Raw genomic sequence first — 72,089 nt, forward strand, 5'->3', positions numbered from 1 at the left:
CTGTATGTACTTTGATTATAACATCACAATACCATCATTATGCTTCATAAACTGTATGGCCAAATAATAATGCAACGAGCCAAAATTTGTCATCTCAAATGACACATATAATTCAACCTTAAAGGGTGAAATCTTCTCCTAATTAGGGCCTATGAGCAACATGTCATCAATGTATAAAATAATGACCAAAAAATAATCTTCACTCCTCTTTACATAGAGGATACTCTTAGTTGGACTATTGCAAAAACCATTTGCAACAACCAAGTATGTGTTTGTCTTCTCATACCATGCTCTAGGAGCTTGCTTAAGGCCATGTCAAGATTTTCTCAACCTAGATACTTTAAATTCGTGTCCCTGCTCAACAAAACCATGAGGTTGAGATACATAAATCTCCTCATGCAAATCACCATTCAAGAAGGCAGTCTTGATATCCAACTAATGTATATTCCAACCATGATGCATTGCTAATACAATAATACAACTGATCTCATTGCAGTTATATAAGATGTGCATGTAAAGGTCTCATCATAATCTATTCCCTGCTCTTGAGCATAACCCTTTGTAATAAGCCTTGCCTTACCATTATCTTTTTGCTTTAGCGTATAAACCTACTTCGTACCAATGGCCTTTTTACCATAAGGCAAAGCGACTAAATACCAAGTGTCATTTTTGAGGATTGAGTTGTACTCATCTTGCATGTCCTACATATGCAATAATAATTTTCCTATGCTTCCTCTTCATTGTATATACTGGAATGAGAGCATGATCCACGAAGAAATAATATGCATGATGATAACCTACACGTCTCGCTAGGTAAAGGAGTAGCTGATTTGCTTTTCCACAATGTTTGTATGAGCCATTTGGCATAGTCTTGAATGCATGTATGGCTGTCCTTCCCTCATCCACTGTATCATAGTTACCTCAAAATAGGTTGATCCTTGAGCTAAAATTTGACCTAATTTTTAGCTAGTATGGGATGATTTGTAGCACTTTGTTGAGCATTCATTGCTCCACATATGGCTACTCAACATTGTACAAAGGTAGGAGTGTATCCTCTGAGTGTACATTTTGTTTTTTGTTTTTTTGTTTTTTTTTTGCGTAAAGCATGAGCTAAATTGATTTCTCAACAAAGACATCTCTACTCACCAAAATCCACTTTGTGGTCGAATGGTGGAGTCTATACCTTTGCTTTCTGAACTGTATCCCACAAAACTGCATTTTATCACCTTATCATCTAGCTTATTGCGTTATTACTAAGGCATATGAGCATAAGTAAGATAACCAAAAACACACAAATGAGCCATAGAGGGCTTCTTGCCAGTATAAGCTTCATAAGGGGTAATGGTTTATAAGGCCTTATTGGTAGGGAATTTGTTTAGCACATAAGTGGCACACATAACTGCCTCCAAGCAAAAAACATGAGGCAAATCTTGGCCTTCAACCATGCAACATGCCATCTCCATGAAAGATTTGTTCTTCCTCTCAACCACACCATTTTTGCTAAGGTGTGTAAGGCCTCTTTCAACCATATATACACGAAACTCCTTTGATATATACTCCCCCCCCTTGATCTGTACAAAGGGTGCTAACTTTACATGCATTGCTTTAGCATAGATTTAAGTTAACAACTTAGAATTTAGCAATTTTGTTTATAAAATTGACTAGATAATGAGAGATTTGATGATATAAAATTGATTAATGACAAGATATCTAATAGAAACCATTAACCAAGGTAAAGACACCATCTTTTGTTTAGAAAAATATATTTGTCTATTATAAAAGTACAAAAAATAAAATTTTGAGACCATTTCATTAGATACAGTGTTCCACCATGCATGAGAACAAATTCACATCAATGCTTCGTCTCTTAAATTCTTCCTTAACTTTAGTCGCGCTCTCATAAAATAACTTGAGATCTTAAAAGACTATTATTTGCCAAACATCAATGTCCCATTATTTATTATAGATCAAGATTCCATCTTATTTTTTGAATAATTAGGGATTTGCTTTTAAAATGTATCATCACAATCTTTAAATTGGTTATTTATTATTAAACACAAATGACAAAGCTGATTGTGCATGCGAGAAGAGGTCTTTTTGTATTGAACGCAAATGGAAAAGTTGATTGTGCATGGGGAAGACTTAAGAGGTCTTTTCTAAGCCTTTCATTAGGTTAAGGGGGTATGACTCAAGAGAGGCATCATAAAGGTTTTGTGGCCTTTTGTGAAGGTAAGGGATTATTTCATGTTTGTATTATTTTTATGGACATTGGCTTAAACAAGGCAAGGTGAAATGCTGCATTTATGGGAATATGCAAAACATAAGAGTGATGTTAGAGAGATTAAGCTAAAACACAAAATGCATACAACGCACCTATGTGAACTTATTGTTATTATAAGAAACATTAGATATCATCCTCTTATATAAATCACTTATCAAGGTTAATTATAGCAACAATGAAAAACTAATTCCCATTGAACTAATGGGTTAACTTGAATATTAATGTGTGTACTATCCTTAGATTCAATTACCTTTTACATATAGCCTAGACTATGGAGGTGGGGATGATCATGGGACCATGATTGTGGGTGCTGATGACCATGATTGTGGGTGTTGATGACCATGATTGTGGGTGTTGATGACCACCTCCATAGCCTAGACTATGGAGGTGGGGATGATCATGGGACCATGATTGTGGGTGCTGATGACCATGATTGTGGGTGTTGATGACCATGATTGTGGGTGTTGATGACCATGATTGTGGGTGTTGATCATGGGACCATGATTGTGGGTGCTGATGACCATGATTGTGGGTGTTGATGACCATCTCTAAGGGCTTTCCTACCCATATGTGGTATTATAAAACATGAATAGTTCAAACTAACACTTGGTAGGCATCAACTATAATTACCAAAATGTAGAAGGAGGGATGAAGAGATGTAGGGGTAATGAAAAAGGTGTCCCTATAAGTGGGACCATCTATTTGATCCTATTTGTTTATTTTAAAGGTTGTTTTGATTTGTGGGTTGTTTTTTTAAATTCCTTTATGTATTTAAAAAAAATAGAATTGTTATTTATGAATATTATTTTGGGATTTTCTTAAATTTTTTTACATGTTGAGAGTTAGTTATGTATATTGCACAAGAAGTTCCATAATCAAATAATTTTAAGAGTTTTATATGTCCGTTAAACAAGAATTTCCAAAAGAAAGCATGAAAAATAAACATATAAAAGAAAAAAAAGGTGAAGTGAAAGAAATGATTCATTACCATTCCCTTTTTGACTGCTAAGCGCCAAAAGTGAAAGAATCATTCGTAAGCCACTCTCTTTTTGAGTGCTAATAAATAGTTCATTTGTTTCTTGGACACAGTCATAAATTTCATGTTACAAATTTTGCAAATAAAAGTTCACCCTCTTCTAAAGGAAATTTCATTGTTACAAATAAAGTTTTACCTCATACTAAAGGAAATTGCGTTTTTTTCTTTACGAATCAGATAAATTCTATGTTTTTGGTTATGCTTGGACCTAGTGTCAAAGGTATAGCCTTGAAACCTTAGGTGCTCAAGAAAATTAGCATAAGATGTGAATATAATGTGTGAACAACTTTATTGACTAAGGAGCCATGAGCCATATGGTAGTGTAATGGTGTCTCATGGTCACGCCTCATCAATTAAAATGTGAGATGTATAAAATTGATTAAGATGTGAGATGTATAATATAGACTCACACGTGGTTTGTAAATATTTATTCAAATTATTAGGCACATTTATTACAACTATAAGTGAATTTATATATCATGTGACAATCATAAGTTAAGATGCATAGATTAAATAAAAAAGTGTATAACCAATAGATGTGGTCCTAAAATGTGTGTTAATAGATAGAACCAACAGAAGAGGTCCAAAATATGTGTGTTAATAGATATGTTATCCTAAAATGTGTCATGGTAGACATCTTGTCATCATTGTTGATGATGACCCTCGACCTAAAATGTGTGTGTTAATAGATATGTTATCCTAAAATGTGTCATGGTAGACATCTTGTCATCATTGTTGATGATGACCCTCGACCCTCAGTATTAAAAGACTACAAAATGTTTCTTTTGGGGATTTTTTAAAGCACTTCAAATAAAGCAACACGACAATTTAGGCAATCAAGAGAAATGGATACCCATCCAATTTAAGGATAGAAAATAATTCATGAATGCTAGTGTTAACATTGATAAAGAGGAAGTAATTTCAAGTATGCCTCTATGTCATGAGCAATGTATTTTAGTGATTACCAACCAAACATCACCTCACCTCTTTGCCCTCATCACATTCTTGAGGAGAGTAGGATGGAAGTAAGAAAGGATTCCCCATCATCATCTTCATTTGTGGGTGAAAAGGGCTTTGTGACTTGGAAGAAACAAGGTAACAAACTCCCTGTAACTTGCTATTATTCCAAGAAGAGACTTCGATGGTTTTAGCTGCCCGACCTACCATAAGTCGGTTTGCCATCTTCTTACCTACATGTAACGAAAGCCCAATTCTTGTAAGACATCATTGAACTTTATAAAGCGATAGCCTTACCTTGAGGTTAATACCAAATGGGGAAGTGAGAAACTTCATGTACACAATTGCTTAGGATTAGATTTAGTGCCAATGGATTATTTTTAAGTCTTATCTAGCCTAGTGTGAGAGTTAGTCATTTGTATATAAGTCAATTTTGACATTAAGCAATACACATTCATTCCCTTACCATAGAATACTTGCAAGCTCTCCTTCTTCTCTACTCTTTCTTGCTTGTATTGTGTTGTGTTCTTGCATGCTAGATGGTTTCTTGTTTGAATAGGTTTGATTATAGACTTTTCCTTCTTCTCCATCCACCTTTTGTGAGAAAGAACCACTGTAAATGCTTCTCCATCCACCTTTTGTGAGAAAGAACCACTGTAAATGCTTCTCCATCCACCTTTTACAAATGATATCTCCATCCACATTTTGTGAGAGAGAACCACTATAAATGCTATCTCCTCTTTGCTTCCATTTGGGCAAGGGAAGCTCTACCTTCACTTCCTTTTAGCAAAGGAAGCATTTTGGTGTGATAATGGAGCAAGGATGCAAGACGGACAAGCTCGCACACCCACATTAGATGGTTTCTTGTTTGAATAGGTTTGATTATAGACTTCTCCTTCTTCTCCACATATGCCTTTTGTGAGCGAGAACCATCACGAATGCTATCTCCTCTTTGCTTCCATATGGGCAAAGGAAGCTCTATCTTCACCACCTTAGCAAAGGAAGCCTTTAGGTGTGACAATGGAGTGAGGATGTGGTGGACAATGGAGTGAGGATGTAAACCTAACGCACCATCGGGAAGTTGCATTTATGTCTCTAAGGCTAAGACCAAATAGAGTGAGGACACGACAGAAGAGAGAGCTTGCCCACATCGAAAAGTTGCATTTACAGGCAAGACCAAATGACACTTGATTTGGCAAGGCTAAGGTAAGCTCTTGACTTGAATAGTGAGAAACACTAAGGTCCTAAGTAATGTATGTTGGAATTAGGGTTGCAGGAATGCACACACAACTTCAAGAAGATGAGGAAGCTTGAGCACAACACTGTAGTGTATTATGAGTGCCAAAAATAAAAGATAACCAACCCTAAAAGATAATGGGCGTATATACAATGCACGGGGGAAAAAACCTCCTAGTGAGGGAAAAAGTGCCCCGGCGGTCCTAAGTGTGTTCACACACATCACTACTTTAGGGTTGCAGGAATGCACACACAACTTCAAGAAGATGAGGAAGCTTGAGCACAACACTGTAGTGTATTATGAGTGCCAAAAATAAAAGATAACCAACCCTAAAAGATAATGGGCGTATATACAATGCACGGGGGAAAAAACCTCCTAGTGAGGGAAAAAGTGCCCCGGCGGTCCTAAGTGTGTTCACACACATCACTACTATAATATGGTAACAAATCCCCCCTGGAGTGATGCGGTGAACAAGAGCTAGCACTCATGTATAGGGAAGTGTCTAGCTATGTGGACGAATCCACAAAAGGGAGTAAGCCCAAAGCTTTGCGAAAAGCTTCGAACTTTTCACGAGGCAGAGCCTTTGTGAAAAGGTCTGCAAGGTTATCCTGTGTTGGCACATAAGCCAAACTGATCTCTCCTGCAGAGAGTCTCTCCCTGACATAATGGTAGTGCACCTCAATGTGCTTCGTACGAGCATGAAACACTGGGTTCCGCGCAACTGCCAATGCGCTCTGACTGTCAGTGAAGATGGTGGTGGCAGATGGCTGCCCAACACCCAAATCAGCCATAAGGCGTCTGAGCCACACACACTCAACCGTAGCTGTGAAAGCTGCCCTGTACTCAGCTTCACAACTAGAAGTGGCCACAGTAGGCTGCTTCTTGCTCAACCATGATATGCATGAGCTTCCAAGCATGAAGCAAAAACCACTCGTGGACACGCGTGTGTCATAACAACCAGCCCAGTCAGAATCTGAAAAAACATGTAAATCTGGCGGCAATGATCCCCCCTTGGGATAAAACAACCCAAGATGCCGAGTACCACTCAAATAGCGAAAGATACGCTTCACTGCCTGCCAATGCTTAATGCCTGGGCTATGCATAAATCTGCTCACCTGTGAGACTGCAAACTGAATGTCTGGCCTCGTAATGCATACATAAATGAGGCAACCAACAGCTGTCTGATAGAGTGTGACATCAAAGTGATCTCCAGCATCATGAAGACTCAACTTCAAACCTGTCTCCATTGGAGTAGCAATAGGCTTGCAGTCTTCAAGACCAAATCTCCGCAACAATGTTTCAATATACTTTGTCTGACACAAAGCAATACCTCCATCACACTGCTTAAATTGTATCCCCAAATAATGATGCAAATGCCCCAAATCTGACATCTCGAAAGAGGCATTCAAATCAGCCTTAAAATCAGCAATATGACTCTCATTTGGTCCTGTGAGCAGCATGTCATCGACATAGAGAGCAATGATTAGATGTACACCATCCACACGTTTAACATACAAAGTGCTTTCTGTTGGACTATTCTGAAACCCATGTGCAGTCAAATATGCATGCATTTTTTCATACCAAGCTCGTGGAGCTTGCTTTAAACCATATAAAGCCTTTTTTAACCTGCACACTTTGTTTTCCTGCCCTCTTTGAACAAAACCACGAGGCTGCGATACATACACCTCCTCATGCAAATCTCCATTTAAGCACGCAATCTTTATGTCCAGCTGATGTACATTCCAACCATTATGAGCTGCTAATGCACAGATGCTACGAACAGTGGTCATACGACATGTGGGAGCAAAAGTCTCATCAAAATCAATGCCCTTCTCTTGAGCATAACCTTTTGCAACAAGCCTAGCCTTATGGCGATCCACTGTGCCATCAGGCTTACGCTTCAATTTGTATACCCACTTAGTGCCAATGGCCTTCTTGCCAGGGGGCAAGTCACATAAAGACCATGTACCATTCTTCATAATAGCATCGTATTCTGCTTGCATAGCAGCCATCCAATTTTCTGAACTTTGTGCCTCATCAAATGAAACAGGCTCACTTTCATCGCACATACTAGAAACAGCCAATGCATAACAATCTGACGCATAAGAGGCACCATGAGAGCCAGAACGAGTGCGACTAGACAAAGGGGCATCCAACTTGCTGTCACGCAAAGTCTGCACCAGCCATCTAGGCATATTCCTAGAGCCCTCAATCTCTTGTCTCTCATCCTCAAGTGCATCATGCACATCTGCATCAGATATAGGCTGATCTGTGCCATCATTTAAAACCTGCATAGGCTGAAAAACTGCCTCATGAGGTATTGCACTTGACTGTGCACCACTGAAAAGAGGCAACAATGTATCATAGACATCACGTGAGCTGATATCTGTCTCCTTAGTACATGAAACCAAGGGCTGAACTGCATCTTCCACAAATACAACATCACGGCTAACCAAAATGCGCTTTGTCTGTGGATGATACAAACGATAGCCTTTGCTCTCAGCACTATATCCAACAAAAATACATTTGACAGCTTTGTCATCCAATTTTCTGCGATGTTGCACAGGCACTAATGCATATGCCAGGCAACCAAAAACACGTAAATGGCCAACAGATGGCTTGCGGCTATGCCAAGCCTCATATGGAGTGACAACCTGTAATGCTTTGGTGGGACACCTGTTTAGTACATAAGTGGCACACATGACAGCCTCAAGCCAAAAACCATGTGGTAGACTTTGACTCTTAACCATACATCTTGCCATTTCCATGAGAGACCTGTTTTTTCTCTCAGCCACACCATTTTGCTGTGGTGTATACGGCACTGTACATTGGTGTTTTATCCCACGCTCAGCCAGAAATGCATTAAATTCTGAAGACATATACTCCCCCCCTCGATCTGAACGGAGGGTGCCCATCTTACTTTCTGACACATTTTCAGCCATAACCAAAAACTGTTTGAAGCACAAAAACACTTCGGACTTTGCCTTCAAAGGATATACCCATGCATGCCTGGTAAAATCATCAATGAAAGTCACGAAGTAAAGGTAGTTTCCAAATGATGGAGTTTGCATGGGACCACAAACATCACTGTGAACAAGCTGCAATCTGCGTTCAGCTCTCACTGATCCATCTTTGGGAAAGGAAGCACGCTGCATTTTACCCAATATGCAGCCCTCACAAACATGCTTGGCAGGTGCCTCAAGCTTAGGCAAAGAAGACACCATTTCAGATTTCTACAGGCGCAGCAAACTTGCAAAATTCAGATGACCAAAACGTGCATGCCACAGTTTTGCATCTGAAATAGCCTGCGTATCCATAATAGCACATGCTGAATCCTCTACACATTTGCCATCCATATTGAGCTTATACAGCCCTCGACATAGTGAACCAGATGCTACAATGATGTCACCACAAGAGAGATCATGAACAGTACATCTGTCATCCACAAATTTTACAACCAAACCTGTTTTGGCAAATGCGGAGACTGACAGCAGATTCTTTTTGATCCCTGGCACATACAATGCATCAAAAAGTGTAAAGGTGTTGCCATTTGCAACATTCAGCACAATCTGTCCAACTCCTTCAACGGGATAAGAGGAGTTATTGGCACAAGTGACAGTATTCCCTGTGGGAGCAGACTCAAGGAAAGTGAATAAACTGCGCTGCGAGGTGATATGCTTAGTGGCACCACTGTCAAAGTACCATACATCTGAATCTACTGCAGACATACATGTGTCATGCAAAGATGGGTCATAACTGCACTGCGCATTGAATGCCCATTCTGTATCTAGCACAACATTAGCAGATTCATTGTTAGAAGGAGAGGCATCTGCAACAGCCATACCAGCCTCTTTCTTCTTAGCCTCTTTCGCAGCCAGCTTAGGACACGCTTTGATGACATGATCATTTCCCTTACAGTACTTGCAAAATGTCTTCTGTTTGTCACCCTTCTTCTCATCTTTGTCTTCCTTCTTTGGTTGCGCAGCATTTGCAGATTTCTGCTTACTAGAAGAAAAGCCAGCTTTACCTTTCCCGCTTCTCTGACTAGCAACGAAAGCTTGATCTGCGACATGCATAATATTCCTGTTTTGCCTTGACTGGTCTTCTTGCAGCAAAACAGAAACTAACTCCTCAAATGATAAGGCATTGGGATTGCCTTTCATCATCAAGCGAAGAGTGGAAGCAAAACCCTGATAAGAATCTGGTAGACCATTCAAAACAGTCTGCACAAGTGAACTGTCTGACAGGATTTCATCTGCAGAAATGAGCTGCTCTTTGAAATCCTTGATCTTTGTCAAAAAGCTATCCATAGAATCACCTTCGTTCATATGCTCACTCTCCAACTGTTTTCGGAGATAAGCAACACGAGCCTCATTTCTGGCCTGATACAATGTGGCAAGTACATCCCAAGCATCCTTAGAAGTCCTGCAGGAGCGAATATGTGGGATAATGGTATGTTTGACAGACAGCGCAATCAAGGCATGAGCCTACGCATCTCTACCATCCCAACGAATCTGCTCTGCTGAAAGTGGTGGTTCTCGAACAGCTGCTACAGCACTTGTGCCTGCACCATCATCAACAGTACCTGTTTCTGATGTGTTTGCAGCATTCCCAGCCACAATAGGACGTGCATCAATACCCTGCACAATGTTCCATAACCCCTTTGCTACCAATACATGTCGCATCATATATGCCCACAATGGATAGTTGGTGCCATCCAACTTATCCTCAGCAGCCAACATGCGGAATACATCATTGTTGTCAGCCATGGCCAATGACTGTACTACTAGATGTAAATGCTGTCTGTAAGAGGTAAACCTGTATAAAATCGACCTGTGCTATGTAGCACAGCCCAAAACAGACGAATGGGCACCTGTCCTGCAGATTTTAATCTTGACAGAAAATCTGCACAGTAGGACGATTTTGCCTGCGCAGTACTTGGAATGCAAAAACGGAGGGCGAAATGACTTCAGATCAAAATTCTGTAACGAACAAGCCCTGCAGGCTCTCCCACGGCATATACTAACCTGCAGACGCTCGTGAAACCTCGTTGCAATCGGAGGAGATGAAGCGGCAGGTGCCGGTGATGCTGCCCGGGAGGAGGAAGCCTGCTCTGATACCAATTGTTGGAATTAGGGTTGCAGGAATGCACACACAACTTCAAGAAGATGAGGAAGCTTGAGCACAACACTGTAGTGTATTATGAGTGCCAAAAATAAAAGATAACCAACCCTAAAAGATAATGGGCGTATATACAATGCACGGGGGAAAAAACCTCCTAGTGAGAGAAAAAGTGCCCCGGCGGTCCTAAGTGTGTTCACACACATCACTACTATAATATGGTAACAATGTAAAGACAATGACCTATTAGTGGAAAGTTCTATAATATAAGACCTTGTAGTAATATTGGAAGGTGATACTGGAAGGTGCTATGATATAAGACTTTCCAGTAATACTAAAAGGTGCAATAATATAGCAATGTCCCTAAATGATGCTTGAGCTCCTGCATGAACTCTAGCATGCTATCTAATCCAAGCACCAACTTTTGTCTACAATCATAAGACTGCACTAAAAATGCCAAATGAGGAGGTAGCTCATAGTCTCTAGCTACCTCTAAAACGTCTTGGTTGTAACATAGCACAGTCTACTAGCGTGCTTCTTTGCCCATCGTGAGAGGAGCTAAATCTAGAGGCAAAAAAACTACGTGGTTTATTTGACTTTGTGACCTTTACATAAAAACAAAAACAAACACTCTTATATGAGAGGAGCTAAAGACACTAGAGGTACTGCAATTTCATGGTATGGGCAACTCTACATTTACATAAAAACAAAATTTATGAGCAAAGAAATGCTAACAACTCTAATGAAAGTAAAACAACTATGTTTGAAGAGCAATTATACTAAATGAGCATCCTCACATAAGCCTGTGTGATACTCATGCATGGTATAACCATCACCTATGTGTTGAATATGTACGAGATAATCACTACACCAACATGTAGCCCTCTTCATTTTCTTGGTCAAGTTTGGGAACAGGTTCCTTACCAAACTTAGAAATGCCCATATCCTGCTGGAGGGCTTGAAATTCTTCCTCTAAAGGAAGAGAAGCTTCATTCTCCTTGGCTTTTTTAAAGCACAAGGACATTGCTTTTGGGGCCTCTAAGAAGTTTTCTGTCACTTCTTTGTCCAATGCGAGAAATTCATCCTTATGCTCATTCTCTACATCGAGAACACCAGACGCAGCTTCACAACCGTCTGCTATTATAGCAAGATAGTAATCCTCCCTAAAATTATAGAGTTTTTGAATGTGGGAGAGGAGGAGGTAATACTTCCCATTAATTAGGAAGGATGGTAGCCTAGGCATGACAAAATTGGACGTCAATCGCTTCTCATGGACGGATGACGTTCCTCCATCAATGATGGTGGAGGCCTTAAACTCTGCCACATCAAAATTTGTGCTGAGAAGTTCCTCCTCCTTCTCAGACACAAGGTCCAGGACCTCTTTTTCTATAGACAGAGCACTTGAAATAAAGGACTATTCTGATTTATTAGTCCTTCCTTTGAGCTCCTCTTTTGTGTAATCCTCCTTATTAACATGAAGAAAGACATAGGCAACAAACCTAAAATGATATTCTAGCAACCTGCATTTTCCGCCATGCACTAGACACATGTCAACACAAATCTTAATACGTTGATCATCTGAGTAAGTGTCCCACATCTTCGACATGCTTGAATTCTGAGACGAGGTGACTGTGAGGCTTGACATGTGGACATGCGTAATGGACCCATAAGAGACGGTTCCTCCGCTGACCAACCTACAATAGTCTATCCACTCTCCCTCCAGGGATGTCCTTGCCATGTCCTTGATAATCTCCTCCAGACGACTGAAAGAAACATTGAACATAGGCTCTACATGGCAAAGGGATTTCTCCTACCCAGCCCTCCTCAATAGATCAAAGAGATGCTCTGTGGCGCTAGGCTTGTCCTTAATCTCCTCTAGCAATAAATCATCCACATCATCTGTAGCATTGTACAAGTGAGAACCCTTAACCTCCATCGCTTCTCTGATCCGGGGAATATGAGAAGTAGTCGGAAGAAATGAACACGAATTGGAGCCTTTCTTAAGTAACTGGAGAAGCGACAACTGTGTAATAGTAGTGGGATAATTCTAGTAATTAATCCAAATGAATAATAAGATATTCTACCACTTCTCATTTTGCACCCTCCCCGACAAAAAGGCTTGAAACACCAGATCCATTGATAATTCCATTGATTACCCATTGATCAAAAAATACGACTAGCTTACTCACAAAGACATTGTAGTAATAATCGATGTAACCTGACCAACCTTGAATGAAATGTTTGGGTGGAATCCGTTCACCGTGCGATAAGGGGAAAGCAATGACACTGGAATACACCTATCGCACCGTGGATGGTATGGCCTTGAATGACTCACACCGTGGACGCATCGTGGACAGTATGGAAAGCGAGAAAATTTTGAGCGCAAAAAAAAGCAGAAAAAAACTTGCACCATCTTTATATAGGTCAAATAATAGGGTTGACGTCACATGATTGAGGATCAAATGCCACGTGTTAAAGGGCTTACATCATCATCGATTCACGAATTGCCACGTGTAGGGCTAACGCAGTCAACGTATGATTGCGTTTTGCTCTATAAAAAGTAGGAATATTTTATTTTTCACGGTTTTTTTCACGGTTTTTTCCAATTGTGTTGCTCCACACTTTGCTCATGCAACTCATTGAATCGATTCATCCCAGCCCTTGTTTCAAGCGCCTATAAGTTTTTCTCTCTCTTTCCCTTTTCTTTTGCTGATTTCGTTCATGTTGCGATATGGCTATTCTCCATGTGAAATTGAATCGACATATCGCTCCTATGATAAGAGATTTTATTGATAAGAGATTTTGTTCATGGTGCGATATATCTATTCTCCATGTTTTCGAATTGAAATATTGCTCCGTGGGACGGGTCTGAAAATTTTATTGTTAAGTTCTTGTTTCGTTCAATGTGCGATATATCTATTATCCATGTTTTTGAATTGAAATATCGCTCCGTGGATGGGTCTAAAAATTTTATTGATAAGTTCTTGTTTCGTTCACAGTGTGATATATCTATTCTCCATGTTTTTGAATTGAAATATCACTTCATGGACGGGTCTGAAAATTTATTTATAAGTTCTTGTTTCGTTCACCACGTGAAAAGAACCTTGGTCCAGATTTGGATTCCCCTTATCGCACGGTGGATGGTGGTCATGTGACTTGGCTAATTAGTTTGCCTTCTCTTTTCTAGTCTGTAATGGCGTGCACAAAACAGACCGTCAAGAGAGTTTCAGTGCCAGCAGAGCTAGATCCAGTGCCGAATCCAGTTCTGGTTCCAGATGTTCAAGAGAAAATTCCAAAGGACGTCTTAAGTGAACTTATGCTTCTTGATGTCAAACCCAGCACTAGAGCAGGAACATTTCAAACGCCAGGGTCACTTTGTAGAGGCAAAGAAAAATGTTTGCAGAGATAAGGAAGGCGTAGGCAACTATTAATCTCCTCATCCCCAAAGCTCCTTTCTTGAGGATTGTCAGATCATAAGCGACAGAATAAAGTGGAAAGGTTACTTTAAATGGCAGAGTAGCACCGTCGTCTCACAGAGTTAGGTATAGGTATGATAAGTTCATGCAACCTCTACCATTCAGGGGTAGGAAGGTAGCAAAAATCCTCTCCATTCCTCCTACTTTGAAGAGGAACAGGGCTTCTGACAAGGTGGTTATTGAAGAGGTGACAACAGTAGGTCCACAAGGGCTTAAGAGGCTTGTAAAGGGGGCGGATCTGAAAGGAAAGGAGACATTAGAAGAGAATGTCGATAGGGATGATTTGACAGAAAACCTTCTAAAGTTGGAGGGAGAGAATAACGACAGATTTAAGGCAGTGCCTGGTCAGATTATATGCAATGTCTCGTACAACGCCGAGCAGGAGGAGTACCTCTATATCGCTCCAATGGATGTTTATATGCTCATTGAAAAGAATAGAGAGATCAATGACAATATTGTGCTTACTTGTTTAAGGTGTGTAATCTTTGCCTTTTTTTGAATGTTTTCTTATTTTGATTTCTTTTTCCCTTTCCTAATGTTTTTAATTCAATTTGCAGGGTACTGTTGAAAGAGCTTTTGCCAGACCAGTTGAAGCAAGTATATATTTGTGATCCTTTGGTATCAACTATCTTGATTGACCCATTGAGGTCTGACGAGGACCTTGCTCCTTATTTCTAGGGAGTTAGTCCGGGTACCTGCTTTGTTGTGTTGCCATGTATAGAGAAGTATGTATTTTCTTTGGATTTCAAGTTGTTGATGGAATTTAAGTTATTAGTTGCCTGTGTTAGGTTTCTTATATTTTTTGTTTACTTTCTCAATTTCAGAGGGCATTAGTCTTCTTGTTTAATAAATGTGGTGAAATGCCAAACAATTTTTATGAATAGCCTTCTTGGAATGCACGGACAATCTAAATTGTAAGTCATTATACTTTATATCGTTTTCTTCTTGCTTTCTAATTGTTGATTGTAAGTCATTCTTTATATCGTGTTGACTGTAGGGCATGTAAGAGGGAGATTGCATTGATTGAAACTCTATGTCCTAAATTGAAAAAGGATATAGAGTGGAAATTTCTCAACCAACCTGTTTCTATGCAAAAGGATTCACACTCTTGTGGCTGGCACGTAGTCGCAAATTTCTGGAAGTTCCTCCTTTCCAAATACACTAATTTTGACAGTTGTGTAAGTTTCTTGTGTCACTGTAATATAATTTCTCTATGTTCATTTCATGAGATATTCCGCATTATTCTAATTGACTTTTATGTTATTGTGTAGTCTGTTCTCTCAGACGAGTTCTGGCTGTGGAGTGTGCGGGCAAAGGCAATAAACATTATCCTCAATAATGTAATTACGCCTAATGACCTTGACTCACCCCACTTCCACCAGTTGTGCTGGCACTAGAGGAAGCTTCCATTTGCAGAGGCAAGGGCGAGGACAAGGCAGGCAAGGTGCCAACAAAGGAGACAAAGGAGGAGGCCAAGGCGCCAAAGGCCGAGTCAAAGGAGGAGGCAAAGGCTGAGTCAAAGGAGGAGGCCAAGGCTGAGTTAAAGCAGGAGGCCAAGGCTGAGGCTACAGAGCCCGAAACTACTTAGAGGCATTTTGTATGTCTAGAGACAACGTTGTAAAGATTCTATATTTTTATTGAGCTCGGCTCATATTTGTATAAACATTCTATATTTTTATTGAGCCCTACTCATTATTGTATTTTGTGAGTATTGTGCTTTGTTATAATAAAATAGATTCTTGAGAATTTTTATTCTCATAACTTATCTTTGGTTAAAACTCAATTTTAAAGACGTTTGCTTCAAAATCATTATGAGTACTTTGTAGAGTAGACACATGTCCATGTAGAAATTTTTCATCACATTAGTCATTGCTAAGATACAACAGTTCAGTACAAGTCTTACAATGACTTTTATTGGGCCTAAGTCCTGGGCCTAAGTCCATTGATTTAAGACCTTTCTAATTTTGCACGACAGATTTTTCCTCCGTCTTCTTCTCTGGGTTGTTCATCTGAAGAATTCTTTGATGCACCTCTTTAGCTTCATCTATCAGTTTGTCTACATCTTCAAAGTCTTTTTTGAAGCTTTGAGATATCTGGATAGGTTGGTCATATGTATCCCCCAACAACAAAGGAATAGGAGTGATCATCAAAAGAAATAGCTAAAATAGCTGGCCTAGCAACCTTGTTAGGAACAGTCCTCTCATTAGAAGAATTTGCATCCATGGGCAGCTTTTCTATATAGAGCTTATAAGTTGTAAGATATTATGTTCTCAATTCCTTTATGGACTGGTCTTTATATACTGTTTTGGATGGACTCCAAAACCATCGACATAAGAAAACCATGTGCTATAAATCTGTGTGCCACTAAACCATTTTGGAATAGGAACCCTAGTACCTACACTGAGCTGACCATTATTATGCACATACAATATGCACATACAAGATAGCTTTAGAGTAAATTTACTGAGTTATAACTTTAAATATAAAAATCTAAATTCATAGCTGTTACAAGACAAAAATTCATTGCTTAGTACACTTTATCGAGGGCAAGAACTTTACAAAATTAACATACTTGAAGTAGCTTCAAAATTCACAAAATTCAAAATCCCCATTAATTGAGCGATATACCATCGACATCCCAATTGGGATCTACCAAGGTCTTTGGCTCTAATCGTTTTCGAATCTTCCTATTGTTCACCTTGAATTGTGCTCTGCTAATATCCTCACCTCCCATGATATTGAGGTGCTCTCTAATATTTAGGAGGCTCCAATGTCTACTTGCACCTACAACTTCCACTACACCATTGGGTAACCGAACGCATATATCGAGAAAGAAATACTTAGTCTTGGAATGACCTAAAAACCTATTTGAGAAAGAGATTTTGTCCCCCTGGATTTTTGGAAATCAAAATGAATGAATTCTTAGAGCTAAAGCAGGAGAGCAAAACCATCGAGGAATATCACCATGCCTTTGCTCTTCTACTCAAATATTCACCACCTCTTAAAAAAGAACAACTCATGGGGCCAGGTTCATTCGAGCAATGAACAAACCCTTGGACACACTAGTCAAAAATGCCAAGCCAGTGTCCATGGTTGAAGCAGTAAGAATGGCAAAAGATTTTGCCAAAGCCTTTGTAGTAAAGGTCCCGCCAAAGCATGCACCCTCTAACCTTAAAAGTTTCCAAGCCCAGGGAAGTACTTCAAACTTTTCATCCCCGAAGAAGCAGCAAGGCCCAAATCAGAATCAGGATGCAGGAAGATTCTGAAGTGAAGGAAGATCCTTCCCCCAAAATACCTTCTTAGGAGCCCCCCCTCTTTCAAGAAATTAGAAGGATGAACTCAGAAGTGAAAATCGATGTTTTGGATGCCAAGGTTTTGGTCACCAACTGAAAGACTGCCCGACTCCTTCCATGTCAAGGGGACAGGGAAGTCAAGGATCCCGAATTCAGAGACCAACCCCTTCATACCAGTCTAATCAAGGTCCGTCTTGCCCAAGCCAGGGTAACCCCAAAAGAACTCCAGCTCAGCCATCTGCCTCTATCCAGAGTAACCTCAGAACTCCTTCTTCCTAGAACTGGGGTAACCAAAGAGAAAGAGTTCCGCCTCAGACTGTAGCAGCCAGAGCAGTCACAATTTCAGATGTAGTAGAAGAGGAAAGAGGGCAGATCTTTGCTGCAATTGAAAACCAAGGGACCTAACCGTCGTTCTCAGTCATCCATACTCCAACAGAATATCAGGGTAAGCCTTTTAAGCTTTTGATTAATTCAGGCAGTTCTCATTCATTCATTTCCCCTGGATGCTTGCGTAAGCTAGTCTTAGAACAGAAATCAGGGAAACCTATGCAAGTTGAATTGGCTAGTGGGAAGACTCTTTTCACTCACCAGAGACAGATCTTATCCAGTTTAATCTAGATGGTAATGTAACCGACTCTCAGTTCAAAGTCTTACCTCTGGGAGTTTTTGACGGAATCCTTGGTGGAATGGATTGGGTCCACAAAAATCAAGCTAGCATACATTGTCACAATGGAAACAATTCCTTCCATGACCTTCACGGGAACAAAGTTCAAGGAACTGGAGTTTCCGGATCCCCAGACCTTCAGTTAGTAAAAGCTTCTAGGTTGCTGAAAGGACTTAGAAAGAAGCAGCAAATTTATGTGGTCAAAATAAACCCAGTAGACTCAAAGCTTAAGGCTAAAGAACCAGAATGGTTAAATGAATTTGATGATCTATTCCCAGCAAAGCTAACTGAAATGCCTCCAATCCGGGAAGTAGATCATGTGATTGAACTGACCCCTGGAGCTCAGCCAGTAGCCCTGCGTATGTACAAAATGCCAGTTCTTGAAGCCATCAAACTCAAGGAACAGCTTAGACAGCTGGAGCTCAGCGAGTAGCCCTGCGCACGTGCAAAATGCCAGTTTCTGAAGCCATCAAACTCAAGGAACAGCTTAGAACAAGGGTTTGTATAAGACCCAGTGTTTCACCTTGGGGTGCGCCACTTCTCTTTCAGAAAAAGAAAGATGGAACGCTTAGACTCTGTGTGGACTACAGAGGTCTAAATCAGCCTGACAGTTAAGAATAAGTATCCTATCCCAAGAATTGATGAGCTTCTGGATAGGCGAAATGGAGACCAGATCTTCATAGATCTCAAATCCGGGTATTACCAGATCAGGAACAATGATTAAGATATATTGAAAACAGCCATCAATACTCGCTATGGACATTATGAATTTACTGTCCTGCCGTTCGGATTAACTAATGCCCCAGCTACATTCAATCGCCTAATGCAGGATATCCTCAGAGAATACTTGGATGATTTTGTTCTAGTTTTCTTCGATGACATTCTTAGCTGACCATGAGACTCATGTCAGAAAAGTCCTTGAGATTCTAAGGAAGCACTAATTCTTTGCCAAAAAGAGCAAATGCACTTTCTCTACCGACCACATTGAATACTTGGGCTTTCTGGTATATCCAAAGATGGAATTTCTCCAGATTACACAAAAGTCCAAGCAGTCAGAGGAGGATTCTTGGGATTGATTGGTTGGTATATAATTTTTATACCAAAGTATGCTCTCATAGCTTCCCCCTGTCTAACCTTCTAAAAAATACCCCATTTCAGTGGTCTGCCAGGTGCCAGAGTGCTTTTGATAAGCTGAAGACTACCTTGGTAACCAGTCCCGTTCTGAAGCTGCCAGATTTCTCTCTACCCTTTGAGGTAGTAATAACTGATGCAAGTGGTTTTGCCCTGGGAGGTGCACTCATGCAGTGGCCTATGGATCCCAAAAGCTCAGAACGCATGAGAGGAATTATGTTGTTCACGACCTGGAATTACTTTCAGTAGTCTATGTCTTAAAGTTGTGGAGACATTATCTACTGGGAAAAAGATTCACTTTGATGACAGACCATCAGAGTTTAAAGTGGATCTTCACTCAGAAGGACCTCAACATGCGCCAAAGAAGGTGGATGCAGACCTTACAGGAATTTGATTTTGAAATCAAGTACCGCCCAAGAGAAAAGAAAATGTGGTAGCAGATGTCCTCAGTATCAAATCCTTTGATTACTGAAGCAAGAGAGAATTTCATGCAGGATAGATTCTTTGGCCCTATTGCTACCCTAATTATGCAGGAAAGCAAAACTCCACAGGAGTTGAACAGAGTTCAAGGGTACAGCCTGGATGATGGCATTCTGTATTATAATTGCAGGCTATGCATTCTCAATGATGAGGGAACCAAGGACCAAATTCTGAATGAAGCCCATGACAGCCTTATTAGCAAGACATCCAGGTTTCATCAAAACCTACATGTCTGTAAAGAAAAGCTTCTTTTTCCATGGTCTGAAAAAGGATGTACTGAATCATGTACATCAATGTCTGACATGCCAGAAAGTTAAAGTTGAAAGAGTAAAAATGCCTGGAAAGTTACATCCATTGGACATCCCCCAGATGAAGTGGGAATGTATCAGTATGGACTTTATTACTGGATTACCATCAGTGCAATCAGGTTACAACTCCATTTTCGTGGTAGTTGACAGACTAACCAAAGTTGCCCATCTGATTCTAGTAAAAGAAACCTACACTGCAGTGGATGTGGCTAGAGTGTTCCTCAAAGAAATCTTCAGATTGTATGGCCTACCCACCCAGGAGAATAGTAAGTGATCGAGATCCCAAGTTTACTTCAAGGTTCTGGACTGCATTTTTCCAAGCAGTGGGAACTTTCTTGGATCTCAGCACAACTTATCACCCTGAGACCGATGGTCAAAGGGTAAACCAAGTAATCGAAGATATACTTCGGTCATGCTGTGGGGCAGGGAACCCAAGAAGTGGCTAAGCTATCTGCACCTAGTCGAGTTCCCCAATGCTTCTTATCACCAAAGTATCGAGATGAGCCCTTTTAAAGCTTTGTATGGACAAGATTGCTTAACTCCATTAACTTGGTCTGACCCATTGATTAGGGTTGAGATGTCTAGACAGATGCTTGACGACATGGAGCAGTAGATGCAATCAATTCGTAAAGATATTAAAGCTGCCCAGGATTGACAGAAGCAGTATGCAAATAAGAAGAGGACAGACAGAAAGTTTGAAGAAGCAGATATGGTCTTCATTAGAGTACGGTCCAAAAGAAGTTCTCTATCTCTTGGGAAGTACAAGAAGTTATCCCCCAGATATTCTGGACCATATCTGATTACGAAGAAAGTAGGTGACAATCTATGAGCTTCTTCTGCCTCCTCATCTCAAAGTTCATAATGTATTTCATGTAAGCCTTCTAAAGAAATATATGCCAAGCCCAAATCATGTACTCGATGATGAAATCCTAACCTCTTCAACCCAAGGGAGCAGATGGAACTCCAACCTGAAGAAATTCTTGATGTTCGAGAAAAGATTCTTAGAAACAGAATTCTCAGAGAATTATTGGTAAAATGGAAGTTCTATCCTTTTGAAGATGCCACCTGGGAGAATGAAGCCGATCAGTTGTTTGCGGGATTACCCCCAGTTTGTGAGATGAGGGCATCTCGCGTTTTTCAAGTGGGAGAGAATGTAAGATTCCTCCCCAGCCTCTCAAGATGTCCAGCATCTTCCCCTGTAATCAAATCCCTCTTCAGAAATATAAAAGATCTTGTTTCTACCAGTTTTGGCCTAGAGAGAGAAAATCTTCTAGAGAGTGATAATTCAGTTTTTAAATATTTTTGGATAGAAAAATACCTCATCTTATTAAAATAAGTTTCCCTGAAACAGAAGTTCAAAAAGATTTTCAGAAGGTGCATTAGAAATTAAGTATAATCTGTTCAAGAGACATTATCCTGGGAGTCAAGATTTTTTTGAAATTTTAAATTAAGGTTCCTATGGACCAATAAGATTCATCCAAATGTAGGGAGGAGATAAATAGAAGAATAAAAGAAAAATCTCTCAAAAATGAGTAAATACTCACATAAGATGAAGAGTTGACTAAGGACAAGGTTAATAGTTAAAGAAAGAGAGATATTTAGATGAAATGATGCATTTTTGACACCTCAGTATGGGGGAATTCCCCTCATGAAGGAGGCTCCTATTTCACATGTGTGAAAGAGTTTTAAACTCCTAAATAATGAGATATTTTTATCTCTCCTCTCTCCTGTTTCAACTAGATCCAAAAAGTGGACTAAATTGACCCAAAAATGGTCAAAAATTGACCAAAGTGATCTGGAAAATTCTAGAATCAATTGGCTTGGTTAGAAGCTCACTTTTTTCTATAAAAAGAAGCCTTCCCCTTTGTTGAAACTCAATAGTGTTTTTGCACTGTTACCCTGCTTCTCCCAAGTGCCAAAAATTGTGAATTTTACTCATAATTCATTAGTTTTTGACCTTCCCTCTTCTAAAAGATTGGTGGCCACTCTTGTTTCAAACAAGAGTAGAACCCTCAAACCATCAAGCCAAAGGAAAGCTCTCAAATTATCCATGTAAGTTGGAGATTCTTCTCTTTTCTATTTCTTTTATGGTTTTTTAAGATTTTTGTCTTCTCTAAAATGAAATGATGTTATGACTCATTGAAAAAAGGCATTCCCCTCTCTTCTTTAGTAAATCCAACCAATCTTATCCTAGATAAATGATTAATGGATAAAATCAAGTTTTTCATAATGTTTCTCTTTGATAAAGTAGAAAATGTTTACATTAGAATGATTTAAATACTCTTGGTGAACTTCTCTCATTTTCAACCCTATCCTCAGAAATTACATCCTGTAAATCTGCATTAGAAATAGGCTGATCTATGATGTCGTTTGAAATCTGCATAGGCTGAATATTTACCACATTAGGACTTACATTTGAATTCCCACCTATAAAGAGAGGCAACAATGTATCAAATACATCCCGTGAGCTCACACTTGTCTCTTTGGTACATGATAACAAGGGCTGCACAGCATCTTCCACAAAAACATCTCGACTAATCAAGATACGCTTTGACTGTGCGAATGATACAATCTGTAACCTTTGCTCTCAGCACTGTAACCAACAAAAATGCATTTGACAGCCTTATCATCCAATTTTCTGCGTTGTTGCATAGGCACTAAAGCATAGGCCAAGCAACCAAAGACATGCAAGTGACCAATAGAAGGTTTCCTGCCATGCCAAGCTTCATATGGAGTAATAGACTGCAAGGCCTTAGTGGGACACTTGTTGAGTACATATGCAGCACACATGACAGCTTCAAGCTAAAACGCAGGTGGCAAAGCTTGGCTCTTGACCATACATCGTGCCATCTCCATAAGTGACCTGTTTTTTCTCTCAGCAACACCATTTTGCTGAGGAGTATACAGCACTGTACATTGGTGTTTTATCCCACGACTAGCCAGAAATGCATCAAACTCTTTAGACATGTACTCGCCCCCTCGATCAAAACGGAGGGTAACCCCATTAAAATTGGATACATTTTCAACCATAAGCAAAAATTGTTTAAAGCACAAAAACACTTCGGACTTTGCCTTTAGTGGATATACCCATGCATGCCTTGAGTAATCATCAATGAAAGTCACGAAGTACAAGTGTTTACCAAATGACGGAGTTTGCATAGGCCCACATACATCACTATGTAAAAGTTGCAATTTGTGAGTGGCCTGCACAGAACCATCCTTTGGAAATGCAGAACGTTGCATTTTGCCCAAAATATAGCCTTCACAAACATGTTTCAATGGTGCCTCAAGAGGGCACAATGAAGCAACCATATCAAATTTCTGCAAACGCAGCAAACTAGCAAAGTTCAGATGACCAAAATGAGCATGCCATAGTTTTGCATCTGAAACTGTCTTTTCATCAGAAACTGCATTTGGTGAATGTTCCACACACTTGTCATAAGAATTGAGCCTATACAGCCCACAAAACAAGGTGCCAAATACAATAATCGTATCACCAGAAGTCAAATCATGGACAGTACATCTGTCATCCACAAATTTGACTACAAGTCCAAGTTTAGCAAGCGCAGAGACAGACAATAGATTCTTCTTTATCCCTGGCACATACAAAGCATCTGAAAGTGTGAAAGCGCTGCCATTTGTAGCAGCAGTAAGCATAATTTTACCAATGCCCTTCATTGGGTAAGAAGCATTATTGGCACATGTGACAGTATTCCCATTAGGGACAGTCTCAAGAGAAGTGAACATATCACGATGCGAGGTAATATGCTTTGTAGCACCACTGTCAAAATACCATACATGAGAGTCAACAGAAACTGCCAAACATGCATCATGTACAGATGGGTCATACTAGCAATACACGCTAAACGCCCATTCTGTATCCTGCACAACATTTGTAGAATCTGCATTTGTAGAAGCATCCGCTATTGTGGCTGCATTTGACTCTTTCTTCTTTGCCTCTTTAGCCTTTAGCTTAGGGAAATTCTTAATGACGATCATTTGCCTTACAATAGTTTCATCTGGTCTTTTTCTTGCCTTTATCCAAGAGCCTTCTCAGACTTATTGTTGCTACCTGTGGAAGGAGAAGAAGTTGCAGACCTACTAATAGGAGAAGAAACATTAGAAGGGGTTGCCTTACCACTTCTTCGGGGCAGCAATAAATGTTTGATCAACTGCACACTGCCTGGCCCTGTTTTGCTTGGACTGAGCTTCTTGCAAGAGCTTGTTGACTAAAGTATCATACTTGACAGCATCAAGTCTGTCCTTAGCAAGAAGTCTCCACACGTGGAAGCAAAAGTCTGATATGTCTCAGGTAAAGCATCAAGAACAGTCTGCACAAGAGAATGATCAGGAATAATCTCACCTGCAGAAATCAACTCTTCTTTGAGATCTTTAATCTCAGCAAGAAAAACATTCATGTCATCATCTTCCTGCATAATCTTCAATTCTAGCTCTTTACGCAGGTAAGAGATTTTTGCCTCGTTACGACCTGCATACAAACCAGCTAGAATATCCCAAGCCTGTTTTGCTATTTTAGCTGAACGAATATGTGGGGTGATGTTACATTTGACAGAAAGTGCAATCAAGGCATGAGCCTACGCATCTTTACCATCCCAACGAGCTTGTTCAGCAGTGGGTAAAACAGCAGCAACAGTAGAGCTGCTAGAACCTGCAACATCCTCAACAGATCCTACATTCACAGAACCTGGACGTACATCCATACCCCGCACAATGTTCCACACTCCTTTTGCAACCAAAACATGCTGCATCATGTATGCCCAAAGTGGGTAGTTGCTATCTCCATCCAATTTGTCATCATCAGCAGATAACATGCGAAATACATCATTGCTGTTATCAGCCATGGCCACTGACTGAAACTGATGCAAAAACTACTTGTAATGAAGCAAAGACTAAAGAGAAAATAACTCGTGCTATGTAGCACGGTCCACAATAGAGTACGTATGCCTGTTTTGCAGAAAACTGCACTGTCAAAATTTCTGCAGCACAAAATGACGAAAACACCCAGTGGCGACGTAGCCCTGGGAGCTGATGCCTGCTCTGATACCAATTGTTAGAATTAGGGTTGTAGGAAAGCACACAAAGCTTGGAGAAGAAGAAGCAAGAATACACACGACACAAAGTGTATTAGATTGTGTCAATGTACAAAAGATAAGTTAGTCCTAGAATGATGGGCGTATATACAAGCCGGGGAGAAAAACCTCCTAAAGAGGGAAAAAGTGCCCCGGCGGTCCTAAGTGTGTTCACACACATCACTGCCTATGTATATGGCAACATAAAAGAATACTTTTTTATTATAAAAGAGTTACTTTCATCATATTGATTTTTATGCATAAAAGTATGCATAAAAGAATATTTTTTTTATAAAAGTATCATTATTGATTTCTATGCATAAAAGTATGCATAAAAGAATTTTTTTTAAAATTATAAAAGTGTTACTTTTATCATTATTGAAATCTATGCATAAAAGTATGCATAAAATAATATTTTTTATATTAAAAGTGTGATTTCCATCAACAATGATTTTTATGCATAAATGGGTGCATAAAAGATATTTTTTAATATTAAAAGTTTGATTTTTATCATAAATGAATTTTATGCATAAATGGGTACATAAAAGATATTTTTTATATTAAAAGTGTGATTTTCATCATTAATGATTTTTATGCATAAATGGGTGCATAAAAGATATTTTTTTAATATTAAAAGTGTGATTTTTATCATAAATGATTTTTATGCATAAACATATGCATAAAAGATATTTGTTTTATATGAAAAGTGTTATTTTCATCATAAATGATTTTTATGCATAAACATAGGCATAAAAGATATTTTTTAATATTAAAAGTGTGATTTTTATCATAAATGATTTTTATACATAAACATATGTATAAAAGATATTTTTTTAAAATTAAAAGTGTGATTTTCATCATAAATGATTTGTATGCATAAACATATGCATAAAAGATATTTTTTTAATATTAAAAGTGTGATTTTCATCATAAATGTTTTTTATGCATAAATGATGCATAAAAGAAATTCTTTTATATTAAAAGAGCGATTTTCATCATAAATGAATTGTATGCATAAACATATGCATAAAAGATAGTTTTTTTATATTAAAAGTGTGATTTTCATCATGAATGATTTTATGCATAAAAGAAATTCTTTTATATTAAAAGAGTGATTTTCATCATAAATGATTTGTATGCATAAACATATGCATAAAAGATATTTTTTATATATTAAAAGTGTGATTTTCATCATAAATGATTTTTATGCATAAATGGATGCATAAAAGAAATTCTTTTATATTAAAAGAGTGATTTTCATCATAAATGAATTGTATGCATAAACATATGTATAAAAGATATTTTTTTATATTAAAAGTGTGATTTTCATTATAAATGATTTTTATGCATAAATGGATGCATAAAAGAAATTCTTTTATATTAAAACAGTGATTTTCATCATAAATGAATTATATGCATAAACATATGCATAAAAGATTTTTTTATATTAAAAGTGTGATTTTCATCATAAATGATTTTTATGCATAAATGGATGCATAAAAGAAATTCTTTTATATTAAAAGAGTGATTTTAATCATGGATGATTAAAAGAGTGATTTTAATCATGGATGATTTTTATGCATAAATGGATGCATAAAAGAAATTCTTTCATATTAAAAGAGTGATTTTCATCATAAATGATTTTTATGCATAAATGGATGCATAAAAGAAATTCTTTCATATTAAAAGAGTGATTTTCATCATAAATGATTTTTATGATAATAAAAGTGTGACTTTCATCAGAATTAGATTTTATGCATAAATAGATGAGTATAGAATTTTTATATTTAAATAAGGGTTCTCTTAATCCTTTGTTTAATTTTCGTAAAAATTTAAAAAAAAAACGAATAAGTAGATAATCTGTGTGAGAAGAAATGCTACCGTTTCATATTCACTAAGGTGATAATGAGAAAATTCAATTAAACTATCGAAGTCAGAGATCGAGATAAATGATTATTTTATTCCTCATAGGAAATTCATGTTTTAGAAATCTATAAACAAATATTCTCGACGAACGAAATTTAGAAAAAGAGAAATTGAAATATTACCTTTCGAGAAAGATAGTTAGGAAGAACCTTTCCAGACCCAAAACTCTGATTCAGACTATTGACCAAGACCTAATTCCTTCGTCAGTTTCAATCAATGATGATGTGCCCAGTTCAGGAAAAATGCTCTCAAATCTCCCACCGAATCTGAAACTAAGTTAAGACTTTTGATTTTGATCTGAGGATCAAGTTAACAGAATTCGAGGAATTCTGTTTGGAATTCAGACCTGGATCTAGAAGTATTGGGATACGGATTTAAGATTTATTCATGGTATTCAAACAAATCAAAACTGAAAACTTGCATAGAAACCTTGTTTTCTTAAAGGACTGTCTTACGCCAGAATGTTGGGTGGAGGGAGCATTTGGCATATATGTTTATCTAAGAGAAGTTCAGTTGCAACAACTGGCGGGGAGTGTTCAAGGGACAGCTCACGAGGCAAAAACCTGCCCAAGTCTTAACCAGTCTGGGTATGGTAAAAAATGGTGTGCTTTCGGTACGATGGGCGAGGGCCAACGAAGTGGTCCCTGAGTGAAGTACTAGGACACCTAAGGAGGATCCTAGAGGGTTCTGACTAGGTGATGCACGGGCTCGCGGTGCTTAGGACACCCATTCGTATATCGAGGAAGATATATATATATATATATGTATGTTGACGAAGTGATTATTGTAATATGTTTACTGGATCTCGTTGGTTTGCTGACTAGCTGGTCCCAACGGAGAGTCCACAGTGGTACTGTTTTTGTGAAACAAGGGATTGAATGGAAATTTTGAATTATGAAATCTGTGATCATATCTATTTTGTCAATGGATTATTTTTATATTAAAGTTTTAAAGAGGAGTGTGTGCGTATTTGTTTTCTAAAGCTAAAGTTAAGAAAGGCATTTCAATTATGGGTGGGTGAGTACTTGTTTGGTTCTACCAATTCCAGTGGTAGGGTGGTGGCTAACCCATGGGCCGGATGGGGTTAGGCTGGAATCAGTGGAGTTTTAATAATCAAACTGAAAAATCTTAGGATTACGCTAGGATTCGAGTAGCTAGTTAAATTTGATAAATTTCTCAATTGACTGGATCAACGGCTGTGCCTTGATCTTGATTAGGAAAAAAGCATTGAAATTACTCAGATGATCAAATTATATCAGTGATAGTTTCCTTCTATCTGGTTTATTCAGGTGAAGGATAGTTTAGAATTGATCTCCTTAGAAAAATTCGTTAAGAAAATTCAAAAAATTGTCCCCGCTTTTCGGGCATGGGAAATTTTCTCGATTTCGGTTTTCGGAGTGACTACCAGCCTAGTCACGTGCCCGGACATTCATGGGGGGCGAGGCCCCGAGTGAGAAACCCTGCCCTGCGCATGAGAGGGCTGCTTCCACTATCAGCTACTACCGGGAGTCCGGTGCGCGGAGGGGACAGAGGGATCTCACAGCACCACTGGGCAACCGAATGCATATATCGAGAGGCAAAACAACTTGTTCATCTACTTGCATTGGGAGCCAACAACTATTCTTTTTTATCCACCGCTCATAATAGAAGCGTATGTGTAGCATGGCATGAGCTTTGAGATACCGAAATGAGACACTAGATTCTACTATATTGCACTTGAATGTGTCATCCTTATGTATCCCTTCTACAGTCATCCACTGGTCTCCAAGCAAGGCTACCATATCATCACCTAATACCTTCTTGCACACAAACATGGTAGGTGTTTGTGAGAAACAAAATTAATTAAACATCTTTGCAAAAAGATGTATTGGGCATACCCAACTAAGACTCACAGATCGAGAGGGCTTTGCAAACTTGAAAGACCCTTGTATATCACAAAGCATCTTTGATTTCATGACCATTACAGTCCAAGCATCTGGAATTGGCCATTCTATAGAAGATAGGAGTGAAGATGTGATTATCTGTAGCTTACCAAACCCACCGTCCTACTTTGGCACCAAATAGGAGTGTCGGTAAAAGTAGACCTTTTCCTTAAGAAGTTCTATACTTGTTTTACAAGAAAACATTGCCTGACCAATGTCTGCATGCAATGCCTAAGATGTTTCGGTTAGGCTTTCCAATGGCTACTCCTCTACCATGTTTGAAGGAAAAATATCTGCAAATAAGAAATAAGTTGACTTAGATTGAAACATCTCTGTCTGAAAATCTCACATGCCCCTTTCTACCTGCGATAGTTACAATTGTATGGAAATCGAGTTTGTTTTAGCGAAGATGGATATCTCGTGCTGTGTAAACATGTTGTACCGTGGCCACTAGTAGTCCATTGCTTGCCTTCTTGAAGCCTTGTAAATGACCTTTCCAATGGTGCTCCAGTACATTTCGCTGTCGAACTCTGTGAGGCCTGATTGCAGTAGCGCTCTTACGAAATGCCTCTTCCACCCAAGCACCATCATCGTCCTTCTTATTGTGCAAGGATATCTCCTCAATCTCGTCTTTTGGTCTTCTTGGTGCGGCCATATCTTCTTGGAAGCTAGAGTAGAAAGGTTATGTTTAGAGCAAAAGGAAAGAGATGTGCAGACTAGGGTTTTACGGGAGCCTTGAAGATGAAAGAGATGGAGCTCCGAGAAGGGAGGGAGATTAAGATGGAGGAGAAAGTTTAGGGTTTTGGGTTTTGATGGTTTCATTAGGGTTGGGCAAATGAGATAGAGATGGAAGAGAAAGGGAGGAAGAGTTTAATTTGGACGTTCAAGAGGGAAAGCGGACTTGAAAATGAAATTTTTGATAACAATAAAATTTGAGATAGGTTTTTGGAGAGAAATGTGAGTTTTGGGGGGATCTCAAAAATTTTAAAATTTTAAGGATTTTTTGAGCCACGAAAATGGTTGGACCATACCTACCCTAAACCCCCTACTTTTTTAAAGGAACAAGTGTAATTATTAGTACTGAAAGCCTAGTCCCCCTCCCTATAGCCTAGTCTCCCTCCCTATATTCAAAGGAGACCAAATGTGCACAATCCTCTATTCCTATTGGTCTGTTTGCTGATTACTTTTATTAGTAAAAGGCCCAAAATATGTCCAAATGCCCCCTAATGTTGAAAAATGATTGTGAGCGTCATTCCTTTACCTATGCAAATCATGTATAATTGAAAAATGATAGTGGGCATCAGTACAACAACGCGATGTAAGGCCTCACTCAAGAATGTCCACCCTAAATTGTGCTGTACTGACTTGCATTATATAAGGTATGAATTTGGAACCCTATGGGTGGCACTGACCCATACTTGCATTTTTAATGAAAATCGGCTAGATTCACGAGCTTTAAAAGCTGCTTTTTAGTGTTTTCTATAATTTATGCAAATATAGACCTTGTATATTGTAATTTAGTACAATGCGATACAAGGCTCCACTCGCCAACATCCACCCTATATCGCATTATGCTGACTCGCAATATAGAAGGTCAATATAGCGCGAATATGGAACCCATCGCCAACCCATACTGGAAAATGCGGTTGTTGCATATTTGTGCAATGTGGAACCATATGCTCGAACCCTACGTTGTAATGAAAAATTTTAATATCGCGAGCTTTAGAGGCTAGTTTGCTGGATATTAGTGTAATATAGACCTTGTATATTGCAAGTCAGTACAACGCAATATAAGGCTTCCCTTGCTAACATCCAACCTAAATTGCATTGTAGTGACTTGCAATATACAAGGTCTTTTTAGCTTGAATATGGAACCCTATTCCTAATCGTTGGCTCATAGTCGTGTTTGCTTAAATTTTAACAACACAAATTAGTATAGCTTGAATATTGAACCTTAGGGATCGATGGCTGGCCCATAGTTGTGTTATCATGAACAATTATAGTAACACTAGCTTTTGATGCATATTTGTACAACATAGACCGTGTATATTTTGATTTAGCACAACACAATATCAAGCTTCACTTGCCAACATTCATCGCGTAAATCGTGTTATACTGACGTTTGCATTGTAACTACAAATCTCCATTATTCTCTCATTGCTGTACAGTTAGCAATCATTTTGACATGTTTTTTTCTACTTGTAGATGTATCCTTTTTGAGATCGAGGTCGAACCTGATACTGGTTTTGAAGAAAATCCTAAGGAGAAATTGTTCAATTTCCTTCACAAAGTTAGCCAGTACCATGCCAACCTCAGATATCACGTCGTAGGACTCCATCAAGAGTATGATCTTGTCTGGACGCTCATATCTCCAAGAGAAAGAGTAGCAATACCAGGAGACAACTTTGAATGTTGGAGTCAACCTGGACAATGTTCAATACCTGCATGTGGATGAACTTGTTTCTTCCATATCCTCAAGAGATAAGGTAAACATGGATATTTCAAAGCTACCAGAGGATAAGAAGAAGACACACAATAAGTGCCTAATACACGAGCGTAAATGCCATCTTGTTGACTACCACTATAGGTTTATTTACTATTTGCATCTGCTACTTAAGGATGAGAAAGTTTTAATAGAAGGAGGTGAGGAGAGGTCAGAGGAACCTTCAAGAAAAGAAGATGATGAGTTTAATGAGGTTGTGGAGGAGATAAAGTTGGCTACGGAGAGGGAACTCAGCGAGCAGCTTGATATTGATTCCCTCAGAAGATAAGACATCCAAGTTGTTATAACTGTGTTGATGAGGACCCCGCTGTGATAGAGGAAACAGAGTACATTCTGCCCTCAGTCCTCTCTGCATATCTAATAGGTGACAACCATTATTTCCTGTTAATACAGATATTCAAGTGTTGTTTGACATCATGGAGGACTACTATCTTGTCATCATTGCACAGAATCTTGAAGAAGATGATGATTTTGTCGATCCAAGTGTGGATAATTATCTTCTATTGGATTCGAATGTCAAGGACAGTGAGTTCCATACTCCTACTTAGATATTATCAATGATGTACAAGGATGCTTTTCACTACAAAGCCAACCTTCCCACACTGAAGAGGAATTTCAAGATATTTAGCGAAGATTCAGTAATCCACAATTGAAAGGGAAGAGAATTCTTCATCTGTCCAAGATGCTGAGTCATCAATCAACTTATGGACAAATGATTTACTTGTTAATGATGAGAATTAGAAGGTTTGATTATGATTACAATAAATTTAAATATCATGATGAAGCTTCATATTGCATTTGTTTTGTTGACTTATGGATAACTTTGTTTTGTTGACTTATGGATAACTTTATTTTGTAGCTGGTGGTATATCAGGATGATTTTCTCGTGCGCGCATCAAGATCATGAGTGGGAGGACTCAACACTGGGAGAGTATATTAACCGGCTAAAATTTCCACAGCTCATTATATTCCACAAAAAGTTTTGAAGGTGAATTCCCATTATTTGCAATCAAGAAATTACTTATAGCATCTATAACCTTTTTGCTTAAGGGAATATCTATTAAAGATACATTTTTCTACTTACTGTGAGATCTAATTCTCTTATCACCTCCTCTGGTAAATATAAATATGAAATGTACCTAAATACATTGAAGAGTGTGCCAAATCTGGCTTTCTACTAGTAAATTTTAATTTAGGCATCATGCCATAAATTGTTGTAGTGAGTGTAGTTTTATTCATAATGTAAATTGCAATTTGCTACGCTCAACCTTTTGTCTGATAGAAATCAGGTTCTTTTTGTAATATTTGAAACATGAAGTACATTAGCCAAGTACATTAGTTAGCCAAGTGCTTCAATATGCCATTCTACATAGATAATAGCACCTTACCACATGTAGAATAGACAATGTCACCTTACTAACATGTACAATACAATGGAAAGTATCATCCATATATTTTTTACATGTCTCTAAACCACTCACCACCATGACTGAACATGTGGTTATATTTCTCTTTGGTTACCCCAGTTCTGGGAGGGAGTTCTGAGGTTACTCTGAACAAAGGCAGATGGCTGAGCTGGATTCCTCCTGGGATTGCCCTAATTTTGATAAGACGGACCTTGATTTGACTGATATGAAGGGGCTGGTCTCTACACTCTGGGTCCTTGACATCCCTATCCTCTTCTTGACATGGCAGGAGTCGAGCAATCTTTAAGCTGGTGACTGAAACCCTAAAACCCAAAACACCTGTTCTCCCTTCTAAGCTCATCCCTCTGAATCCTTAGAAAGGTGGGGCTCGTGAGAAAGTGTTCTGAGGGAAGGGTCTTCCTTCACTTCTGAATCTTCTAGTATCTTGATTCTGAATTGGGCCTTGTTGCCTCTTTGGGGGTGGAAAGTTATCATGGCATCTCCCCAATTGTGTAACTTTTGTGCTCTTTGTAACACCATTTTATATTGTAGAGTATGAGCAACTGTCAAATCCCTCTTAATCTCGTGCTCCTTGCATAGGTAATAAAATCACTTGATGTGAATTTTTCTCCTTAATTTGTTCAAACCTTTTCAACCTCTTTTATGTTTTATTCTCTACCAAGCTATGCCATATTTTCAAAAGATTCAACCTTATCCCAAATAAAACACACCCACATCTTCCTATTAAAGTCATCAATCAATAATAAGAAGTAGGAAGAACTACCCAATGCAGTGGGCTAGCATTTTACCACAAAGATTGGCATGCATAAGCTCTAGAGAAGTCTTTACACGATTCTTGCTTTCTTGTGAAAATGCATGCCAATGCTACTTGTTGCCAATCATACAAGATTCATACACAAATCTGTAATCTCTAAAAATGATGGTAGATATCCACAATCCCAAAACTTTACATGTTTTTAAGACTACAAAGCTTAGTGCCCGAATCTCTCATGCCATAGCTTGCTTATCTCAACATTGGATTGGGCTATTAAAGCCGATAGCTCATACAAATTACGCTAGATTCCTCTCCCAATGAAATTACCACTGGAGTCTATGGTGACTGCATCAACCCTATTGAAGAGAACCTTCAAGTCAAAAATTCCTCTTAATGTTTGACACATAATGGACATTGGAAAACTTCTTAGTATCATCACTAGCCCTAAAAGAACCTTCAAGTCATGGCAATAGACAATATATTCCTCTTGATGTTTGGCACATAACAGATATGGTTAGTATCACCATTGCTATAAATATGAGAAATGTTATCTGAACCCATTGCTAGGTATTTGGCATCGTTCCTAACCTCTACTAGGATGGACATCCCCATAGGCTTGAGGGAGTTATACCATCCCCATTGCTATAAATATGAGAAATGTTATCTGAACCCATTGCTAGGTATTTGGCATCGTTCCTAACCTCTACTAGGATGGACATCCCCATAGGCTTGAGGGAGTTATACCATCCCTTTTGATTGGTCATATGTCAAGATGATCTATAAACCATTGAAGGTTATGCCTTTGTGTAGATTCCTCGAATGTTGAGGAATGTTATGCCTTTGTGTAGATTTTTTCTATTGCCACAAATAGCACCAATTTTCTTAAGAACTCTCCCTGTGCTCCTTCTTCCAAGGCTTCAAAGTGTTATTTTTCTCATCTGCTTCCTTCAGTCTACATGATTTGACCACATGACCAGGCCTGTTTACAGAGTAGAAACACTCTACTCTGACCACATGATTTGACTACATGACGAGGCGAGTAGAAACACTTTACCTTAGATTTTTTCTCCTTTTCAAAAGCATTAAAGTTATCAAAGCCCTTTCCCTTGCCTTTCTTTGCATTTACGGAGAATGTAACATCACTACCATCTCAAGCTTTGAAATGCATATCCTCCACCAACATTGCACCAAAATCCTTAAAACTAAGTGGCAGGTTACATTATGAGAATGCCAAACATCACTACCATCTCTGGCTTTGAAATGCATCTCCTCCACCAACATTGCACCAAAATCCTTAAAAGGAAGAGGTGGGTTACATTATGGAGAATGTAACATCACTACCGTCTCTGGCTTTGAAACACATCTCCTCCACCAACATTATATCCAAATCCTCCATCTCCTCCACCAACATTATATCCAAATCCTCCAATCTACATGATTTGACCACATGGCTAGTCCTACAAAGTAGAAACACTCTACCTTAGATTTTTTCTTCTTTTTAGAAGCATTAAAGTTATAAAATCCCTTTCCCTTGCCTTTCTTTGCATTTATGGAGAATGTAACATGACTACCTTCTTTGGCTTCTTTGAAACACATCTCCTCCACTAACATTTCATTGAAATCCTTAAAAGTAAGAGGCGGGGTTACTCACCTACATGTTCAATGAGGTCTCCAAATTGTCACACTTTGGGGGAAAAACTCTAATGCACCTTCGTGCTAGTTATTCCCCGGTCTTAGTGATCCCCCACCATTGCCATCATATGATCTTTCATATTCTTTTTAAGTAATGTAAACTACTATGAAACGAGGTTTTCTAGCTTGCAAGAGTGCTTTAATACAATGAACTTGCTAGTGAACTAAGGTTACCAAACTAGTCTATACATGGGACCCAGGGTCGGCATGGATGAGTCGTATCGGCCATGTCGACCAACCAACTCTATTATTCAACTAGGACCATAGACTACAACAAGTTTTTGTAGGGACCTAGCATAAATCCCATGATAATCTAAGACTCTCTGGGCTCTCAAATGGACGTGGAAACTGAAGAAAAGTGTATCCTCAGTTTAATGTGGCCATCACTCACTAATGCAATCACATAGCCTGTACAAGTATGCATCCTACTTAGAAGAATGCCAAGTCTACATAAGTTATCTCCTTACTATCTAGCCACACTTTCCAAGTCTACATATGCCAACTCCGATCTATTTGGCCACGCGTGGCCACCATCTAGTATCAAAACTGGGAATTGTCAGGTGCTCACCACCTCAGGGGGGTCACTCGTATAAATATGTAAGTATCACGTGGGTTCAACAGAAGGACATTTTAAATATTTAAAACTTACAGAAATATATTTACAGAGGGGATTTATTTATTGTATTTTAAAAAAAAATTACAGATTTGAATAGGAAAGGATACATTATATTCACTAAAAAATTCACAGATAAGGGACTTTTTAAATAGGCCTTGAACGCACGTGATATAGAGGATTTACATATAGTGACCCCCCCGAGCTCACCACAATGAATTGCTCCTCATAAAGGGATCCTTACATAAGAGAGCACATCCCTCACTTGCATAAACAACACGAGGGTGGAGCATTGAGGAAAAAAATTTCCAAGAAGACCAAGTTTCAAGATGTTGAAACAAGCTATGTCTTTAATGACTCTCATGTTGTAATGTCTTGAATTTCCATTTTTAGTGAAAGTATATGCTTGTATGAGGCAAACAATGTAGCTCTCTACAACAAAATCATATGTTTGCTTGTAAAAGTAAAGAATTAATTATGTCCTATAACAAGGCATCACTCTCAAGTCAAGCAACTTCTTAATGCATGGAGGGTGTGTATCCATCGACCATAACATGTTGAAGTAGACTTGAAAAGAAAATATGTAAGATTTAATATCAATATTGAGCACACAATAGGATCTAAGAACATAATATTATATGCTCTTAGTTAGATAAGGGAGGTTCACAAATATCTTATCATTCAATATCAAACACACAATAGGATATAAGAACGTAATAGTATATGCTCTTAGTTAGATAAGAGACATTCACACACAGCTTATCACTCATGCATTTGGATATAGATCTTTATACTTCTCTTTAAGGTTTTTCCAAATTGATACATATTTCAAGTTCACTTTGGAAAAGCTTAAGATTCATGGCTCTTGGCACTTTTTTTATAGGTTAGATCCTTATGTATTGGATGTTCTATAACAAGGGGATCAAGTAAAAAATTACTTGAAGCAAAACAAATGGTTATTTGTGATGTGGTAAATTTTGCACCTCTAAAGACAGCAACATATCAAAGATAACAACATATCAAAATGATTATTTGTGATGGTAAAGTTGGCACCTCTAATGATAACAACATATCAAAGAGACCTTAGTATGAATTCCAAGATGCACTTTGTGTTGTACATTTCAGAATGTAATAAAATGTTTCTTTGGTATAGAAGTTATTCATTTGCACAAAGGTAAGAGATCACTTGAAACATTGTGTTCAACAATGCAATAAAATTTTTCTTTGGTTTAGAGGTTATTCATGTTTGTAATAAAAATTTACTTTGGTTTAGAGGTTATTTATTTGGACAAATGTAAGAGATCACTTGGTGTTCAACAATTCGAATTATGTAAGGTCAACAAATTAGAAAGCTTAAAACTTGTTACCTCATAAGAGGATATGGGAAAATATCTCATAATTAAATTATCAAAAGACCTATAACATTCGTGATGCTATAGGTATGGCTATCAATACCTCATTAGAGTGGCAAGACTTTTTGCTAGTATTAGGTACAAAAAAAACTTTCAATTTGAAATAATTATCAAAAGACCTATAACATTCATGATCCTATAGAATATCTATCAATAATTCACTAGAGTGGCAAGATTTATGCTAATACAACAAAACTTTAAATTTAGAAGAGAACTTTTTTCAACAAGGTTCTAGGTTGCATGATTATCTTAAGATATCTTTAGCAATAAACTCACTAAAGTAGCAAGATATTGTGCTAATAATAGGTACAAACACAACTAAGAAATCTTTGTTCAAGGAGGTTGTATCCTACATGGTTACTTTATGAAAATGTTAGCAATAGTTTGGATCCTCACTTATAAGCAAATATTCATATCACATACATGTAGGGGGCTACAAAAAATAGGTTTCATCTACATGTTTTTAGAGCTAAAAATATCATCGTATTTAGTTATTATAAGAGATGAATCTTCGTTACAATATTCTAAGTGACTATATTGGATGCCAATAAGAATTAACTTAAAGTAGATCTAGCTCAAAAATGTGCCCCATTGCACTCAAGTGATGCCATTTGTAGTTTTACGTGAGAACCTTCAAGTTTGAGTGATGAAAGGGATGCTACACATTTTTGGTGTGTTGTATAATTTTCTAAATTTAGTACGATCCTAAACCAAAAGAACAAATCAACCTAAGGAAATTGATTATTTGAGCTCAACACATGGTCTCTAGCACCACGAGAGCATGCTAAGTGGGTTTTCTAGATCATGTGATAAGTACAGTACCTCGGCTAATAGGAGTCATTCCACACTTGGAAATATATAAGAAAAGGACCTTAACTTCCCATTGTGTCTTTACTTCCAATGAATCGTTTCTAGACAACCTTGCTTGTCCATAGAGTCATTTTCACTCCACAATGTATTTAGTGTGTGTAGCTTTTAAGGTAACAAACTATCTTGGAAAAAGGTAGAAAGGCAATTAGCTCTCCCAAGCTACCCTAAATGAGTAATTGTACTTAAGTGTGTATAAGGAGATCTTTGAAATGAAGCTTGGAGGAAAATGGAGGTGGTTGTGTTAGTAGTGAGTAAGAAGATGGTTTATCAAGAACGCTATAAGGAGGGGGAGGGGTCTTTTTCCTAAGGTCTAAACCTTAGGGGACACACATGTACACACACGTGTTAGTAGTGAGTAAGAAGATGGTTTATCAAGAACGCTATAAGGAGGGGGAGGGGTCTTTTTCCTAAGGTCTAAACCTTAGGGGACACACATGTACACTAAGTGTAAGGAGGGCGAGGGGTCATTTTCCTAAGGTCTAAACCTTAGGGGACACACATTTGCACGACGTAAAGTGGACGTGAAGCAGATGGAGGAAGGAGGCGGCTATATGAGGGGCTTCACAGAAGGGAAGGATGGGCGTTGCAGGAGACACTATTACCACTACAGCTAGCTTCTTCCTAATATTGATTAGTTGTTATATATATCGATGGCCAAGCTCTTAAGCTCTGGCAAGCAGCAGCAGCTATGGCCGGCAGCTGCTCTTGTTTTCTTAGCTTGTTTCTGTGGATTCATGGCTGCCGCACAGGCTTCTGCATTGAGAGCCGACTACTATAAGGAGTCTTGCCCCCTTGTTGAGACGTACGTCCACCATGCAGTGGCGCAGGCCACCCATCAAGACCCAACGGTTCCTGCAGGGCTGCTCCGAATGCACTTCCATGACTGCTTCATAGAGGTTAACCACCTTCGCTTTGCCTTTATTGGATCATTATGATATTAAGCATCGATTAATCCATTGTGTTGAGCGCGCATTAATTGCCGTTTTGATCCAGGGTTGCGATGGTTCCATTCTGTTGGACTCCACGGCCAACAACACGGCGGAGAAGGACGGGCCGCCCAACGTCTCCCTGCACGCCTTCTACGTCATCGACAACGCCAAGGCGGACATCGAATCCGCCTGCCCGGGCGCCGTCTCCTGCGCGGACATCCTCGCCATAGCCGCCCGCGATGCCGTGGCCTTGGTACAAACTAACGTCCATTATCCTTCATATCTGCTCCTAATCCTAGGGCAAATTATCCACATTATGGTTAATGAGTTCATTTGCTTAACAAAATGAGCTGCTAATATGGGTCCCAAATTTGGTGCGTCCATTATCCTTCATATATCTTCTGCTAATCTTAGGGCACATTGCTCCTTGCTATCTACATTATGGTTAATTAGTTCATTTGCTCCTTGAACAAAATGAGCTACTAATATGGGTCCCAAATTTTGTCCCTAATTTCATTGTTTGCATCAAATCACCTACTCTTGCATGGGCCATCCTCACCATCACCACTTCTAGTAGTGCCACATTCATAATAGGACACAATACTCTATGCCATCAACATTTATCATTACATACTTGTTTTATTCCAAAAGGTATCAACAATTATGATTACATACTTGTTTATTCCGAAAGGCCTCGTGACACAAATCAGTTATGCTAAGTGCATTGCCTACATCATTGTTTACTAAGTTATTAAGTCACCAAGTGAAGGTGACGTGAACTTGTCAGCCAAATAAGCTATGCTAAGTCCATTGCCTACACAATCATTTATTGAGTCACCTAATGCCTCACCAAGTGAATGCTAAGGATACATTCACATTTAAAATTCAAAAACATATAGAAGGTTAGAATCTCATTGTTGTAATTGGGGTCTCATAGGTGCCCCAAATATAAGATGGTGTTCCCTTAGGTCTATGTATGTTAATTCTTGAGAAACATTTTTTTGTTGATGTAGTCTGGCGGCCCACACTGGACTGTACTTAAAGGGCGTAAAGATGGCAAGGTGTCCAAGGCCTCTGAAACAAGGGGCTTGCCAGCTCCCACATTTAATGTCTCCCAACTCACTCAAAGCTTTGCCCTCAGGAATCTCTCCAAGGTTGACATGGTGACTCTATCAGGTACTCCATAAAACCACATGGTTCAATCCTAAGGCTAACTTTGGGTACCTTTTATGGGACTTAGGAAAAATGCTTAATACAAAGTTGGTCTTGGCATAAATTTAATCAGCTTGTCCAATATCAAACATGCTTGAAGCCATCCATAAGCTTGTTTAGTATTGTACTTAGGCCAAGCCAAGTGCTCAAGTAGAATTTTTTATAAATACCATCTTTCAAAATGTTGAAAGAAAATGAATCTCATGTAGAACCAAATTATTTTGCTAAAAGCACTAAGACTAATGAGGTAATCAAAAAATCTTATAATTTCTCACACGATGATCTCTAATCTGTACATGATCTTGTGATGCCAAAGGTGGACACACGCTAGGATTCTCTCATTGCTCCTCCTTCAACACACGCCTCTTCCACTTTAGTTCTTTAAATGAGGTGGATCCAACAATAGAAGACACGTTTGCCCAGAAGCTACAGGCGGTGTGTCCAGAGCACAACAAAAACCATAGTGCGGGTGCCTTCCTAGATTCCACGGCCACAACCTTTGACAATCGCTACTTTGTGGAGATTACCCAAGGCATGGGTGTCTTCTCTTCTGACCAGTCCCTCTTTTCGGACCCTGAAACGCATGCCCTTGTCAACTTCTATGCCAATGACGAGCATGCCTTCTTCACCAACTTTGCTATCTCCATGGTCAAAATGGGCAATGCTGGCCTTAAAACCGATAAAGATGGAGAAATCCGCAAGCATTGCCATTTTGTGAACTCTTAACTGTTCTCTTCACAACACACTGAGAACACACTATATATTTGTACTTATTACTGCTACATATATATTTTGCTTGTTTGATTGAACACACATAACATCAAAGTGTTTTGTGGATCACATATATAGTTGTGCCACAAAAACACAGAAAATAGTTACACATTTACACACATGACTACATTCACAAGATGGAGGTTTGCTCAAGAATATGTAAATAGTCATGCTATTTTCAAGGAGCTGAAAAAGTTTTTTTTAAATTTTCATGTCCTTTTATTTGTTCAAAACCCAAAAAATCTTGGGGGCACTTTAACTTTCCCTTTAAAATGTCTTTGTGTAGATTATGAACCCTATCCAATTATAATATAAAATTATGTTCGACTTTGCACACATTTCATGCCTTTTTTATCATGAGAGTAGTGCATGTATGACTTTGTTTTTTTGTTTTATTATCTCATTAAAATTTGGATATCTTTCCTCATAACATATGCTTGATTTAACTTAATTACTTTATATTCAAGTGGTCTTTTAAATTATAACCTCACGTATATCAGTTGCATGTACACATTAAACAAGAGGTGTCAGGTAAAGCATCTTCTAACACTAGACTTGTAAAAAAATTACGATTTTCTATAGAGATGTTACATTTATCAACTTTGGAGGCTTCCAATAATTTTTGACTTGATATCAATAGCAATAGTACAACTAGTAGAGTTTTCCCCTCTATAAGATTTACATAACACATTTATTGTGAGAATATTCTTAAAAATCAATCTCATTGATAGATGTAGGAATTTATTACACCTTATGTGCATAGGGGAATCACAATAGAATCATAATGTTTACCCTTAGAGTATTTGTTGATTAAGTACAAAGTCTACCAAGGATGATAATCCTTATAACATATAAGAACCATTCAAAAGAAACCAAAACACCTTTAAGGATACCCATTTTAGCAATTTGTCTCTAGCCCAAGTGGTGGTTATAAGGGGATATCCTAAAAAGCCCATGTCCAAACTTTTATAGCTTAAATTAGGAGCACTTATTTGCAAAGGAATGCTCAAATTTTTAAGTATTTATGAGTATGATTAGAGACCTCTTGAGTAGGCAAAAGGAATTAGGCTTTATGAAAATAATTAAAAGCCTTTTGATTGGGAAAACTAAATAAGACATACAATAATAAATTTTACCTCTTGTTTAGACAAAAGAAACTAGTTTTATGAGAATAATTTGAGTCAACTTGGCTTCAAGGGCATAATCCGACATGATTTCCTTCTCTTATTTGATCTTTTATTTATTGTCCTCCCCATAAGAGCGGACATGATTGGCCTTAGTTTTTGCACTTGTTTATCCCTTAGACATGGACAATGGGTCCTAATGTGTTGCATCTCTTATCTTCATTGTCCTCCCCACAAGAGCAACCATGGTTGTCCTCCACACAAGAGTGTCCATGGTTGGCCTTGGTTTTTGCACTTTTTTTCCCCTTAGCCTTGGACAAGGGGCCCTAGTGTGATCCATCTCTTGGTAGTTAAAGCACGTTATAGGCATTCTCACCTTGTAGCAATGCACCTCTACCTTGAGGGTCCTCTAGCATCTACCACATGAATCTTCTCTAGGCTCTCTACCACACGATGCTTGAAATCCTCAAAAATAGAAATATTCATTAGGAACTCAATGGAGTCTTCTTGGGCCCTTTAATTTGCCATGAGGTTATGGAAACGTTTAACTTTTTGACAAATAGGAGCCCGCCATGTAAGCAAAAACCATTGGTTTGTAAGAGAAGTGTAAGAGTGGTCAAAGGGTACACTTTTTCCCCCAAAAAGGAGGGGGGGGGGGGACAATTTTACAATTTTCGGACCTCCATAACTTCTACATACAAGCTCCGATCTGAGCGGAGATTACAGATCCGTGATCTACGCATCAAGAGCTTTCCATAGATATGTTACATGATATGGTTTTATCCGCTAGATTTTAAATTCCATTTTCCCCCCCAAATTCAAATTCGAATAAAGTAGCCGTTTTGAAGCTTCAAATTAGAAAACGTTTCTTCTTAAGAGAAAAGGTTTGACTCCCTTAAACTGCCAAATAAAAGGGCCCAAGAAGACTCCATTGAGTTCCTAATGCTAAGCCTTTTTTTAACTTGTGCTCTTGCCTCAACTTGAATGGCTAGACTCAATGTTCCCCACACTCCATCTAGGCACTCCATTTGGGCCATAGAAAAGATTTATGTTCTTAAAGCAATGTCAAAAGCTTTTCGATACACTTAGGGGCAGTTGGCCACCACCTTAACCTTCCAAAAAGCATCTCACCAAGTGTTCTAGTCCTTTTGGTGCAACATTTTGATCCCTGTACACGTTTCTCAAGGTATTATCTCCATTATCTTTAGAAAAGGAAGAGGTATCTATGGCCCATGTTAGTCATATCCTTGTATTTAAATTGTTTAAATTCTTATAATTATTGTAAGAGGTCTTTTCCATTCTCTTGCAGACCAAATGTTTATACTAAAGTAGTAGACAATTTGTCCCAATTTTGTTAAACATTATTCTCTAACCCTTTAACAAATTGTCTACTAAATTGAGAATTTTTTTGGAACACCATTCTCTAGCCCTTTGAGCTAAAACTTTGATTTGAGCTAAAACTTTAAAGACTACAATTTAACACTTAAATAAGTACCAACAAAATTCTAGACTTAAAACAAGGCCTCTCTTCTTGGCGATGAAGAAGTTCTCAGTGTAAAGAAGGCTTTCTTCTTGGTGATGGAGTTGTCTCCTTCTTGCTCCTTGAACCTTTCTAGTTCAAGTTTTGAAGCTTTTATAGCTTCTTAGCTAGCTTCTCTCCCAATAGCAAAGGAGGCACAATTTTCAATAGCTCTAGTCATCTCTGGAATCAATTCTTAAAGCGCTTCAACCTAAAGTGCTGTAGTCAAATCATTCTCAATAGTGGTGCAGATTCGATTAAGTTTAACCACACCGCTTCACTCTCATTCAACATGTGGTAGATATAATTTCTTGATCCCACACCTGCAATTGTTCTTATCTACAAATCAGTTTAAGTGCAATCACTCTCAGGTTTATAATAAGCCAATTCAACTATTAAATAGTGGGTTTCTATGGTCGGCGATCCAATTGGTCAATCAACTGATTCCACTTTAAAGGTCTAATTGCTTGATTCTTGTTCAAAACGACGATTCTTGTTTTCACAATAGCCACAATTCCTAGTTCAATCAGTCACTAAGCAATTCTAGAAAGTTTAATTGGCGATCCAATCTCAACGATCTAGTCTTGGTGATCTAACTTGAGTAATCCAACTTTAGAAATCTAACCTTAGTGATCCAACTTCAATGATCCAAGCTTGGTGATCCAACCCCAGTGATCCAACCTCGGTGATTCTACTTTTTCTAGTCGCTCAATTCCACTTTTTGTGATCTTTTTATGATAATCTGATTCCATTTTTAAAAATCGATTCCACTTCTCTAATCATCTGATTAATTGTTTGTCGATTCCACTTGTTTGATCATCCAATTCCACTTGTTTGATCGATTGATTCCACTTCTCTGATCATCCAATTTCTCTTATTTGATGGATTGATTCCACTTCTTCGAGTTTGCCTCTTTGATCGACTGGTTCTACGTCTTCAGATCACCTGATCCATAAGCGATCTCAGACTCCAATCGACAATTTCTATCGATAATTTCTAGTAGTTTACAAATTATTCAATAGCACACCTAGTACTACTAACTTTAGTTCAAGCTTCCTTTTTGCATCTTTCCTTCTCAAATTTACCACCAACAATTAGGTATGGACAATAACTCTACAAATTATTTGTTTGGTATTCTTTCCAAAGAGGATAAATTAGATGGGTCAAATTACTTCCTGTTGAGTTTTATGGTCATAAATATCCTTGTTTCAAAGGGTATATAGGGTCTTATCAGTGGAGTGTGATGAGCCCCACTATGGCAAAATTGCTCTTACTACTCCTCAAATGGGTTAGAGCCAAAACACCCAACCTCAACAAGTTCCTAAAACTATTTTTGATCAACAAAAAAGATGAGATTCACATGGTGCTCAAGCTTTGGCATTGATTGCCAAAAAAGATGAGATTCACATGGTGCTCAAGCTTTGGCATTGATTGCCTTGTCAATTAAAAGGTCTATTGTTCTACACATTCACTCTTGTAAAACATCCATGCTTGCTTATAACACTCTAGAAACTATGTATCAAGCTAAAAATGATAGAGCGTTGCTTTTCTCATCAAAAGAAAATTTGATAGTGAGAAAATGCACAGAGAAGGACTCCCATGATTGAACAATTAACGAAGTTGCAGGACTTAAAAGAATAACTTCTCAACATTGACAAGATCATTCCTAATAAGGAAACGACTAACATCACCCTTAACTCTTTGCATGAATCTTATAAGGATTTCAATACTTCCCTTTGGCTTTCTTTCAGAGGCAATGTAACCCCTCTTACCTATCAAGAGCTAATTAGCTTACTTTTGCAGGAGGAATCATCCAAAAAGAATGCCTTTGAGAGTTTTAGTAGAAATTAGGCTCTAGTAGAGCCAAGAAATTTTAGCACAAGACCAATTCAAACAAAACTTCTCAGGCTAAGGGTGGTTTTGAAAAGCCAAAGAAGGTGACTTGCCAGTATTGTAAGAAGCCGGGTCATGTAATTGAAAATTGCTTCAAACTTTAAAATAATAAAATGGGGTTCTACTAGTTCTACCTTTGATTAATCAGAGTTCAAAGAAAGAGGACTCTGCTAATGTCATCCATGAAGACTTCTCACTAATGGCTATTTGTAATTATACAGAATGCATGTCTTCGTGTAATGGTTTGATAATTGGTTTCTTGATATAACCTCTCAAAGAAGTTTGGTCAATTGCATGGAGATTGTGCAAGGCGGTCACACTGTTATGTGTGCCAACAATGCCTCTTATGCCGTCAAAGGTATTGGTAAGATAGTTTTCACTACAATTAGTGGTGGTGAGGATCCTTATCTTCAAAATGTGACTTTTATTTCATGAATTCAAAATAATTTGCTTTTGTGTCCACTCTAGTAAGGCGCGGTCTTAATGTTAAATTTATAGATGATAAATGCATTTTTCGTGACATAGTACAAGAGGACAAATAGATTATGCTTACTGGATCTTTAACTCCACTAATGGTTTGTATAAATTGGACATGTATCATAAGTGTCATGTTGCTTGTCTAGAAGAAACATCTAATACAATGAAAGACACCCAATTATGGCATGCTAGGTTTGGCCACACTTCTATGGTGGTTTGATGCTTTTATACAAACATGGGATGTTGAAGGATCTTCCTTAACTTAATCCCCACCACCAAGATATATTTTCCAAGGATGCATCCTTGGCAAAATTTCTTATCGCCCTTTCCCAAAGAATACAATAGATAGAGATAATCACAAATTGTAGCTCATACATCGTGATGTGTATGGTCCAATAAGGAATCCTTCTTTAGGAGAAAACTTATACTTTATTACATTTATTAATGACTATAGTACGTATGGCTTATCTTACCCTATGAGGAAAAATCAAAGGTATTTTTAACACTTTATTACTATAATTGAAAATGAAATGGGCTTAAAAGCTCCATTCAGGTAGGGGGGGAGTACATGTCTATTGCATTCAATGATTTTTTGGCACAAAAAGGAATTAAACATCATTGTATAACTCCTTATACAACAAAAAAAAAAATGGTGTTGCTAAGAAGAAATAGAACTCTCATGGGGATGGTTAGAACTCTCATGGAGATGGTGTTGCTAAGAAGAAATAGAACTCTCATGGAGATGGTTAGATGTGTGGTTAAAGGTCAATAGCTTTCCACACAAGTTTTGGATGGAAGTAGTTCTTTGTGCTACCTATATGTTGAACAGGTATCCCACTAAAGCTTTGAATACTATCACTCCTTATGAGGCTTATTTCAATCAAAAACCTAAGTTAAATATATGCAAGTTTTTGTTTATTTGGCATATGCACATGTGCCAGCATAATAGAACTATGAGTCAACTAGTTGGATTTTCCCAACCTGATCAAGTAGAAGATATGCAAGCTTAATAAACCTTTATGTGGTTTGAAATAAGCTTAAAAAGCTACTAGAAGATTCATGCCTATTTGACTTGAAAGGGGTTTGAAAATAGTCCCCTGGGGGAAAGCACTTCATATGTGAAAAAGGACAATCTCTCTTAGATGACATGCTAGTGACAAGAAGACAAATGAGGATTTAATTATAGCTTTCAAGGCTGACCTTACCTCAAATTTCGAGATGTCAAATCTTGGTCTTTTGTACTATTACTTAGGTATGCAATTAATACAACAAGATGACAATCAAAGTACATCAAGGCTCTACTCAAGAGGCTCAATATGGAAAGTTGTAAAAAGTTAAAAATCAATCTCTCCACCAATGAAACCTGGTATAAACTTAGTCTACAGGATGCCAGTACCACTTATGATTATGTTGTTGGTGGTGGGTGCCTAATCTATTTGTATAACTCATGGCTAGACATCTAGTATGGCGTGTCACACAACTTTCAAAGTTCATACATTGCATAGCCACTAAGAATTGGTAGGCAGTTAAACATATCTTCATATACATACATGCAAGGCACTTAAGATCTTGGATTGTTCTATGACAAGGGGAGTTATTTACAATGTAGGCCTTTGAAGTGATTTCGACTGGTTAGGTAATTATGATACACAACAATCCATATCTAGAAATTGGTTTTGTATTAGCAATTCGTACATATCTTAGCTAAGTAAGAAGCAACCAACCGTGGAAACATCATCCTATGAAGCTTAATATAGAGCAATATTCACTATGATAGTTGAATGTGTATGGTTAAGAAGATTGATGGAGGATCTTTGTGTCCCTTTAGACACCCCTAATCCTATTCTCACTGATAGTCAGAGTGCAATACTAGTTACAAAGAATCCTATCTTTCATGCTAGGACCAATCACATTGAAGTGCATTACCCCTAATCCTATTCTCACTGATAGTGAGAGTGCAATAGTAGTTACAAAGAATCCTATCTTTAATGCTAGGACCAACACATTGAAGTGCATTAATTACCACTATGTCAGAGAAAGGCTCCATGCAAGAGAGAGCAATCTAATCTATTATAGTAAACATGATAATGTGGCAGATCTTTTCACTAAAGCCTTATTACATAAAAATTTTGAGGTCTTCTGAAAAGATTTGGGTCTCTTCCCTTTCAAAAACTGATCTAGAATCTTTGTAAACCTCACATTTGTACTACATAGGGGTTCGCTAGATATATATATATATACGATAGTACTATACTTTGAGGCCATATAATTATGCCATGGGAACTTTTGTCCCACTAGGCTTCTCCAAATGGCCATCCAGGTTTGAATGTGCATCTCAGGGTTAGATAGTATATAAGTAACCTCATCCATAGTTTAGGGTTACTAATAATTGTACTTTTTCCTTTGTACTTAAAGAGAGCTTCATCTCTCTCCTTTGAGCTTGCCAATATTTCTCACACCCTATATCTCTGTTTTCTTGCCAATATTTCTCACACCCTATACCTCTGTGTTCTTACCAATATTTCTCACACTCTATACTTATGTGTTCTTATCTTTGAGAATTGTGTGTACATGTGAGTACACTTTTGTCCCATTGGGATTTTCCCATGGCCATCCAAGTGTGAATAGACACCTTAGGGTTAGCTAGTGTATAAGTAACATCATCCACAATTAAGGGTTGCTGCTCATTTTTACTTTCCCCCTTGTACTTTCTCCTTTATACTTATAGAGAGCTTCATCTATCTCCTTTAAGCTTGGTAATCTCTCTTACCCTACACCTCTATGTTATTATCTTTGAGCATTGTGTGTGTGTGTGTGATTCCAACTCCATTCTATGAGCTAATAGGTACATCAAAGTGCACCTCATGGTAGATAGATTAGTAAGTGGCCTAATGCATTAATCTAAAGTTTTTTAACATTGTTTATGCATTAGGTTTACTTTCAAAATTTTAAATGTCAATTGATAGTTGTAACATACCTTCAAGATTAACCAAGTTATAATCCTAAGTTTTGGATGCTACAGATTTCAGTATGAATTCTAGCAGTTTTTTAGTGGTTTTTCAGCGTAAAGATTCTAAGTGTTAAATTGAGTGAAAATTCAAGATTGAGTTTTCAATTAGTTAGTATACTCAAAGGAAGCCTTTAAGTGTGTAGATGGATATGCAAATCGAAATTTGATTAAAAAAAGTAAAACATGACCTATTTTCGGAGTCGACTTTCACATACATCAGATTTTAGCGATTCCGCCCGCGGTGGGTTGTAGACTGCATGTGTTCTAGTAATTTTAACTATCCACACAATTAGTACTATACACGAAGTTATACCTGTTGCAGATTGCAGCCCTGACAGCATATCTGAGAGGCTTGTCGAATCTACAAGCAGCTCTTCCGCAACTTGTGGAGAGTAGACATGGATTCTCAATCAATCAAGACATCAGCAAATATATCGGGGAAGTATACAAACACTCTTTCTATTATTTTTCTTTAAATTCTTTTGAGATTAAATAAATATATCGATAAGAGTGTATATGGGAGAATCTGAGTCGATGTATGGCATGCTTAACCATGGCAATGATGGGAAAACACCGTGAGAAGAGGAGAGGGGCGGGTTTCTCGCAACAAAGAACTATTATTGATTGCCTTAGTCCGACCCATAGAATAAATACTTTTGGAGTTAAAGAATTAGAAGATAGAATATTTGACTAGTTTGTGACTAGATTTTAGGTATAACCTTCATTAGGGGCTGTTTTACGAAGCATTTATCTTTTCGTGTGTTTAGAATCAGATTTTGGAATTTCATGGAAAACACAACTTTGGCTATTTTGAATGCTCTCAAAGAGACCTTAGAACTCATTTTTAGAGAACCATCACTGAGACATGCTTTATAGAGCATTAGAAGCTCTAAAACTTTATAGTTTTGGCCTTTCTCCTTTCTCTAATTCTACATAATTGGAAGATATTACTCTCCCAAAGAGACTAGTTGTTAGGCTTTGCCTTAGAAATTGCCTATCAAGTTTGACTACCTTGTCTATATAGACCGGATGGACTAATGCATAAGCATAGTTAAGACTTAGTTATAGTGACTAGAGATGACCTCGCTCGTTAGAACATGATAATTGATTATGTTAAAAACAAGGACTCCCATGTGACTTAAAAGATAAAGAGAAGTTAAAGACTATTTAAATTAAAAGCTTGTTTTATACTTGAAATTGATTGTGATTGATTTGAATATGCATGGCTTGAAAGACTCCCATGTGACTTAAAAGATAAAGAGAAGTTAAAGATTGTTTAAATTAAAAGCTTGTTTTATACTTGAAATTGATTGTGATTGATTTGAATATGCATGCCTTGAAAGATTATGGACTAGAGATGATATGTATGAGTTATGATTGCTTTGTTTTGAGATGAATGATTGATATGCATGCACATGACTGATTGATATGCATGTGTATGATGAGACTCAACATGAGATTTTGAGATTCGGGCCGGCCATCCTTAGATAGGGAACACTGGACATAGAATGTGATTTATGCCCTCTGGGAGCCATTTGGTAGAACCCAGAGTGGACGAGATTTACTAGAGGCATACCCGGGATAGCCGCGATATCCAGTGTGGAGGTTGGGTGGACGAGCATCGGAGAAAGCCCTAGATTGGCTGGATTTTGGTCATTATATGACTAACCATGTTGTCGAGCATGGTGATGATGATAGAATCTTGAGATAGATACATACATTGTGATTGATTGAGATGCTATGCTATAAAATTGATAGAGATTTCTATCATGTGAATGTTTATTTGAGATTACATAATTCTTTGCTTATGTGATAAGAACCTTGGATATGGCATGCATGCTTGTTTGCTATTTGAGAAGGTTGATTTGATTGTATTGCTATGTAGAAATAGCAGGATTAAGTGAGTTTAATGTTTTCTTAGATTAAGTTGTACAATTTAGATATGGTTAGATTCAGGACCGTCATCACAGTTGGTATCAGAGCTTAGGTTGGGCAATCCCCACTTGATTACGGATATTGCAGGTCTTGGGTGACTGATATTATTTTTTCCTGTGATACAGCCAAAAGTTTATTTTCTTTGAAAAAGCTTTTGTAAATTTTTTCTATAGTCACAAGATGGTTCACAAATTCATTTTTATGATGAGAAGGTAAATTTTATGTAGAATAAGAGAATGCAAATGGGTCACATATTTGTTTCCAGAGATGATAGAAAAGGCGTGGCATGAAGGCCTATGTTTCCGTTTATTTAGAAAAGGTTCATAAACTAATGAGTGCAAAAACAAGCTAGCAACACGTGAGGTACGTGAGGGATTAACTACAAGAGATCAGAAAACAAGGCAAAATGTACAAGAGAGTGTATGTGGATTTTCAAGTAATGACAACGCTCGTGGAGCAACATGAAAAGTTCTACAACTGTGGCCGAGGGGATTGAAGAATATGCACATGTCAATGCTGCTGTTTATACAGGTAAGGTCGAAAACCAAGCTTCAATTATTAAAATTCCTATCAAGATTACGAATAATATATTTCAAGTTTTGATTGACTCGGGAAGCACTTATAGTTTTCAATCACCCACATGGTAAAAAAAGTTAGGAATAACTGAATTTTACCAAAAGAATCATATGGTAGAGCGTGCTTCGAGAAAGCAACAGACATGTAAGGAGTATGTCAAGAATATGTTTTTTGTGCATAGGCGACCTCAAATCAAAAGCTGATTTTCCATGTGTTGGCTTTGGGAAGATATGATGCCATATTAGAGATAGATTGATTAGTGCCTAGAAAGGTCAAGATATTATGTCATAAGAAGCAGGTTTGCATGATTGGAGATGATGGTAAAGATTATTACTTATAGGGTCAAAGATGTGATGTAGAATTTAGAATAATGTCTGCTTGCAAAACAGAGCAAGAAAAGTATTTCATGTAACTTATACTATTTGCTTATTAAATATAGTAAGTTATCATTGTGAAGATTATAAGTGTAGGTTGGAAAATCAATATCTATTGTGGAGATTGCAAGTTCATCAATAGAAAGAATAGAGGATTGCGCTCTTGAGGAAGAAATTTGACTAAGTCTAAAGCTACAATCATAGTGGAAATAAGAGTTTGCAAATTGTTTGATTACCTTAAAGTTTAAGACAATATGACGATAATGTTTTTCATCAGATTTATTATTGTTTATTAAGTTGTGATTCCAAGAAGGCTTGTTTATGACATGGATAGTGAGACTGATTTACAAGATCAAGATACTTTGTGTAATGCCTCAAGATCTATCTAGTTTCTTATTTGGAGTTAAATTTTATTAAGACCAGCATGCTCTTACTCTAGAGTTTAGGAGACCTACTAAACTCTAGTGTATACATGACTAGCTTAACATAAAATCGTTTATCCAAGATAAGATGTATCAAAGATATGAATGAAAGAGAGCACAATACTGAGAGAAAATAATGCTATAGTATTGAGATTCTAATAGATACAGTGATTACCGAGTATGTTGATTTTATCCAAGAGAGAGCTAAGAAATGAAAATTCAAGTTAAGAACTTATTATATCAAGTTAAGATCTTAGACAAGCAAATTGTCAAGTTGTTCTTTCCAAGGCTACTTGAAGAAATCTCAAGACGAAGACATATGGATATTTATAGTTTTCTTGAAATTCAAAAGCATACGACTTCTCAAGTACTATATCAAGTATAATAGTTGAGTGAGAAAAACTATTTCTTCAAGTCTAATGATTAAGGATAAGATGCTTTTATCGTCAAGGACGATGATTGCTACTCTTAGTAGAGCAACCCTCTCTTATGAAGCTAGGGTCCTCAGCCTTGCCTCCCTTATTGTCACTATAAGGAAGCTTTACAAATGGGTGGGGAGCAAAGAGAGAGAGAGAGAGAGAGAGAGAGAGAGAGAGAGAGAGAGAGAGAGCTATGGAAAGCTTAACCTTTACTTCAATGCCTCGGTGAGTGAGAGCATGGGGTAGAAGTAAAGAGAAGGAGAGATAGACTTAGCCTCATCCAATTTGGTTACATAATATCCATAGCCACAATGATATATTGTGCTTGCATGAATCAATATGCCATCACTCACCCACACAATCCTCTCTTTGCATGCATGCAAAGAGAGCGTACAAGCAAGCTTCAAACACGAGCAAGAAACTCAAAATCAATTATGAGAATGGGATTATGTGTTTTCTCATTATTCGAATGTTTTTTTAGATACGCCCCTTTGCACATCTCATGGAGATGAAAGCTCAATGAATCATTATCATTGTCATTTTCATATCATCAAAGCATATAATAATAGATAGAAGAATCACAAAGACCAGCTACACACACCTTAGTCTTACAATAGAAGCAATCTAGAGTGCCACATCCCTCTATTGTTATACCAATTGAAGAAAGAAACCTTTTGTTGTGTGAGATTTTCTAACACAATAAATAAATAAACTATTGTGACGATCCTAAATCTAACCATATCTAAATTGTACAACTTAATCTAAGAAAACATTAAACTCACTTAATCCTGCTATTTCTACATAGCAATACAATCAAATCAACCTTCTCAAATAGCAAACAAGCACGCATGCCATATCTAACCATATCTAAATTGTACAACTTAATCTAAGAAAACATTAAACTCACTTAATCCTGCTATTTCTACATAGCAATACAATCAAATCAACCTTCTCAAATAGCAAACAAGCACACATGCCATATCCAAGGTTCTTATCACATAAGCAAAGAATCATGTAATCTCAAACAAACATTCACATTATATAAATCTCTATCAATTTTACAGCATAGCATCTCAATCAATCACAATGTATGTGTCTATCTCACGATTCTATCATCATCACCATGCTCGACAACATGTTTAGGCATAATGACAAAAATCCAGCCAATCTCGGACTTTCTACAATGCCCGTCCACCCAACCTCCACACTGGACATCACGGCTATCCCAGGTATGCCTCTAGTAAATCTCATCCACTCTGGGTTCTACCAAATGGCTCCCAGAGGGCATAAATCACATTCTCTATCCAGCGTTCCCTGTCTAAGGACGTCCGGCCCGAATCTCAAAATCTCATGTCGAGTCTCATCATACACATGCATATCAATCAGTGTCATACGCGTGCATATCAATCATTCATCTCAAAACAAAGCAATCATAACTCCTATATATCATCTCTAGTCCATAATCTTTCAAGGCATGCATATTCAAAGCAATCACAATCAATTTCAAGTATAAAACAAGCTTTTAATTTAAACAGTCTTTAACTTCTCTTTATCTTTTAAGTCACATGGGAGTCCTTGTTTTTAACATAATCAATTATCATGTTCTAACGAGCGAGGTCATCTCTAGTCACTATAACTAAGTCTTAACTATGCTTATGCATTAGTCCATCCGGTCTATATAGACAAGGTAGTCAATCTTGATAGCAATTTCTAAGGCAAAGCCTAACAACTAGTCTCTTTGGGAGAGTAATATCTTCCAATCTATGTAGAATTCGTAAACACACGAAAAGATAAATGTTTCGTAAAACAATCTCTAATGAAGGTTATACCTAAAATCTAGTCACAAACTAGTCAAATATTCTATCTTCTAATTCTTTATTTCCAAAAGTGTTTATTCTATGGGTCAGACTAAGGCAATCAATAACAGTTCTTTGCGGGAAACCCTCCCTCTCCTCTTCTCGCAGTGTTTTCCCATCATTGCAATGGTTAAGCATGCCATACATCGACTCAGATTCTCCCATATACACTCTTATCGATATATTTATTTAATCTCAAAAGAATTTAAAGAAAAATTATAGAAAGCGTGTTTGTGTACTTCTCCGATATATTTGCTGATGTCTTGATTGATTGAGAATCCATGTCTACTCTCCAGAAGTTATGGAAGAGCTGCTTGTAGATTTGGCAAGCCTCTCAAATCTACTGTCAGGGCTGCAATCTGCAAACAGGTATAACTTCGCGTACAGTTATCAGATACTAGTCATGTGGGTAGTTAAAATTACCAAAACACATGCAGTCTACAACCTGTCGTCGCGGGCGGAATTGCTAAAATTTGTTGTATGTGAAAGTCGACTAGGTCACGTTTTACTATTTTATCAAATTTCAATTTGCATGTCTATCTACACACTTAAAGGCTTCCTTTGAGTATACTAACTAATTGAAAACTCAATCTTGAATTTTCACTCAATTTAACACTTAGAATCTTTACGTTGAAAAACCACTGAAAACCTGCTGGAATTCATAGTGAAATCTGTAGCATCCAAAACTTAGGATTATATTTAATTTGGTTAATCTCGGAGGTATGTTACATTCTCTACCTCCTTGATCTCCCGCGATTAATATATTTCAAGTTTCGTTTCGCTGGTATCCCTCCACATTCCTCTTTTGTTGTCGTTCACTACTCTTCTATGATTCTACTTATGTCTATGTGTATTATGTTGCTCATGAAATTTAGTGCTCGGGGACTATGTATTATGTAGCTTCGATGATGAAATTCTCTTGAATATTTGATTGGATGCATGTAAACTTTGTCAGAATGAAGATTTCATAGATTTGAGGTATTTATGTATGGAAGCTTCAATGATTCACCTGCCAAAAAATAATTTCACGCCCGTGGGGGTTTGTTCGAAAAATGCCCTTACTGATCGAGCTAATTCCCTTTTCAACTCGCTAATCTTAAAAATGGCAACAAAGAATACTAGCTTTGCAAACGAGAACATTAATCCTGATTTGGGGATTCCAATTAATCCAACATCGATACATGGAGACACTCAAGTACTCAGTAACAGTAGTAGAAATGGGCACAAAGAAGAAGAAGAAGGCTTAAAAGAATCTCAATACTTCGAGTCTAATTTATACATACATCTGATTTTGTTCTATCATTAATTAATAAAGAAAAGCGACAACGTGCCTGGAATCAGTCATCTACAAAAGAGCGCCATGAGTTGTGGCATCAGACAAGACTCAAGGTTTGGAGGAGGTGGGCTTGATCTTCTTCAGTGGTCTTGCTTCTTCTTTAACTTCATCTACTAGGAGATCTATTCTTGGCAGTTGCACCTCTCTTAAGGGCAACAGTTCTAGAGCAACACGCTGGCTCTTTCTTGTCCTCATTAGATATCTTTTCCCATAAAGGAGGCAATGTGTCTGGTTCATTAATTCCTACCTGCAGGAGCCTGAGCTGTGTATGACAGGTAGTAGGGGCATTCAAAGGTGCTGCGCACATCATATCCACCACAAACCTGGAGAGTACTTTCAATGCAAATAAAGAAAATTTTGCATTGGCTGTTGAGAACTCTTTATGAAATATAATGATCTGCACATCAAAATTGTAAGCATCATGATTCAAGCCAACTTACTATCAATTATAAGCAAAGTGTCATAAATTGTATGTGCCTTTTGATGATCAAAATTGTAATCATCATGATTCAAGTCAACTTACTGTCAATTATAAGAAAGTTTCATAAATTGTATGTACCTTTTGATGATTCAAATTTATTATATATTCAGTGAGACTAGCATCCTTCGGATGACCTATTGATTTTGAACTACTAGAATCGAATGATCTTGAGCCTCCTACTCTCTTCAAGAAATCATTATATACGAAAACCTGGTAGCAATGTAATACGTTTAATCAACAAAATACATGTACATCAAATACTAATAGATTAAAAAAATTTGGTATTGTTACCTAATTGATTTTCATCACCCTCAAGCATGGATCTTGTCCACAAAGGGATCGTAGACTTACTGTCTTCATGTACAATAGGTGCTATATGTTTGCCCGTATCTACCAGACCAAGACAATCTACAATCACTAACAGCCTCCTCCTTGGAAGGAAATTGGGTTTCACATTTCCTAGCTTCATTGAACATGTCCTTTAATATCTCCTTTCCAGGTAGATACTCGGAGTCCTGGACTACAAAATTAACTACTAGGAGGTGTTTGTCAACTCCTTGCTCTACCCACCCCATGTTTGATTCACTATAATTTGCTAAAGTAGCCAAGCAATAGTCTTCACAAATATTAAAATGATGCATAATTTCTATTAATAATATATAATCAAATTGGTCTGCCATAGTAAATCTAGGCAGAAGGAATTGACAAGTCCCCGTGTTCATTCTCATTAGGTAGACTGGCTTCCAATGGGATTATACTCATAGGTGTTGAACTCCAACAGGGGATGTACTAGACAGAAACATTTCCTTTTCGGCCTCTACCCTCTCCTCTGCTAGATCGATAGCCACCTCTTCCTCAACTCCATCATTCTCGATTGGCACTTGACTACTTGGTAAATCTGATGTTTAGGGCTCGGAGTCTTCAATAAGGAGATACAAAAAACAAAGAAATCCATAAATGTATTGGAGACATCAACACTTCTTTGAGTGTATTTTGCATTTATCCTCTCTATTGCCGTAGTTGGGGATCTTTTCAAGACAAAGGTTGAGCCTTATTTTCACGATTGTCTTTTGCAAAATAAGATGGATAAACATATTGTTCACCACCAGAAATAATCTCTTCATAGTCCTTCTCCCGGTCACCGAGAATCATCCTAGAAGTCTTGATGATGTTCTCAAAAAATAATTTTGCATTGAACATTAAAGACAATTCAGGTGGGGCATGTGCATTGTATAGGAACATGTATAGCTTCTTTGCGCAAGACTCTTTCGCCTCCTCATCCGATTCCAAGAGAATGTCCAACTCATTCGCCAACATGCCTAAAGAAACATTTCAGTCAATTAGGACAAGCATGCTTAATATACAAGGGGTCAATACCAAGTGATGAGGGGCTTAAGCGATGCATGCGAGCCTACTAACCCCAAAAACAAAAGAAAACAAAAGGGGATCAATATCAAGCGATTAGGGGCTTACGCAATGCCTTTGAGTTCCCTACCGTACTGACCCCTTGTGTATAAAATCATAGAAAAGGGGGTCAGTACCAAGCGATAAGGGGCATACACGATACCTGCAAGCCCCTTGTTGCTTGGTAGTACTGACCCTAAAATCAAAAGAAATCATAAGAGGATCAGTATCAAGTGATTAGGGGCTTACACGATGCCTACAAGTTCCCTGCTGCTGCTTAGTACTACTGACCCCTTGTTTATAAAAGCAGAGAAAAATGGGTCAGTACCAAGCGATAAGGAGCTTACACAATGCTTGCAGGACCCTTGTCACTTAGTACTGACCCCAAAAACAAAAGAAAACAAAAGGGTGTCAGTAATCAAGCGATTGGGGGCTTACGCGATGCGTGCGAGTTTCCAATCGCTTGGTATTGACCCCTTGTGTATAAAAGGAGAGAAAAGGGGGTCAATATGAGGTTATATGGATCATGGGGTCAGTACCGGGTAGTAGGGGGCTTATGTGATTTGCGCGAGCCCCTTACTGCGCTTGGTAATGACCTCAATAACAAAATGAAAGAAAAGGAGGTCAGTAACAACAAGCTATAAGGCACTACAATAATACTTGCTTTGGCGATGGCGACAAGGGAGCTCGACACCAAGGCAATGGCAAGGAAAAGGTTAGACGATGGCCACGTAGAGCGACGATGGCGATGGTGATGGTGATGGTGATGCAGAGAGGCATGATGTGAAGGGTAGAGAGCTTGACACCAAGGGTTTAAAAAGGGCAGAGAACTCGACGTGAATGAATGTCCCCAGGGAGATTCGGGCTATTATAGACCCATGTGGTGGTCTTAGCACCAAGGGTGTGGCGTGTCTTGATCATAAGTGGAATTATAAGGTCTCACGCATTTATAAGCCATTTTACCCTTCATATAAGGCCACCCGAAAAGATAGCCTTTCAAAATAAGGGTGAATTTTTCAAAATACCCTTGTTACATACAAGGAAAAAAGGGCATAATAGAGTTAACCCTTCAAATAAGGGCATAATAGAGTTAACCCTTCAAATAAGATTTTGGGGCCACCTGTAAAAATGAGCCCTGTATCTTGTGTATGCATCATAGGTTTACAAGGCTATGGTTCATTAAAATATCATATAATTTTTTTCTTTCTGTTAGGTTGTTGGAGACAGAGCAAATTATTTTTCTTTCTATAAGGTTGTGTGTGTGTGTGTGTGTGTGTGTTCACAATGAATTTTATGAGTTTTTTTGTGTGTGCATTATAGAGAGAGATAGAGAGAAAATCATGCCTACATATTTGATTGAAAGCTTCTGTTTTCTTGTGGAGATAGAAGAAGAAGAAGGGGGGATGGCGATATAGAGGGACGACATGAGTTCTTGTGTGTGCATTAGAGAGAGATATAGAGAGAAAAGCATGCCTACAGATTTGATTAAAACGTTCAGTTTTCTTGTGGAGATAGAAGAAAATAAGAGAAAATGGTGATGGCGATATAGAGGGACGACGTGAAGGGCAAATAAGGTGATCGCACAGAACTCGACGTGCAAATGAATGAAGCTCCCGAGGGAGATAGGGATCGTTATAGACCAGCGTGGTCCCGTATCACATGATCTTAGCATCACTCGTGTTGTGGTGTGTACTGATCATAAGTTGCATTTATAAGGTTTGATGCATGAATGACACATCAATATAGTAGGAACTCACTCCTCTCCTCTCCTGCATGTGTTTGAATTTTTGACACCTTAGGAGCTCATGAAGGAGGCACCTAGAATCTCATCATTGCTTCCAATTTTTAATTCAAAAAAATGAGATATTTCATCTCTCCTCTTTCAAACTAGACTAAGGTTGTCTTCAACTTATCAAAGGCACTCTGACACATTGCAGTCCACTGAAAAAGTGTACTCTTCTTGAGAAGGTTAGTTAAAGGGGATGCTATCTGAGCATATCTGGGTAAAAAGATCCTATACCATCCGGTTAATCCTAGGAATCCTCTGACTTCCTTTACTGTCTTGGGTTCTAGCCATTCTACGACTGCTTGGATCTTTGCGGGGTCGGGAGAAATCCCATCCTTTGATACTATGAATCCCAAGTATTCCACCTAGTCAACAGAGAAAGAACACTTGCTCTTTTTTGCAAAGAGTTGGTGTTTCCTTAGGATTTCCAGGACCTTGCACACATGATCTTCATGACCTGCAGCATTCTTTGAGTATACCAAGATATCATCAAAGAAGACAAGAACAAAATCATCCAAGTATTCTCTGAGAATATCTTGCATAAGAAGATTAAATGTCGCCGGGGCATTATTCAATCCAAATGGCATGACTGTGAACTCATAATGCCCATAGCAAGTATTGAATGCTGTCTTTGGGATGTCCTGCTCCTTGATTCTGATCTGGTAGTACCCGGATTTGAGATCCTTTGTGAAAATTTGGTCCCACTTAACTGATCCAGAAGTTCATCAATCCTAGGAATAGGATACTTATTCTTAATTGTTAATTGATTCAATCCTCTGTAGTCAATACAGAGTCTTAACGTTCTATCTTTCTTCTTTTGAAAGAGAACGGGCACACCCCAAGGTGAGACACTGGGTCTGACGAATCCTTGCTCTAATAGTTGTCTTGACTACTCCTTAAGTTCTATGGCTTCAGGGGGACTGGCATTTTGTATGCATGCTGAGCCGCTGGTGGCTGAGCTCCGGGGGTTAACTCAATCTCATGATCTACTTCGCGCGACGGAGGCATCTCAGTCAGCTCTTTAGGAAAAACATCTGCATACTCACTTAACCACTCTGATTCTTTAGCCTTGCATTTTATGTCTACTGGATTCATCTTAACGACATAAACAACTTGCCTCTTTCTGATCCCTTTTAATAATTTGGAAGCCTTGACTAGTTGTAGCACTGGGGATCCAGAAATTCCTATTCTTTGAACTATATTCCCGTGAAGGTCAAGGAAAGAGATGGTTCCTTTGTGACAATGAATATCAGCTTGATTCTTACGGAGCCAATCCATTCCAAGGATTCCATCATAGACTCCCAAGGGTGGACTCTGAATTGGCACTCTGTTACATTCCCATCTAGACTAAACTGAATAAGCTTTGTCTCAAGGTGTGTGAAAAGAATCTTTCCATTGGCCAATTCCACTTGCATAGGTTTCCCTGATTTTTGATTTAGGACTAATTTACGCAGACATCTTGGGGAAATAAAAGAATGAGTGCTGCCTAAATCAATCAAAAGCTTGAATTGCTTACCCTGGTACTCTGCTAGAGTTTGGAGGACTGAAAATTGACGGTTATTCCCCTGATGCTCTATTACTGCATATATATGTCCTTTTTCTTCATCCACTTCATCAGCTATAGTGACAGCTCTGGCTGCTGTAGTTTGAGGTGGAACTCTCTCTCTTTGGTTGTTCCAATTCTGGGAGGGAGTTCGGAGACTGCTTTACATGGAGGCTGCACGCTGAGCTAGCGCTCTTCTGGGGTTACCTTGATTTTGGCACGGGGGACCCTGATTGGACTGATACGAAGGAGTCTGTCTCTAAACTCTGGGACCCTGGCTTCCTTGGCCCACAGAAGGAGATGGGCAATCCTTGAGCTGGTGTCCAAACCCCTGACATCCAAAGCATCTGTTCTTCCTGCTTCGAAGCTCTTCTCTTTGCATTCTTGAGAGAGCTGGAGTTCCTGAGAAAGTACATCGAGGGAAGGTCTTCCTTCATTCCTGAAGCTTCTCGTCTCCAGATTCTGGCTGTTGGGACCTTGGTGTCTCTTTGGAGGAGGAAGGTTGGAAGAACTTCCCGGTGTCTGAAATCTTTTGAAGGATGAGGGAGCTGGCTTTGGCGGGACTTTCACGATGAAGGCTTTGGCAAAGTCCTTTGCCATTCTGATAGCTTCTGCCATGGACACTGGCTTGGCATTCTTTACCAGTGTGTCTAAGGGTTCGTTCATTCCCCGAATGAACCTAGCCATAAGTTGCTCTTCATCTAGGGGTGGTGAATACTTGAGTAGAAGAGCAAATGCCTAGTGATATTCTTCCATGGTTTTACTCCCTTGGTTTAGCTCTAAAAATTCAATAAGAATTAGAGCTTTCTCTACCCATGCACGATCCTTATTGCTAAACTTCGACAATAGCGACTGTGGATCGACTAGCCCCACACTCCATCATCATGAATATGTCATGTGCCGTTGTGCTTGGCACATGAATGCTCATCACCCTAGAGATATTGTATGCATAAAAAAGTTTTTAGTGCAATGATCACAAATACTCTCTTTTTTTATTTTTAACACATGAATAACAAGATTAAAGTACACTTGTTTATCATGCAAAGAACCATTAGGAACTCCACCTCCTCCTCCTATGGGAATCGAACCACCCTACAATTCACCTTTTGAACCATGACTCTGTTAGCTCATGTGCTTCTTGCCCATTCTTGCCAAGTACTATTATGATGGTTGCCATCCTAGATAATAAAGATAATCCCGTGCATGTGTTGTTGTCCCTTCGTGTGCTCTAGTAGCATATCAAACTCCCCACCATGACATGATATTTCGGGGCCAATTGTGCTCTGACGATGAGATCAAATGGAATGGGCTCTTTGCTTGGGAAAATCTCCAAGACAATGAATGCTGCCATTATCATCTTGTAAAAATTTCTCTCTTCAATGTTTTTTATCAACCCTTCGATGTAATCCTCATTTGTGTAGATTGCAGGGTTCTTTGTAAGAAGGTGACATAGCCATACTTTAGGAAGTCAGTGTTGACAAGTGATCCTCCACCCATTAGTGGAGGATCGCTTGTTGGTCATCAACATAGTAGTACTCTGGGAAGGTGGTGTTGATTCATCGACCAAGTGATCCTCCACCTAATTAGTGGAGATGTGTCGATTAGCCACCTATACAAACTTCTCTTGTTGTATATAGACTCCTCTTCTTCTACAATCGCAGTATTGCTAGCAACATAACTATTGTCAAGCGTTCTTTGAATAGGTCTAGTTGGAAGTGATGCCGATTGGATGTAGTGACTTGCAACATGACCACATCTTGAGATAGCGGTATCTCCTCAACAAGCATGTCAGTGACACCCTTACATTGTAACTGAGTGCGAATAGGCATATTGCTATATGAAGAGGTGTGTCGAAGAGGGAGAGACAAGAGATAGAAGAGATGGGAGAGATGGAAGGGGTGGAGAGATAGAAGAGATGGGAGAGATGGAAGGGGTGGAGAGATGCGAGGTGTACCGGAGGGAGAGAGGGGAGAGATGGGAGAGATGCGCAGGATGGAGAGATGTGAGTAGGGGGGAGAGAGAGAGAGAGAGAGAGAGAGAGAGAGAGAGAGAGAGAGAGAGAGAGAGAGAGAGAGAGAGAGATGTGTGGGATGGAGAGATGTGAGAAGGGGAGAGAGAGAGAGAGAGAGAGAGAGAGAGAGAGAGAGAGAGAGAGAGAGAGAGATCTCAAGACAGAGAGAAAGCGAGAGAGGGTGAGGAGAGAGAGAGAGAGCGAGAGAGAGTATGCGAGAGAGAGAGAGAGAGAGAGAGAGAGAGAGAGAGAGAGAGAGAGAGAGAGAGAGAGAGATTATGCGAGAGGGTGGCGAGAGAGAGAGAGAGAGAGATCGAGAGAGAGAAAGAGCGAGAGAGACAGAGAGTATGCGAGGGGGTGGGGAGAGGTTGAGAGATGGAGAGAGAGAGCTGTTATAGCCTACCATGTATGTGCATAGCGCATGTAGAAATGCCATGTGTAGTACCCATATGTGAGGAATACCTGTGGCATTGCCACATGTGCCTATGCACACACATGGCTACGTCACGTGCACTTGAACACGTGGAACCACCATGTGTGTGCCTAAACACTTGGGACCACCATGACATGGCTATGCCACATGTGTGCCTGAACACATCGTGTGTGTGTAGTACACATGGTAGAGACTTCAATATATATATATATTCGTGTGTGTGTGCATGCGTATATATATATATATATATATATATATATATATATATATATATGTTTGTGTGTGTTTGTGCTTATATATGTGTGTGTGTGTGTGTGCATGCTTATATATATATATATATATATATTGTTGGCCATTGGCCATCTTGTGCGCGGGTGTCAGAGCCACGGTAGCATCCGCCACGTCAGCACCGCTAATTGTCAGGGGCCAGCTGAATATTAGCTAGAGTTCTTTATTACAAGAATGGCGCTTCCTTAACATCCAATCGGCGCACCTTAACACCGGGAGAATCACAGTACCAAAACGGATACCCCAAGCATGTAGTATAAAACGATGAATCCTAGGTCCTTCATGTCAGCACATGAAAGGCGCTACTTGGCACATGACCAAGCTCGAGACTTCCTGTTCGACAGCCCCAAAGAGCAACTCGCTGCCTCCAAACCAGAACAACTGGACTCCCAATCAGAAGAAGAGCTAGTCACCCCTACTACCCTACCCCCACCACAGTTCATACCACCCCCATCCCCACAGCCACGTCCCCCCAACTACAACATGCTGGCAACCAGCTATCACCATGAAGTACCCCAAGTTCTCTGGGAAACCCTCGGAGGATGCGGATGCTCACATCCTACTATTTGACAGTGCTTTACATGTGAATGTAGCTAGCCCAGTGGAATAGCACCTTAAAAAGGGCGCGTTTGTCCTCACACTCCAGAAGAGTGCCGCTCTTTGGGTTGCTCAGTATGAGTACAACCATTTCCCCACTTATGATGCCATTTGTGATGCCTCCCTTCAACGGTTTAGGGAATACAAGACATCAGTGCATGTGCTGGATAAGCTGTGCAGAATGAAGCAGAAGAACCTAACTGTGGAAGATTATGGTGCAAAATTCAGGAAGCTTCTTCGCTGGCTGGATGGAGAGCCAATTGGCCCACTAAAGAAATCCTCAATTCTTACTTAATGAAGGGTCTCAGCACAAGTAACTCAAATGCTCTATCGTCCACCGAACTAACTACCATAACTATGGAGTAGCATGTTGACAACTCTTAGAGAGCTGAGCATGTGCTGGTAGGCTCTATCAAAGGCAAAGGCAAGTCCCAAGAGTAAAAGGAAGTCCAAGAAGTCCTCATTTCGATCTTTGGACGAGGAGGATGATTCCGATGATTCCATGGCAAGTGAGGAATTGGAGGAGGAGGAAGATCACAAGGCACGGTCGAAGAGCAAGAAGGTAGGGAAAGTGCAGGATGATGATTTGGTGAGTGACTATTTAAATGGGCTTGGCAAAGAGTATAAGCCATTCAAGACCTCCATTGCAGTTAGGGAGAATATTCTCAACTTTCAAAACTTGATATCTATGCTGATCATAGAAGAAAAGGCTTTAGGTGAGGATTATTCTTCACAAAGTAAGAACACATCTGAACATGCCTTCTACTCTAATTCAGGTAGAGGCAGAGGTAGAGGCCATGGTCGAGGCCAAGGTGGTGGCCGACAAGGAAATCAGAATTCCTGACAACAACAGTCCAATGATTCACAACAGCAATCATACACAGGTGGAAGAGGCCAGTCTAGAGGCAGGGGGAGCCAAAGAGGCCAAGGTGGTTGGAAAAGAAATCAAAATGCAAATAGCATAGAGTGCTATACTGTGGCAAACCAGCACACATGGCAAAGGACTGCTACAAAAAGCAGAATGACATTAAAAGTGGGAAGTTGCAGTAAGGCAACTATGCATCATCTAACAAACATGGAGGTGATGTGAGAAGTTGGTTGTGATGTGAGAAGCTGTTTGTGATGCAAAACATGCTTAGTTCAATAACAGGGGATGTGTTAGGATCTCAAGATATATGGTATATGGATTCTGGTGCCTCTAACCACATGACCAGTCATGCTGAGTGGTTTAGAGATATGCAAAAAATGGAAAAACCAGGTTATGTAGAAACATGTGATGATACTGCCCATCCCATTGCACATGTTGGTAAAGTGCCATTGTCTATGCTGCAGGATGGCAAAATGAAGTACTTGGCTGATGTACTTCATGTTTCAAATATTACAAAGAACGTGGTTTCTGTTGGACAGATGGTTTAGCAAGGTCTGCAATTGAGTTTTAATTCTCAAGGATGTTTTGTGGAAGATTTCAAAAATAAGTGTCGCTTGGTTTGCAAAGGGTAACAGAAATGGCAAGATGTTTACTTTGGATGTGAACATGCCTTAGATAAAGGCAGCCATGTTTGCGTATGGAATAGGTGTCATTGCAGATATTGACATTTCGCACAAGCGCATTGGTCATGTGAATGTACAGCAATGACTAAAGTCTAATGCAGGCCCAAAATATTATTGCAGGTTTGCCAAAGTTTAAGGTTGACGGTATGCATAAGGTATGTGAAGCATGCCAACTTGGTAAGCAGGCCAAACATGCTTTCCCACATGAAAAGCATGTCAGTGCAAGGCCATTGGATGTCATACATTCAAATGTATGGGGACCGACCAAGACTACAACAGTTGTAGGTTGCAGGTAGTATGTTACATTCATTGATGACCACACTAGGAAAGTGTGGGTTTATTTCATGAAGGAGAAAATTAAGGTGTTTGCTCACTTCCGGAGATTTAAAGCCTTGGTCGAGAAGAAAAAAGGCATGCAAATAAAATGTCTAAGATCAGATGGTGGGGGATAATATTTCTCCAATGAGTTCAGTAATTTTCTAAGAAAGTAGGGAATCAAGAGATGCAATTTACGTGCAGGTACACTCCGCAACAGAATGGTGTTGCAAAAAGGAAAAACATGCACATTGCAGAAGTGACACGTGCCTTGATGGGCTGAAAAAGAATATGCCACATTACTTTTGGGCAAAAGTAGTAGCACTATTGTGTACATTATGAAGAGGACACTCACTGAAGTTTACAGGCATAAGACCGGATGTGTCTCACTTGAAAGTGTTTGGGTGAATTGCATATGTACATGTTCTTGATGAAGTGAGAACAAAGTTGGATCCAAAGGCAGAGAAATTCATCTTCATTGGTTATACTATGGAGCAAAAAGGTTATAGATGCTATAACCCTACCACTCATGAGATGCGAGTAAGCAGAGATGTTGTCTTTGATGAGATGAGTAGCTGGTATGCACCAGTAGTGAAGGCAACAGAAGATGCAGATATAAGAAGTGCTGATGTTCCACCACATGTAGAGCAGTAATCTCACAGGTGCTGAGTGGACCTGAGGAGTCCTCGACCATGGTCAAGAAGGTTGAGGAATGATGCATTTACACATGTATCATGGAAAGGGAAGGAAAAGGTAGATCGACCTTTTTGTGCCTGATCTATCAGCAGGTCACTCATATATGGATGGTGACTCTAGTGGCTCTGAGCAGAGCCTTGATGAGGAGCTTGGCATTCCGTCTGTGGTTACTCCTAGTGTAAGGAGAACCAGGGCTATTTTGAGGACAGGTGGCAGTGATCCAAGTGTACACAAGTCTACGAGGGTTAGTAGATGCCCTATTGACAAGTTGAGATATGATGGATATACAGTCCATCATTATGCTTACATGGTAAAAGAAATAAAGAGGTTGAGCCCACTTGCTTTGAACATGCAATTGGAAATAAGAAATGGGAAGATGCCATGGATGAGGAGATGGTAGCATTGGTGGATGCAAATGCAACATGGGAATTAGTGCCTTTGCTTAAGGAAAAGAAGACAATTGGATGTAAGTGGGTGTATAAATTCAAGCACAATGCTAATGGTTCAATGAGTAGGTACAAGGAAAGATTGGTTGCCAAGGGCTATGCGCAAACTTAGGGCATAGACTATGAGGAGACATTCAGCCTGGTTTGCAAGAATGGAAACTGTGAGAGCTATCATTGCTATGGCTTTAGCGAAGGGTTGGTCTTTACATCAAATGGATGTAAAGAATGCTTTCTTGCATGGTGATTTTCAAGAAGAAGTGTACATGATGCAGCCACCAGGTTATGAGAGTGATGCACATCCAGATTTTGTGTACAGGTTACGCAAAGCCTTGTATGGCTTGAAGCAGGCACCCAGAGCATGGTCAAACAAGATCGGGGAGTATCTTGTTACCATTGGATTTCAGATATCCAATACAGATTTTTCACTATATATGAAAAACACAGATAAAGGGATCATGCTATTAGTCATCTATGTGGATGACTTGATTATCACTGGTGATAGTGATGTAGACATACATGATGTCAGGATGCTTTTGAAGCAGAAGTTTGAGATGAAGGATTTGGGTGAGCTGCGGTATTTCTTGGGCGGCATAGAGGTGGTGAGATCACCTCATGGCATTTTGCTATTGCAAAGGTAGTATGGCTTGGACATGTTGTCCAAAGATGGTATGACATGCTGTAAGTCTATTTCAGTGCCATTGGAGTAGAACACAAAGCTTTCTGCAAATACATGTGAGCTTTTGGAGGACCCCACTACATACAGGTGCATAGTGGGTAGTTTGATCTACATGACAATTACAAGGCCAGGACTTTAGCCATGCTATTGGACTTGTGAGTCAGTTTATGTAGGCCCCTAGGAAGCCACACTTGGATGCGGCTAGATAGATCCTTAGGTACATAAAGTCCACAATTGATTATGGACTTTTCTATGAGGCTGGTAGAGATACATTTGCATGGGTACACAGATGCTGATTAGGCTGGTAGTATTGCAGATAGGAGATCTAACAGTGGTTTTATGTTCTCATTTGGGAGTGCTCCTATGAGTTGGAGCAGTAAGAAGCAGCCAACAGTTGCCTTGTCGAGTACAGAGGCAGAGTACAGGGATATTGCTATGGCAACTTGGTTTCAGAAGTTACTTGGTGACATGGGAGAGCCCGTGGATAGGGCAATTGTCATATATTGTGACAACATGAGCAGCATACAGTTGGCTAGTAACCCAGTATATCATGCTAGAACGAAGCACATTGAGGTACCTTATCACTTTGTGAAGGAGAATGTTCTAGAACGAGATGTAGATTTGGTATATGTGAGCACAGAGAATCAGGTGTGGCTGACATCTTCACGACGAAGGCATCGTAAAAAAGCAATTTCTGAAGTCACTAACTGGTCCAAGGAAGATAACAATGGATGTCACAAAGTGATTGGTCATGGATGTTGTTATTTAGAAAGCATGTTTTTTAAGGATTAAAAATAGTACACCCATATCATAGAAACTACTTTGCACAAATATTGCAAGAATCTAGCTCCATCTCTAAGATATCAGTATTAGTACAATAAAAGACCCACTATAAAAAAAAAAGTACAATAATGTAATACATTCCACACAGTGAGGTCAAATTCATAATTTATAATTTATACTACGCAAAGATGTCAATGTAATGTAATGTACTATTGTAGTGTATTGATATTTGTATTTTAAAATATATATAATAATTTAATATATTCCACACAAGTGATATCAAATTCATAATTGACAATTTGTACTACAACAAAGGTGTCCATTTAATGTAATATACTATTGTAGTGTATTGATATTTATATTTAGGAAGCATCCATTCTTAATGAGAAAACATAAAGCATGAATTTTCTAGTTATTTGAGCCTAATAATTATGAAAAAAGCATTAATTTTATAAAAAGGTTTATAATTTTTTAAAAATTAAAAAAAACAAAATTCTTGTGTAAATTGTACCAAAAAATGCTAATAAAAAATTTGCATTTTTATTAGCTAATAAAAAAATTATTTAAAAAAGAATTCAATCCAAGCACTTAAAAATAATTTATTTTAATTTAATTAGCTAAATAAAATAAAATAGATAATTTACACAAAAAAATGTAATGTTCAATTGCTAGACCACTTGTACACTCACAAGCATAAATTTTCTAGTTTTTTAGCCTAATAATTATTTAAAATAGAGTGGTAATTTTAAAAAATAAAATGAAATTTTTTTAAACTTTACAAAGAATTTTCGATATCAAAATGTGCTTTGTATATTTTGATAATAATTTTTTTAAAAGAGAAATCAAATAAAATAAATAATAATAATCAGAGAATTGAATTAATTAGCCAAAATGGTATAAAATTAGACAATTTATACCAAAAAACATATTGTTTCATGTATAAAAATCACAATCTATTACACGTCAATATCAAAATGTGTAGCTTATATTGATTCAAAAAAAATATTAAAAATATATAAAAAGATTTATTTATACAAAATAATAGATGTTGATAGTATGTACATGCAATTTGTAATTATAGCTTAAAGAGGATGGAGAGAGAGAGAGAGAGAGAGAGAGAGAGAGAGAGAGAGAGAGAGAGAGAGAGAGAGAGAGACGAGGAGGAGGAGGAGAGAAGCAACAGTCTTATGGGGTCTTGGGGGGGTGGGGTGGGGTGGGGGAATGGCAATGGCAATGGCAATGGGAATGGGAATGGTAATGAGAGAGAGAGAGAGAGAGAGAGAGAGAGAGAGAGAGAGAGAGAGAGAGAGAGAGAGAGAGAGAGAGGGAGGGAGGGAGGGAGGGAGAGGGAACAAGGGCGGAAGAGGTAAGAGAGCCAGGGGAGGGGGGAGGGGGAAAGCATAGTGGGGGAGGGAAATTGGTATGCCACGAGTAAGGAAAGGAGAAGAGGAAGGGGGAGAAGGAACATAATGGTATGAGAGGGAAAGAAAAATGGAATGGTGGGGGGGAGGAGAGAGGTACAAGGGAGAGGAAGAATGATGATAATGAGGAGAGAGGGGAGGGAGGGGGGGAGGACATAGGGAGTGATTGATAGAGGGATTAAGGGGAAGGGTTACGGGTAGAGGGAGAGAGTGAAGATAACATAAAGGGGAGAGGGAGAGGGTGAATAGGGAGATGAGAGGAAGAGAGAGAAGATATAATGTTCATGAAGGGGGAAGAGGGAGAAGGAGAGGTGAAGAGAACATAGGAATGGGAGGGAGGGGGAGAGAGAGGGTGAGGAGAACATGGGGGGAGAAGGAGAGGGAGAAGAGAGAAGGTTGGGGGGTTTTGAGTGGTGGTGGTGGTGGTGCTAGTGGTGGAGAAGGAGATGGTGTTGGAGGTGGTGGTGGTGGTGGTGGAGAAAGAGATGGTATTGGAGGTGGTGGTGGTGGTGGTGGTGGTGGTGGAGAAGGAGATGATGCCAGCAGTCTTAAAGGAGATGGGGTTTGAAGTGGTGGTATTGCTAGTTGTGGAGAAGGAGATGGTGGTGCTAGTGGTGGGAGAAGGACATGATGGTGGAGGTGGTGATGATAATCATGACACAAAAATCTCCCTCCATGATGAAGATCCCTTCTTGATATTCCCCATAAAGATATACTAGAAATTGCATATGAAATTTTCCCACCTCCCATAACCATTTGGGCTACCAAATATTCTTTGCAGTGCCTTCATCCTTTGGACACTTCTCTCTCACTAACAATCCCCCAAAGTGATTCCAAGAACTTGACCTTGACTTGTCAACATTATGAAACCTTCACCAGTAAACTTTTCAAACACAAATGAGGTTGCCATTATATGTAAGTGAGGTGAATGGGAAGGTCTTTGCACTTGAGTACATCTCAAGGCTAGTGTCTAGTCCTAGTACAAGAGAGATTTTTTTGGGGAAAAATATCCTTCTATTAGTTAATAAAAACAGCCCACAAAGGGCTAAATACAACTACGAAGGGCTAGATACAAACTCGCCTCCATGTATGGGGTGGGAAACAAATAATTAAGAGGTGGAGAAAGATGCACTTCTCCTCAAGCTGGCTACTCTGTGAGCAGAAGACTATCTCATACAGTGGGAGGGGGGGAATAACCACACATGTGGTCTATAATGCCAAGTAGGATAACCACCTCTATCAGTTGAGAAAAGAGCCAGGCTACCAGAGCTTCAAGAAAGCTTCCTGTGCTACTTTTGGATGTGGCCAAAACCACCCTGAAAACTTTCCCCACTGACCGCGGAGGGTATGGATGATGTCGAGACAAATTCTCTTGATGGACTCTACAAGTAGAGTGTGGGTACCCTCAATGGCTTCATTACATCTAGCTCTCCATATGTGCCAGGTTGCAATGCTACTACAAATCTCCATCTCTGACATGTGCCCGGTCTCCAATTGGTCAATAGATGGGGCTATGATTGGTATTGCCGAAATGCGGAGGTGAGAGACCTAAAGGGATAGCCCCCCACCATCCTCCTAAAATAAACTCATAATCTCAGCCTATGTGGCCCCA

The 72,089-nt window shown here is 38.7% G+C and overlaps 1 protein-coding gene across 1 annotated transcript; it reads left to right on the forward strand.

Annotated features, from left to right (window-relative positions):
- The first annotated feature begins 38,767 nt into the window (after positions 1-38,767).
- On the forward strand, positions 38,768-41,311 carry LOC147617144 (peroxidase 66-like). Its single transcript, XM_086776733.1, has 4 exons — positions 38,768-39,089; positions 39,187-39,375; positions 40,136-40,298; positions 40,651-41,311. The coding sequence occupies exons 1-4, from the start codon at positions 38,844-38,846 to the stop codon at positions 41,058-41,060; spliced, it is 1,008 nt and encodes a 335-aa protein (XP_086632859.1). The 5' UTR covers positions 38,768-38,843; the 3' UTR covers positions 41,061-41,311.
- The last annotated feature ends 30,778 nt before the right edge of the window (positions 41,312-72,089 follow it).

The sequence above is a fragment of the Cibotium barometz genome, chromosome 37 (assembly GCF_041138505.1).
Source record: "Cibotium barometz isolate CiBa-2024 chromosome 37, ASM4113850v1, whole genome shotgun sequence".
In the NCBI taxonomy this organism is placed as follows: Eukaryota; Viridiplantae; Streptophyta; class Polypodiopsida; order Cyatheales; family Cibotiaceae; genus Cibotium; species Cibotium barometz.

Bases quoted from the DNA above. Each gene is read 5' to 3' on its own strand.
- LOC147617144 (XM_086776733.1), top strand. From the start codon at position 38,844: ATGGCCAAGCTCTTAAGCTCTGGCAAGCAGCAGCAGCTATGGCCGGCA. The intron at 39,376-40,135 runs GTACAAACTAAC...TTGTTGATGTAG, and splicing joins CCCGCGATGCCGTGGCCTTG to TCTGGCGGCCCACACTGGAC. The intron at 40,299-40,650 runs GTACTCCATAAA...GTGATGCCAAAG, and splicing joins TGACATGGTGACTCTATCAG to GTGGACACACGCTAGGATTC.